At 40.0% G+C, this 72,089-nt stretch overlaps 3 protein-coding genes and 1 long non-coding RNA gene across 26 annotated transcripts in view; 2 read left to right on the top strand and 2 right to left on the bottom strand.

Moving 5' to 3' along the window:
* Positions 1-5,039, top strand: part of RB1 (RB transcriptional corepressor 1) — a 165,947-nt gene extending 160,908 nt beyond the window's left edge. For both annotated transcript variants that reach the window (XM_032294666.1, XM_032294665.1), the window contains 2 exons: positions 13-62; positions 3,159-5,039. In XM_032294666.1, coding sequence (XP_032150557.1) covers positions 13-62; positions 3,159-3,232 — 124 coding nt within the window. In that variant the 3' untranslated portion in view covers positions 3,233-5,039. The remainder of the gene's footprint in view (positions 1-12; positions 63-3,158) is intronic.
* Positions 5,040-11,856: 6,817 nt separating this feature from the next.
* RCBTB2 (RCC1 and BTB domain containing protein 2) lies at positions 11,857-58,083 on the bottom strand. 22 transcript variants are annotated; one of them, XM_032294648.1, is made up of 17 exons: positions 57,758-57,935; positions 47,727-47,825; positions 45,375-45,470; positions 44,972-45,036; positions 40,407-41,268; positions 39,338-39,439; positions 38,707-38,862; positions 38,324-38,474; positions 35,820-35,986; positions 35,116-35,274; positions 34,871-34,978; positions 33,457-33,599; positions 25,218-25,408; positions 24,445-24,571; positions 22,346-22,485; positions 19,033-19,163; positions 11,857-13,136 (listed from the first exon to the last, which is right to left on the bottom strand). In XM_032294648.1, the coding sequence occupies exons 6-17, from the start codon at positions 39,374-39,376 to the stop codon at positions 12,996-12,998; spliced, it is 1,653 nt and encodes a 550-aa protein (XP_032150539.1). In that variant the 5' UTR covers positions 39,377-39,439; positions 40,407-41,268; positions 44,972-45,036; positions 45,375-45,470; positions 47,727-47,825; positions 57,758-57,935; the 3' UTR covers positions 11,857-12,995. The 22 variants fall into 22 exon arrangements, 20 of the variants coding, with proteins under 20 accessions (XP_032150539.1, XP_032150540.1, XP_032150542.1 ...); XM_032294649.1 differs by having other exon boundaries at positions 41,095-41,268; positions 44,972-45,470; XM_032294651.1 differs by having other exon boundaries at positions 41,184-41,268; positions 44,972-45,470.
* Positions 25,415-30,102, bottom strand: LOC116562420. The gene is made up of 2 exons (XM_032294664.1): positions 29,010-30,102; positions 25,415-28,972 (listed from the first exon to the last, which is right to left on the bottom strand). Exons 1-2 carry the CDS (start codon positions 29,156-29,158, stop codon positions 28,381-28,383), a joined length of 741 nt encoding a protein of 246 aa, XP_032150555.1. The 5' UTR covers positions 29,159-30,102; the 3' UTR covers positions 25,415-28,380.
* A 2,471-nt stretch (positions 58,084-60,554) lies between the features above and the next one.
* On the top strand, positions 60,555-68,000 carry LOC116562418. Its single transcript, XR_004273930.1, has 2 exons — positions 60,555-61,958; positions 67,719-68,000. It is a non-coding gene; the product is annotated as an uncharacterized LOC116562418 (long non-coding RNA).
* The last annotated feature ends 4,089 nt before the right edge of the window (positions 68,001-72,089 follow it).

Below are 72,089 nucleotides of genomic sequence, written 5' to 3'. Positions count from 1 at the left end.
TTTAATCTACAGTAAACACCTCCAAGGGGAGTCCAAATTTCAGCAGAAACTGGCAGAAATGAGTAAGTACTTATTTCACCTTGTGTAAATGAAAGAAACAATTGTTTACACTGCAAGAAGTCTTTTCATTATATAAAAGAATGTATAATTTCTTCAGTTGGCAGGCTTGTTTATACATTTAAAATATAATTCAATTAAGATTATTTACCTACAGACATTTGCGGATTAAATGTATGATGCAAAGTGAAGGTCACTTTTACCCTTTCTATGATCTTTCATGCAGGAAGACTAAGAAGTGAAACATTGGGCCGGGCGCGGTGGCTCATGCCTGTAATCCCAGCACTTTGGGAGGCCGAGGCGGGTGGATTACCTGAGGTCAGGAGTTCGAGACCAGCCTGACCAACATGGAGAAACCCCGTCTCTACTAATAATACAAAAATGAGCCAGGCATGGTGGCACATGCCTGTAATCCCAGCTACCCGGGAGGCTGAAGCACAAGAATCTCTTGAACCCGGGAGGTGGAGGTTGTGGTGAGCCAAGATTGCACAACTGTACTCCAGCCTGGGTAACAAGAACGAAACTCTGTCTCAAAAAAGAAAAATAAAAGAAGAAGTGAAACATTGCTTGACTGTGTTCAACACAGATGGCTACAGTTAGAAAATAATTTAGCAGAAATATAAAGAGGAACTATTTAAGAGTGTTAGATAGGGAAAGGTTTGATAAACCTAGCATATGTGAACATCATCACCATTATTTAAGGAATAACCTTTGATTCTGCCATTACTGAACTTTCCTAATTTGCAAATCTTAAACAATTTCAAACAAAAGTTTCCATTACTGGAAGTCAGAATTTTAATAAAGAACACTATGTCATTTTCCAAGTTATACAGAGTGATACAATGTTAGGGTAAGTGGAATTCTATTCAGAGTTACTTGGAGAGTAGAAAAAAATTAATCAAAGAATAGTAGATGGCAAGCAAACTAGGAAAGAGGTAAACGTTCACTAACTACTATTGGGTTGTCTTAGGTAGGTGTGGTAGTGAGTGTGACATTTCCCAGTATCTAGTACCAGATCCATTGATAGGAAAAGGAACTGGGATTTTGAAAGAAGACAAACATGTAGAAAATAGGTAGGTGTTAAAATTATCATTCCTAAGTCACAGGACACACCAATGAGAACAATACCAACTAAAATAAAATGAGAGACTTTCTCTTAACACATCTTTATAGATACTAACTTTGAAAATAGAAGATATTTATAAGAATGCTTTTGTTTAAAAAAAAAACAACCTTTTTTTCTATGTATTATTTTTAAAGTTAAAACTAAATAAAACAAAATTTTCTAGGTATAAATGAATTGCTTTTTGGATTTTATATCAATTTACATATATATTCCTATTTTAACTTTTAAACAGTTGTGTCTTTTCCCCTCAGTACATGAAAATAGACAAGAGACTTATAACCAAAATCAGGCCTTGAAAACATATGGAAACATTTTGGAACCCACAAATATGCATTTAAAAAAGAGCTGAAAGCTGTAAAAACATGTATATTTTCTTAGAGAAGAGTTCAGTTGCTATAGTTAGTACATTTCCCAGTGACACACTTAGCTATGATGGTGAGCTTCCTCTGCCAGGCCAAAGTTCAGGACCTTTGTGCATATACAAAATTGTGAAAAAGCAGCCAGAATTTTAACCCCTGAGGCTAAGGCATTTCTTTCTGATGCTCTTCAGCTTTTCTTAAAGAATTACGTTTAGAAAAGATCATCTTACAATGCTGGATTGCCCAGAATGAAAGGGCAAAAGGAAGACAGTTAGAGAACTCTTGACTATTTTTCTTTATTTTCCAAATGTGCTTCTTTATAAAGAGCTCATGCCTACCTCTAAAATCAAGTTAAGGATTTTTAAGAAATTTAAAATAAGCATTCTGGCTTCGTCTATATTGTAATTAATAATATGCTTTTAACATGGCCATGTCCCAGGTAGGCACAGCAGCTCATGTCTCTAATACCGGCACTTTGGAAGGGCAAGGGAGGCCTTGCCTCATCAGAGATGAGGTTGCTTGAGGCCAGGAGTTCAAGACCAGCCTAGGCAACATAGCAAGACCTCATCTTTACAAAAAATTCCAAAAATGAGCCAGGTGTGGTGGAATGAGCCTGTAGTCTTAGCTACTGAAGAGGCTGAGGTAGAAGGATTGATTGAGCCCAGAAGGTCAAGGCTGTAGTTATCATGATTGTGCCATTGCACTCCAGTTTAGGCAACAGAGCAAGAGCCTATCTCAAAAAAAAAAAAAAAAAAAAAAAAAAGCCTACTTTAAATGAGCTATAATCTGATGTATTTGCAGTACCTGTACCTGCAGGGCATCTCCAAACATAAGGAAAACTACAGCTTTGTAAACAATACCACCACTCACTCTGGCAGAATCAGTCTGGGCCAGCTGAGTATATACTTCTGGTATATACTTCAGCAGCTTCTGGTATATACTTCTGAGTATATACTTCAGCAGCATATACTTCTGCTGAAGTATATGCCAAGCCTCAACCACCTCATCTCTGGAATAGTAGCCTACAAAATGGGGCATACCTGGAAGTATGCAAGATCATCTTTTGGGGTACATAAAATAGAAGTTCTATTTATCTCATCTTGTTTTAATGTTTGCTGGGGGTATGTGTTTTGTAATTCATACATACATACATATTTTTGTGATACAAGATTGGAAAAAATTTACTCACAGGTATAAATGATTTTTAAAAATTTGGAGACCACTGCTTTTTGGAGGCGGGGTGGGAGGAAATTTTTATTCATTTATTGTTTTTAAACTGGTATATCATAGTTATACATATTTTAAGGGTACATGTGATGTTTTAATACATGTACACCATGTGTAATGATCAAATCAGGGTTATTGGGATATCTGTTACCTCAAACATTTATCTTTTCTTTGCACTGGGACCATTACAATTCTAGCTACTTTGAAATTTGCAATAAATTATTGTTAACTATGACTCCCTACAGTACTATAAAATACTAGATTGAAGACCACTGCTTTTGCAAGGTCCTGAGCACCTCAATTTGACATGAGCATAATATATATGGCAGCCACTTGCCACCTTACCCAGTACCATCAGTGCTGTTAACAGTTCTTCATTCTTTTTCTAGCATCTACTCGAACACGAATGCAAAAGCAGAAAATGAATGACAGCATGGATACCTCAAACAAGGAAGAAAAATGAGGATCTCAGGACCTTGGTGGACACTGTGTACACCTTTGGCTTCATTGTCTCTCACGGATATGACTATCACTTTCCCAGGTTCTGTTTATGGCCGCATCTAATATCTTCAGCTCTTTTTGTGGATATAAAATGTGCAGATGCAATTGTTTGGGTGATTCCTAAGCCATTTGAAATGTTAATCATTGTTATTTATACAAGATTGAAAATCTTGTGTAAATCCTGCCATTTAAAAAGTTGTAGCAAACTGTTTCTACTTCCAAAGTAAAATTGCTCTGCTTCATGGATAGTAAGGATGGACCCAGAGTGGGAGTCCTGATACCCCACGCCTGTCTGACTACTTTGCCTTCTTTTGTAGCATACAGGTGATGTTTGCTCGTTTTTATTAATTTATATGTCTATTTTTTTAATTTAACATGAACACCCTTAGAAAATATGTCCTATCTATCTTCCAAATGCAATTTAATTGACTGCCCATTCACCCAAATTATCCTGAACTCTTATGCTAAAATGGATTTTATTAGAAATTAGAAAAAAATTACTAATTTTGCATAATAGATTTTATTTTACTATTGGAATCTGATATACTGTGTGCTTGTTTTATAAATTTTTGCTTTTAAATAAAAGCTGGAAGCAAAGTATAAACATGATACTACCATACTACTGACACAGATTTCATACCTCAGAACTTAAAAGAACTTATTCTTTCTTCATCCAACTTATATTTTTAAATGAAGATTACCGATAGTACTCTTGGTTTTTATACCATTCAGATCACTGAATTTATAAAGTACCCATCTAGTACTTCAAAAAGTGAAGTGTTCTGCCAGCCCTTAGGTGTAGAGGACCCTAACACAGTATATCCCAAGTGCACTTTCTAATGTTTCTGGGTCCTGAAGAATTAAGATACAAATTAATTTTACTCCATAAACAGACTGTTAACTATAGGAGCCTTAATTTTTTTTGCATAGAGATTTGTCTAATTGCATCTCAAAAATTATTCTGCCCTCCTAAATTTGAGAAGGTTTGTGTTTTCTCTGGAATGGTACATGTCTTCCATCTATCTTTTGAACTGGCAATTGTCTATTTTATCTTTTATTTTTTTAAGTCAGTGTGGTCTAACACTGGCATGTCTAAAGCCACATTGTTTCTAGTCCAAAATTACAAGTCATCAAGGGTCATTATGGGTTAGGCATTAATGTTTCTATCTGATTTTGTGCAAAAGCTTCAAATTAAAACAGCTGCATTAGTAAAAGAGGCGCTTCTCCCCTCCCCTACACCTAAACGTATATTTAAACTATCTTGTGTGATTAACTTATTTAGAGATGGTGTAACCTAAAATAGGTGGTATTTAAGGTAGCTTCAGCTAGCTTTTAGGAAAATCACTTTGTCTAACTCAGAATTCTTTTTAAAAAGAAATCTGGTCTTGTTAGAAAACAAAATTTTATTTTCTGTTCAATTAAGTTTCAAACTTACTATTTTGACAGTTATCTTGATAACAATGGCACTAGAAAACTTTACTCCATTTCATCATTAATTTCTGCATGAATATTATACAAATCAGTTAGTTTTTAGGTCAAGGGCTTACTATTTCTGGGTCTTTTGCTACTAAGTTCACATTAGAATTAGTGCCAGAATTTTAGAAACTTCAGAGATCGTGTATTGAGATTTCCTAAATAATGCTTCAGATATTATTGCTTTATTGCTTTTTTGTATTGGTTAAAACTATACATTTAAAATTGCTATGTTACTATTTTCTATAATTAATAGTTTGTCTATTTTAAAATAAATTAGTTATTAAGAGTCTTAATGGTCTGATGTTAAGTTCTTTGTATTAAGTATACGAATGCTCCTCTTCTAGGAGAAGATAGATAGGAGATAACTCTCCTAGTGTATCATCCATTCTTAGCCTTTAAGGGGCTCTATATGCTAGTGATTTCCAAATTTATTTTTTCAGCCCTGATCTTTTCACAGAGGACAAGATTCTTGTAGCCAACAGAACTCTTGATTCCTACTCCCCTCTACCCAGTTTCTCAAAATACAAACTAAAATCAAATAAAAATCTCTTTTTCCTACCCTGGTCTTTCTACATTTTATTAAACACTTATCAAGTAAAAAACTTAAGAGCTATCTGCTTATTCTTGTCTGGACCACTGCTAAAGACTTCTAACTCCCTGTTCCCTTTCTTTACTGTCAAACTCCTTAAAGAACAAAAATGTTTCTTTAAAAATGTAGATTGATTCACATTGCTCCTCTACTTGAAGTACTTATCAGGAATTATAAAGCCCATACTGACTTCCCAGTCTCATCTTGTAGAATTCTTTCCTTGTCACTGTGCTTTAGCCACACTGAGTTTTTTCTTTAAAATGCCAAGCCTATTCCTACCTTATGCTCTTATATTTCTTCTTCCTTCTTCCTTGAATGCTCTTTTCCCACAGTGTTGCATAGCCAGTTCCTTTCTGTCTTTCAGAGGTCAACTCAGAGGGTTTCCTTGACGACCAAGCTGAAATCATCACTTTGTATTTTATCATTCTCCTTCAAAAGTGTAACAGCATCCATCTATCACTCTTTCCCACCATCTGAAATTGCCCCTCTCCTTACCTGTCTCCCCATCCCTAGCCACTCCCCACCCTAGATTGTAAGCATCCACCTAGCTATTCTTACTTACCACTTTAGGTTTTTCCATATTTTTCCGAGTATGTGAAAACAAACAACATTCTCTCTTCCTCTTTTAAAATGCCATGTACTAGTACCTACCATATTCCAGGCACAGTTCTAAATGCTAGATATATAACAATGAATAAATAAAACTAAAATCCCCATCCTTGCATAACTGACTTTCTAGTTGCAGGCAAAGAGAGCACACGAATGAATAGATGAGGACTATATAGTATGTGAGATTCTATTAAAGACTATTGAGAAAAAGCAAAGATGAGGGCAAGGAAGGCTGGTAGGGAAAGGAGTTTTAAAATTTAAAAGAGAGTGGTCAGGGAAAGACTCCAGTGATATTTGGGCAGAGAGCTGAAGGAGACGAGAGTGAGCCAGACACGAACAGGAGTCAAACATTCCACAGAGAGAGAGGTAGGAATATGGCTGGTGTGTTTGAAGAACAATTAGGAGGTCACAGAAAAATGGGCAGCACATATCTTTCTTCGTCTAATGCAAAGTATAAAAGGCCTTTATATATATTACAAGTCTATAATCCTTTATCTGTAGTTCCAAAATTGAAAAAAGCTTTAAAAGTCAAGGGATTCTGTGTGTTTTGTGCCAAAAGTCATATGGGCTCAAAACCATATGTAAACTGGCACAGAGCTATTTATAATCTTTATCATACTTGAAATATTCTCATTTCACTGCAGAAATATTAATATGTTTGATTGGGAGCTAACCCAGACCCTAATTAGGTGTTATGTATTATTTGGCATATGTACCATATTCTAATCATTCTAAACTCCCCCCAAATTATGAAAACCCTCTGGCACCAAGAGTTTCAGACAAGGGATTATCTTAAATTTATATGATTTCTCAAAAACATGGCAGATGATGAAATTCTTTCCTTCTGGAACAGTGCCATGTTTGTTCCTGAAGGAAGAAAAAGTACGCAGAGCAGGAAAAGCAGCAAGCATATCTCAATAGGCTGTATTTATATTGGGTGGGTATCTTAAATGCAGTATGCAGTCTCTTAGGTCACGTCAAAATCAAGCAGCCTAAAACATACTAAAAATTTTTCAGTCTGGATGGTAGAGAATTGCTCACTTCTAGAGATGAATTTAGTGTTCCAGTTTTTAAATGCTCACTATAATAAAAGGAGCAAGTTCAAATTAATATATTTATTTATTTATTTATTTTTTGAGACAGAGTTTTGGTTTTGTTGCCCAGGATGGAGTACAATAGCACGACCTCGGCTTACTGCAACCTGCATCTCCTGGGCTCAAGCGATTCTCCTGCCTCAGCCTCACAAGTAGCTGGGATTATAGGCACACACCACTACGCTCAGCTATTTTTTGTATTTTTAATAGAGACAGAGTTTGACCATGTTGACCTGGCTGGTCTCGAAATCCTAACCTCAGGTGATCTGCTCACCTCAGCCTCTCAAAGTGGTGGGATTACACGAGTGAGCCACCGCACCAGCCTATTTACTTTTTTATTACAGTTTTCTAAAGGTACAAATGGCCAGGAGGAAACCAATTATACTAGTTCTGTTATCATCTGGATGATTTCACAGAAACTTGCTTTTAGAAGTATATTTTTGTTCCTCATTTTAGGGCCAATATAGTATACACATAGAGTTTCAATAGATTTTCCTGTGGACTAGATATCTTACAGGACAACTCAAACCTTGCTTCTAAGAAATATTAAATTTCTACCGTAAGTGTAGCTTCTTAAATAGAAATATATTATGGTAGCACTGTATAATGTCTACATGAAAGTAAAACAGCTCTTTTAATGCACAGTGAGCATAGTCATCCATTCTCAATACATTTTGTGTGTGTGTGTACATTATCTTGGGACTATATTAGTATTGACATATGACAACTGTCAAACAATGACAATATGAAAGGCTAAATTTATTGCACAGACCAACCTCAGTTACTTCCTAAATACAAAATGTTATGATTTTTAACTTAATTTACTGAGAAAATTGGTAAGCTTTGTATTTGTTTTGACAAAGATTGAATTAAAAATAACAGTAAAATTTGATTTTTTCCTTTCTCTTCACAATTCTTCCAACTCTGGAGGGCATCATCAGATAGATAAGATTATATAGTTTGCAGTTGCTTCTTTTCATTATTCCTGGTTAAGAATCCAGACTCTAAATAAAACTCTCCATGTTAAGGTCTAGAATGACTGGCAATTTACATGAACTATAACCTGAAGAACATACTTAACATTCTTAACCTTTGTTTTTAAAACGAATTCAATGGGATCTTCACAAACCTCTATCAGCAGATGAGAGCACTTCTTCATTCCTATAAAATCATAACCTTTCTTAAGTTAGGGGACAATTATTTTAGAAGCACTAACACATTGACTTCCTTATGGGAGCAAGAGAAGAAACAAAACTTTTGGGAAAATCTAAGATAAACATGTGCAAAAAAAAGGATCCATTAATTTCAGATATAGTGTCCTTATGAAAATGTACATTTTCTCTCACATATCACTAAGGCTCTTCAAACACTCTTCTGTTAGAAGGAAATTTTAAAAAAGGGAATGTTTTTCCTTTCCACAGGAGTGTTAATCGCAAGCCTATCCTCAAAGACCAGAAAGAAAGCATGTTTTTTCAGATGGATGTACCCACACCCAGGACTCATCTGTCATCTCTCAGATCTAAAACTAGCTCTTCTTTATTGTTTGGAGTCAGAAGTTTTAAGGGCTAAACCACTAATTCTCATCCTTGGCTGAACATCAAATTACTTGTGGAGCTTTTAAAATGTACTGAATTTGGGCCGGGCATAGTGGCTCATGCCTGTAATCCAGGCATTTTGGGAGGCCGAGGCGGGTGGTTCACCTGAGGTCAGGAGATTGAGACCAGCCTGACCAGTATGGTGAAACCGTCTCTACTAAAAATACAAAAATTACCTGGACGTGTTGGCATGCGACTGTAGTCTCAGCTACTTGCAAGGCTGACGCAGGAGAATCACTTGAACCCGGGAGGCAAAGGTTGCAGTGAGCTGAGATCGCGCCACTGTACTCCAGCCTGGGTGACAGGGCAAGACTCCAACTCAAAAAAAAAAAAAAGTACTGAATTTGGGCCGGGCATGGTGGTTCATGCCTGTTATCCCAGAACTTTGGGAGGCTGAGGTGGGTGGACTGTGTGAATCCAGGAGTTCGAGACAAGCCTCGGCAACATGGTGAAACCCCGTCTTTACAAAAAAAAAAAAAAAACGAAAAATACGCCGAGCTTGCTGCCACATGTGCCTGTAGTGCCAGCTACTTGGGAGGCTGAGGTTGGAGAATTACCTGAGCCTGGGAGGTGGAGGTAGCAGTGAGCCAAGATCGCACCACTGCACTCCAGCCTGGGCAACAGAGCAAGACCTTGTCTCAAAAAATATATATATCATATATATATATATAAAAAATACACATACGGACACACTGAATTAGGATCCTCAAATCTGTATTCTGCGAAAGTCCCATAGATTGACCAGGTATGGTGGCTCACACCTGTAATCTCAGCACTTTGGGAGGCCAAGGCAAGCGGATCGCTCAAGGTCAGGAGTTCCGAGACCAGCCTGGCCAACACAGCAAAACCCTGTCTCTACTAAAAATACAGAAATTAGCCAGGTGTGGTGGTGTTGGGCACCTGTAATCCCAGCTACTCGGAAGGCTGAGGCAGAAGAGTTGCTTCAACCCAGGAGGCACAGGTTGTAGTGGGCTAAGACGGTGCCACTGCACTCCAGCCTGCTGGGCGACAGAACAAGACTTTGCCAAAGAAAAAAAAAGGCCCATAGATTGTTCTGTGTATGGAGATAAGAAGCATGCAAACCTGCACAAAACAAAGCTTAGAGAGAAAAACGGGGTAAGAGTCCAGAGTAACAACTTGTACTCTGGCAGTATGCCTACTGACCCATGGTGGAGTGTATAAAGGGTAGTCCATTTTTCATCCCGAAGGAAGCCTATCTGTTCTCCTTTGTTCCAATTTTTATATGAAATGATTTCACAAAAGAAAAAGGCACTGAGGAGCTTGAGAAGACCCTGTCAGAAATAGGCAAGAAAAAAGAAGACATTGTGAAGCCATGAAAGCCTAGTCAGCTATAGCTGGTTCAGGAAGGTGAGGGAGAAAGACCAAAAAAACAAAGACGGGGGTTGTCTAACTGCCAGCACTGATGCGATAGGTACTTCCCATGTCTGAGTGTTTCTCTGTTGGATAAAATAGCAAACTTACCAAAAAAATGAAAACAAATGGTATGAGGCTACTTTCAAAATAAGAATAAAAGTATATAGTTTTAAAAATAAGATTCTGATTTAGATCTAGAGACATTCAGACTCTTTTCCTCTAAAGTCTGCAGAAAAATGGTTAAGCAATTTGTCAAAGAGAAACTTTGTCTTTTAATTCAGTCCCAAGAGAACCAGAACTCACTCACTCTTGCTGGCGGGCATTAATCTATTCATGATGGATCTGCACCGAGGACCCAAACACTTCCTACTAGGTCCTACCTCCCAACACCACGTTGGGGATCAAATTTCAGTATGAGTTTTGGCAAGGGCAAACCACATCCAAATCATAGCAGAAATAATGTATTCAAAATGTGACCCAACGAAGAGAATGAAAAGCCACAAACTGGGTGAAAAAATATTTGCAAAAGACATATCTGATAAAGGACTGTTATCCAAAATATACAATGAACTCAAAACAATTTAAAAAAAAGATTTAAAAATTGGCACCAATCTGAACAGACACCTCATCAAAGAAGATATGCAGATAGCAAAATAAGCACATGAAAAAATACTCCACATCATACGTTATCAGGGAAATGCAACTTAAAACAATGAGATAGCACTGTACACCTATTAGAATGGCCCAAATCTGGAACACTGACAGCACATAATGCTGGTGAGGATGAGGAGTAACATGAATTCTTACTCATTGCTCAAGGAAATGAAAAATGGTACAGCCACTTTGAATTACAGTTTGAGTGTTTCTTAAAAAAAAAAAAAAAAAAAAAAAAAAAAAAAAAAAAACCCAAACAGCAAAACATTTAACATATAATCCAGTAATCATGCTCCTTGGTATTTACCCAAAGGAGTTGAAAACTTATGTCCACAGAAAAACCCGTACACAGATGTTTATAGTAGCTTTATTTGTAATTGCCAAAACTTGGAAGCAACCAAGATGTCCTTCAGAAGGTCAATGGATAAACTGGTACATCCGGGCAATGGAGTATTTATTCAGCACTAAAAAGAAATGAGCTATCAAGCCAAGTTGTGGAAACTTAAATGCGTATTATTAAGTGAAAGAAGCCAATCCAAAAAGGTTATATACTGTATGATTCCAACGATACAAGATTCTGGAAAAGGTAAAAATTATGGAGACAGTAAGAAGATCCGTGGCTGCCAGAAGTTAGTGGGAAAGGAGGAAGGGATGAATAAGCAGAGCTCAGAGGATTTTTAGGGCAATGAAACTACTCTGTATGATACAGTAGTGATGGACACAGGTCATTATATATTTGTCAAAACACACAGAATGTGCACCACCAGTGATGGACCCTAATATAAACTATGGCCTGTGGGTGATAATGATGTGTCCAAGTAGGTTCAGCCACTCTGGTGGGGGATGTTGATGGCAGGGAAGACTGTGCATGCGTAAGGGCAGGGGGCATAAGGGAAAACTCTGCATTTTCTTCACAATTTTGCTGTAAACCTAAAACGGTTCTATAAAAATAGTCTTAAAAAAGTCACCTCACCAATAAAGGGCAGGCAAAGGCAATAAAATGAATAATAATTAGGCTGCTTATAATCTATTTGTGTTCCAGGTGGGCTTTACTATGAGACTTTATCTGAGTAACTGCTTTACAAGAGTATAATATATCCTACTGATTTATGTACATCTAAAAGACATGAGGTTGATATTAATTTTTTAATTTGGCTGCTGCTTTGGGATTAAAAAAAAAAAACCAACACATTTGTTCTGTTATCTGCAAATAAGCACTTTATTATCAAATAGTTCAGCGTCAGAACAAGAATTAATTCCAAAAAGGTTTTCTTTACATGATATTGTGACATACACAATAGAAGAATCTGACACTGTGTTCCATTCCAGTTTCTCTTTTGCAATTAGGTAATTTGTTTTGATCTAAAAAGTGTAAGTTTATCTCATTCTTGTTAATGCTGTCCATGAAATGTAAGTATCAGTTCCTTTTCAGCTAGTACTTTATAGTTACACTGGTGCCAGGTTAAGAGACCTATTTCATAGTGACATGAAAGTCAGCTACAAGAAAAACACACTGTCATTTTCATTTACAGAGGCAAATCCCTCTTAACACAAAGAAAAGCAAAGGACCTTATGTGATTATGTAAGGCAGATCAGCCCAGGAATTTCATTCAAAGATAATACTTCAGACTCCATAATCCCATGTGAGAAATTAATGAATGACTCCAAGTAAATAAAAAATTAAAATTAGCCCTTGGGCCTCTGACAATTTAATTGCCAAGGCATTTTGTGAATTCTAAATAATGCTCTAAATTAGCTACAATTTCTCAGAATGACATACCAGAAGAATATGAACCTCAATAATTACAGGCTGTTTTAAGTTTATTTTGTGCAAGTTATTCCTTCCCCCAGTATTCTACAATGAAAGTTGTTCTCAGGACATACTGAAGATTTATAATAAATTCAGTGCCTACTATATGCAAGGCACTGTGCTGAATGCTGAAAATGTGGTAAGGACAGCACTCTTTGTCAAGCTATGTATCTGGTATTAGCCAGCTGAATAATGGAACATTTGGGCCAGAATAGCATATATTGAGACCAGGGTACCAAAGGTGTCCAACGTAAGTGACTCAAAAGAGGAATTGGTAAATAAGATTATTTCAATTTTTTTGTTCCTTGAACTTAGTCACATCTGATCAGAACATTCAATGCTTTCTACATAAACTCTGGATTTAGGCAGATGAAGACCACTCATCAACATCCTTCTTTTGACAGATACAAGTACTCAGCCAAATGTAGCTCATGATACATACTATTAATTAAAGAGAAGTGATTCATCTCTGGCTTTTGCAGGGGAAATGGAAAGGCTCAAAAACTCCTTTCCTGCAGATGGGATCAATTTTTAAAGGCTCCAACTCTGCTTGCTTTGCTGATAAAGTTCTTCAGGAGATCATGGTCCATTTCCGCAAAACCCGAAGTTTGTGTTACTACAGTCAGATGGTTTATGCAAAACCTGAAGCAGAATTCTTCCAAATCCTAGGAACAACAACACAGATGGCTTAATAAATTCACATTTCCTAATTCAATGCAACATAGCATGAAAATTGCTAAAACAAGTTAGGCAAGGAAAAAGGATTTGATGGCCAAGTGGAGGAAATGATAGTATGGCAATACCTAAAGTATAGTCATAAAAAGTATAATACATATGAATCATCTATGCTTGTAAAAATTTAAATAACACAGAGTAACATTCAAGTTCCTCCACACTAACCTAGGCAAAGAATCTGACTTTTTCTTCCCAGAAATAGGCAAGTGAGTGTGCAAATTCTTTGGTACCTCTGTCTAGTGACAGTATTTGTAACTGTTGGTTCCACTTTCAATATTTGTCAAAAGCCCTATAATTCCTCTTTTATATTTATATCAGGGTCTTTAAGTATGCCTGCCTATAAAGAATTGGTGGAAGAAAAAGGTAAGCCATAAAAAGCAGTAATGCTGGGAAACTGCTGCTCTGAAGTCATTAACAGGCCACTGGTTTTTCCCTTTATGAGACGACACAGGATGGGATGGATGGATTTGATCACACTACGTACGCCTTCAATAATCTCAGCTGGGAAAATGCTTTAAAGAAAACATTACTTCCAACGCTCTGGTAAGAGAGACCCGACAGATTAGTGTTTTCTGGCTTACTGTAATGCACTCTAGGCCAAAGATTAATGCTGTAGTAATTCTCTTAATTAGAACTATAACTTGAGAATCAGAATGAGGCTGACCAGATGCTTTTTGACCCTGAAGAAGTGAGGCCAGGCTGCTGAGACCTCCGATATGCCTCAAACCCTAGGTTACTTGGCCCAGGACAAAATGCCACTAGGTGGTGGTCAATTTTTAAGTTTCCTCTCCAAGCTACTGTAGGTAATTTATAAAAAAAAAAAAAAAAGAAAGCTCCAAATACTTTTTAAGCAATTACATAGGCATATTACACATGACAGCCTTTTCTTCTAAATTATAGCAAATGGAAAAAATAGCAAAAATAGCAATGCTGATAGCCTTGCCAATGTACATATAAACCTACAGTATATTTTCTTTTAAGAAAAGAAAGAAACTGTACTAGGAAAATGTTTATTTCATGCCTGAGCATAGCTGGGCAGGCTGCTGTGCTACACCAGCAATGTGATGTCTCTGTCCCAGGTAAGCCCTCAGTGATAAACAGGGAAATTCACACACCCACTTGTTATCACAGCACACTACACGTAAAAATGTGCTTCACTGATACACGCTGACTATCCCAGGATCCATTTAAAATTATGTGCTGTTGGTTAAATTTTTAGAAATGACATTTTTGCCTATAGCCTATGAAAGTGAAGCCAGATAGAGATGCATCATCTCTTTGGCTGAACTCTACAGAGAGGAATGGAGAAATTCATACCTACGCCACACACACAGTGTGTTTGGAATGAGGTGGCAGGGCAGTTTTACACCTCACAGATCTCAACAGCATCAGGAAAATTGCTAATTAATGGGAGAATGAAAGGACCCTAAAAAGTTATCACTTGGCTCCATGCTCCTTCGCTTTTCCAGAATGGGATTTTCCCCTAAATATTAAATATGGACAGGACTTTGAAAGAGTTCCTGTGATTTTAAGAATTCAATAAATTGGCCTAGGGTGGTACCGGTTATCAGGGAATTCTTTCATATAAAACAAGGCCCTCATTATTGTTCAGTTAGAGAATGTAGCCTATTTTGAATGCTACCGCTCTATACAGCTTCATGTTCAAAACGGGGCCCTTTATTCTGTCCTGCAATCCAACCACATTCTCCTAGTTTGCTCATTCTCCTACAGGACTCTCATACTTCTCCCCATAAGCCTGACATCTCCCCTCTCATCCTCATTCTCATCCTCAGCTAACATGACTTCCTATTTCACTGAGAACCAGAATCACTTGAAAAGAACCTCCACAAGCCTGTCCTACCACATCTCCTCGCCTATTACAGAGAGGCCTGTGGACACGATGTTCTCTGGATCAATGGTCCAACACCCTATATAAAGCAGGGCCCCTTGCTCTGTCACTGGATCCCACTGTTCCACCTACTCGAGGGCCGTGCTCTAGCAACTGTCCCCTGCATCACCAGCTTGTTCCACTCCACTGAGTGATTTGCACCATTAGACAACTTCCATTTCCTACATCTTAAAAAAGTAGTTTTACCTCAAATGCCTCCAAACCTCTTCCTCTTTTTAATCTTCATAATAAAATTCCCATGAAAAGCTGCCTCTATTCCCCACCTTCAATTCTTCTTACTTCCACGCTCCAATCAGACCTCCCACCTCACTACGCTGAAATTGCTTGCCAAGGCCCCCCAGGCGTTCTCACTGCCAGACCCCACTCGTCAGTTCTCAGCTCTCCTGCAGACAGCCAGCAGCATCTGGTGTGGTTTGGACTTCTTCCTTCCTGCTTCGCTTTCTTTGCCAGCTTCCAGGACATGGTCTGCTGGTTTCTCTCTTGCTTTACTGCTCACTCCTCTTCAATCTCCTTTGCTGGTGTCTCCTTATCTTCTCAACCTCAAAACACGGAGTGCCCAGGACTTAATCCTCAAACCTGTCACGTCACTGCATCACGGATTTGACTTCAGTACATTTCTCTCTGACTTCCAGGCTTGCGTATCCAATCTGCTTATTAAACATTTCCATTTGGATGTCTAATAGACATCACATACTTCTCATATTCAAAACCAAATTCCTGATATTTCCCCCAAAATGTTGCTTCTATCTTCTCTATCTCAATAAATGCCAATTTCATCCTTACAGTTGTTGAGGCCCAGAACCTCCTAAGTCTTCTATTTTCTTTCCTCACATCGAATCCATCAGCACATCCTGTTGGCTCTACTTCCAAAATGTATTCAAAATCCAATCACTTTTTCCATCCCCATAGATGATAACTTGGACCAATCCACCATCATCACTTACTGGATTATACAGTCTCCTAAGTACTCTCTTTCCCCAACACACACACACACACACACACACACACACACACACACACACACACACCCCTTCCCAACTGGATTATACAGCCTCCTAAGTACCTTTTTTCCACTACACACACACACACGCACGCACACGCGCACGCACACTCTCTCTCTCTCTCTCTCTCTTCTCAACACAGCAGCCAGGAGGATTACTTTCAAATGCCCATCAGATCACATCTGCTCCTATCCAAACCCTGTGTTGGCCACTCCCCTTGGAACTCAGATTCCTGAAACTTGCATGTGCGCTCTGTGGGCCCTGTCTCCTCCCTCACATGCCACCATGCGCCTCCACTGCACCATCCCCTGCCTCATCAGCTACTTCCCTTCCCACTGTGCCATCCACACCAGTCTTGTTTTTCCCCAAACACGCCACCCACACCTCCTTCAAGTCTCTGCTCGAGTCACCTGCTCAGTGATGTCTTGCCTCCCTCACTACTCTATTTAAAATTTCCACTTTATCTCGACATGGCAGTCCCTAGGCTGGCTTCCCCAGCTTACTTCTTTCCATATCACTTGTCACCATCTGACATACTTATATATCCTATTCATTTATTTATCACTCGTCTCCCCTCACCAGAAATTCCCACAGGGGCAGAGACTTTGGTCTGTTTTATTCATTTGCAGTACCCCAGTGCTTAGGGCAGTGCCAGGCCTGTCACAGGCACTCAGTGAATATTTGTTGAATCCATGCATAAATTCTCCTGATTTCAAAATACTGAGGACAATGGAGAATTGTAGTTAAACATGTGGTTTTAAAATGTGCCCAATCTTGGACTGCATTCCAGTTTTGCAATTTACTAGTTTACTGAGATTACTTAATCTCCCCAAGCTTCAGTTTCTTCATTTATAAGCTGGATCTAATATAATAATGCCTATGTCCTATAAGGTTGTTTTGATGCGTAAATGCAACATGAACTGTGCTTAGAATAAACCCTGGCTCATATTAATTATGTACTAAGTGGCAGTCCAGCATGAGGGATAGTAATTTGCTGAAAGAGCTCATTTCTTGCTTATTTGAGCCAGGCAGATCAAATATAGCACTGTTCTTTATTTACAAAAGCTTGTGTTTTACATTAAGTACATATACAGTATATTTTACTTGTAGTCTATTATACTAATTTAGGGCACAGCAATTAGCTGGACAAGCTGTAGTAAAACAGTGCGCCTCTATAGGCAAAACTGAACATCCATTACAGGAGTATTTAATGAGTCAGATGCCATCTTAGGCACTGGGGATATGGTTGTGAGTAAAACAAAGTGCCTGCCATGCCCCAAAGAGCTTACTTTCTAGAAAAACAAAGAGCTGGAACGTAGCCAGACAAATAATTCACATAAATAGAGAATATGAAAAAGTATTAAAAATGAAGCCTGATTCAAATGCGAACACCATGTGTCACCATCTTGACATCGGAGACGGCCCTCCATCACCATGGCTCTTCACCATGACTCTAAAGCACAGACTAGGAAAAGTGCATGGATTTTGTTTGAGCATGAAACATGGTGTGTTGTAAGTGCCCAATATATTATTGCCTTGATATAAAACAAACATTCACCTGTGCTTTTAAATATCAATGTTTTGAGGTAGTAGTTTTTTTTAAATGTTAAGTGAAAAAAAAAAACCTAGACTTTAAATGTATTTACAAATACGTAATGTGACACAAAACAAAAACTCAGAAGCTGTTATATGAAAATGCTAATTGTTCTCTGGTTGATAATTCATTACCCTCCTCATACTTTTTGTCTTTTATAAATTTTCTTTAATAAGCATAATATTATTTACATAAACAGAAAAAAAGTTATAACCTTTTATCTACTAAAATGTCTCTGTCTTTTGACGAAAGGAGAGGATATCCTTCTACCAAAAGGAAACTGACTCCAAGAAGTTATGGCCTGTTTCCTAAAGATTTGGTTCTAAAATCACTTTTCTTTCCTTTCTTTATTATCATAACAATACATGGTCACTGTAAAAGTTCAAAAAAATAAGCAAAGAGAAGGAAATAAAAATCCTCCATAATTCCACCATTCAAAGATAACCACTAACCATAGTCGTCAGTCTTTTTTTCTATGTAGATAATGAATTTTAGTTTTTTATTCAGCTATTTATACTTTTGTGAAAAACAAAAATAGGATCGTAGTTTTTCGCTTAGTGATATATCTTGAATAGCTGCATAATTTCTTGGTATTAACATTTTATAAACAAGCCTCCACTATTCACACTAACCTTTCACTAATTTTTCAAAATTATAAATTGCTGCAGTAAATACCTTTGAAGATGAGTCTTTGTCCAAATCCATGATTACTTCCTCAAGGTAAATACTTATGAGTGAATTCTGAAATAATTATGCCTTTAAGGCATTTAATACATATTATACCAGTTGTTCTCCATACCAATTTGTACCTCCCCAGCAGTTTAGGAGAATACTATTATTCTGATCCTATATATTATCTCTAAAAATATACTCCTGCTTTGACAGGCAATAAGTTATACCTTGTTTCATTTATGTTTTTTGTCTGTTCATAGAATCATTTGTTCTTTGGTCCATTTCTTTCAATTAAACTGTTCATATTCTCTTTTTGTTATTTACCCTGGTAAACAGGCTTCATTATATGTTGCAAATATTTTTCCCAGTGTCTTATTACTTTCTAATTTTCTCTATGGTATTTTTAGGTGGATAAAAGGTTTCCTATCTTTTGAAACCAGAGCTATAAATCCTTTCCTTTATACTTCTGCCTTTGAGGTCTACCCCAAGGTTATAGAAATACTCACTTATATGTTGTCTAGTCCTCTGGGTACTTCATATTTTCTTTAATGTTAAATCTTTTACTCAAGACTTTGTTTTAGTTTAAGTGAGGCAGACACCTCGCTTCAGATTCTCCAGGAGGCCGGCAGCTGGAAGCAAGCTCTCCTTACCTGGGCATCATACTTCACCGCAGCCGAGAGCAGAGCGATGGCGTTCTCCTCGCAGATGCCTTGCTTGATAGTTTGTTGGCAGAGCTTTTTCAAACGATTTTCTCTATAAAATGTCGCCAAGTCTAGCAGTCCTGGTGGAAAGAAGTGTTTATCACAGGGAGTAATTTTGAGCATCCTGATTTAAACTCACTCACTCAGCCACTCACAGATGATTTTGACACTATTTTGGATGTAGTCCTCAGTGAAGCACTGCACAAACAGACTGATGCTGACCGACACTTTCACTTCAGTGTGGGGCTCTACCCAGGACGGCAGCCAAGCTGAGCAAATACGACACACAAATCATTAGTGGTTGAAAAACAGGAGCACAGCTTTAATATTTTATTTTTAATATTTTTTCCTAGAAAAAAAGGCAAGTGCTCCTCGAGTGACCCCTTCCCCTACAATCTCAATGTCAGCTTCTCCTGGGCCATTCCCAGGAGCACACACACACATGCTATAAGAGTGTCCACCATGAAGAAAAGGAAAGAAGAGAAAGAAAGAGAAAAGACAAGGAAAGGAAACCCTTTCATGGATATGTGTCTGCTTCCTGTTACCCTATCCCATTTCTCTGATCCTCTCTATAGCAAAACTCCTAGACAGAGCTGTCTGTATTTGCTGTCTCTGTTTTCCAACCTCCCATTCAGACCTCAAGCCATTCAAAGCAGAACCCCATCCCCATCACTATTGCAGTCACACCTGTGGCAGTCACACCTGTGGCGGTCACACCTGTGGTGGTCACAGTGGCTTCCAGGGTGCCATATACTCTGGTTTCCTCGTACTCGACATTGGCACAGAATTTGATATAGTTGATAATGCTCTCCTTAGGACACTTTGTCACTTGCTTGCATTTTTCTTTTCTTCAATTAGTTGCTCCTCAGTTCTCCTGGCTGGACCATTTTTCCTGACTTCCAAATGTTTGAGTGCCCCAGGGTTAAATCCTCAGATACTTTTCTCACTTACTTCCCAGAACTCCAGCCCCAGGGTTTTAAATACAATCTATAGATGCAGGTGAGTCCTGTTATATTACCTATCACCTATTTTCAAGTAATTCAACGTAGACTGGGTGAAGTGACATATGTAAATTAATTTTAATTAACCTCAAGGAATGATAGGAAATACTCTGAAGCAGTCAGTTGGCATCTGAAAGATCCTATTAGTTTTTCTGAATCTTCATTGGAGGATTTGCAATTAGAATAAAGAATGTCAGAATTAGTTTGTCATTGGTGAAATGAGTGGTAGCCAGGATCAAAAGGTTAGTTGAATCCGGCTACTAGAATATTGTCATGTGCACCTCAAGCTAACTTTTCATGAAAGGTACTTAACAGAGTGTATAAAGACAGAGAGCTAAGGTTTCAGCATTTTAATTAATTACCATATTAATTGTTTTTGTGTCTATCTGCTAATAAATCTTGTACATGTGGTAGAATTTGGTTGGAAACTTGCTTTTTAGTGTAAGAAATATTATCAAAGTTATAGAGGAAAGACAGATAGCTCATTGGAGGACACTGAAATCTTCTGAAATCTTGAGAGTTGTGAATGGCTTCACTGTTTTTGGCCCCAAGCTTCAGACTCACACAAGCCAGCAGCATTGCCCTAAGAGAGGACTCTGCCCCAAACCCCAGCTCTGCACCTCCTCCACACACACCCTCAGCACAGGGTGGCAAGGAGACACATGCCCACTTCTAGATCACACTTTGGATACCTGGGAACCTGGTACTGCCTGCATAACTAGCCCTGAGGCCATATGTGTGGGTATTTCCTCCCTTAGTGCCCACCACCAATGTGCAGACCCCCTGACCCAAAAGGGTAACCTGGGTTGGGGGTGAGTAGAGCTTGCACATGCAAGCTAGGGTACCCACACACCCTTCTGCTGGAGGAGGGATCTGTCCTGCCTGTGCCACTGGGCTCTGGCACACAACTCCAGGCGTCTCGCAACTCTAAATGCCAACTAAAACTGAAATGTGTCCTTTCGGTTCTTAATGAAATGAACATTTTTCAAGGTGGGAGGATTTAACATATTTTATCTGAAGTTCATGAGCTTGACATATAACTTTAAATTTTTCTCTATGGTATTTTTAGATGGATAAGTTTATCTTTTGAAACCAGAGCTATAAATCCTGTCCTTTATGGCTTCTGCCTTTGATGTCCACCCCAAGTTATAGAAATACTCGCTTATATGTTGTCTAGTACTGTGGTTACTTCCTTTTTTTAACACATGAACTCTTTTCTCTACTCTGACTTTATTTTAGTTTAGGGTATGAGGCAGATGCCTTGCTTCAGGTGGAGCCCACCTGAAAACAATGAAGCTATATGGAACATAGGTCTCCATGTGGAGTCTTGGCCAGAGCCCTGCAAATTTTAGGGGTGGGCCTATAAAAAATTGCCACTTGGGTATCTAATGGGCAGCTGAAACTCCTTTGACTTTCAACGTCAAGAGCAAGCCTGTTCTCCATCTTCCTCATCTTAGTGAACAGGACTTCCATTAAGAAGTTACCCAGGCCAAGCACCTCAGTGCAGCTGTCCTTCTCTCTCAACTCACACCTCTCATCCCATCCATCAACAAATCCCATCAGCAACATCTTTAAAATATATCTACAATCTGATCTCTTTTCAACACTTCCACTGCTACACAACCCCAACCCAGGAGTCCATCATCTCACATCTGAGCCAATATAATAAATGATCTTTTAAACACAAATCATATCTCTCCTGTGGCAGAAGCTGCTAGGTGCCTCTCCCATGACCCCTACCCCCCCCCACACACACACATACACACACACATACACACACACATACACACACTCTCTCTCTCTCTCTCTCTCTCACACACACACACATCCATTCTTCCTTTCTTCTGAAACCATGTAATTTTTGGCTGACCTATGGCCATCTGGAAATGCCCACTTTCCCAGCCTCCTAAGTTGCTGGGCACAGACTTCATTGACTTGGTCGCTGGTCTGAAATAAGTGGAGCTCCCAGGCCCCTCCTGGTAGAGACACTGGGATTTGCTGTGTGCCCCTGGTCTCTGTCCCTTCCTCCATGCTGCTGCCCGCAATGCTCCGCAGTGGTGATGACTCGGTACTTCTGTCTCTTACCTGTCCCATCAGCCTTTGTATGAAGTCGTAACAAGGGAAACATGTTTGGATTCAACACACACAAAAAGAAATACTTACGTAATTACCCTCACAGCAACTTTCTTTTAGGTTCTATAGAAACTACCTTCTCAGTTCCTCAACATTTTGCCAAGTTTTCCTAAGTCTTTGGTAATTACCTACTGCCTCCTCAGGAGAAAGGCTGATGCTGTCTGTGTACAGGTATTCCAGGAAGGCCCGGTAAACAGGATATGAAAATTCACTCATTTCTACAATATCATCCTCGTTATCTTCCAACGACGAACGAAAATGCTCACATCTGAAGGAAGAAAACAGCATGTCAGGTCCTTCCCAGCCAGGACAGACGGCCTCTGTGAGGAGCACATCCTTCTCTCAAAGGTGCACACTGGCCCGTCCCTGCTGTGGCTCTTCACTCTCCTTGCTGGCCTCAGTTTTCAAACAATCATTTATTCAGGTATATGCAAACCCGCTGCCATGGTGGACCAGGAAGCAGCCCCAGTGGCCATGCTGCTGGGGACAGAGCTGGGCTCCCCAGCATCTCTCTCACACCACATCCACTAATTAGCATTTAGAGAAATCAGTGGGTTTATTTTTATAAAATCTGAGTGATTCTGTTTCCTCACTCCATTATGAGTTGAATGATGTCATCTAAAAATTCATATGTTGAAGTCCTAAAACGGCCAATACCTCAAAATGTGATCTTATGGGGAGAGAGAGTCTTTAAAGAGGTAATGAAGTTATTAGGAGGTCACTAGTGTGGGCCCTAATCCAATGTGACTGACATCCTTATAAAAAGGGGAACTTTGGACCAGGCACGGTGGCTTATGCCTGTAATATCAGCACTTTGGAAGGCTGGCGGGTAGATCACGAGGTCAGGAGTTTAAGACAAGCCTGGCCAACATGATGAAACCCCGTCTCCACTAAAAACACAAAAATTAGCTGGGTGAGGTGGTGGGTGCCTGTAATCCCAGCTACTCAGGAGGCTGAGGCAAGTGAATAGCTTGAACCTAGGAGGCAGAGGTTGTAATGAGCCAAGATGGCGGCCACTGCACTCCAGCCTGGGCAACACAGCAAGACTATGGCATCTCAAAAAAAAGCGAGGGGTGGTGTAAATTTGGACACAGACATGCACAAAGGGAGAATGCCACATGCTGACTGGAGTTAAGCAGCCACATGGCAAGGAAGGCCAGAGACTGTCAGCAAAGCCCCGGCAGCTAGGAAAGAGCCAGGTACAGATTCTCACTCACAGCCTCACAAGAGACCCATGCCGCTGACACTTTTGATCTGGGACTTCCAGCCTCCAGAACTTTATGTTGCTTAAGCCACCCAGCCTGTAGTACTTTGTTACAGCAAATCACTCCACCTGCCTTCCTTCATGCAGGTTGATGTGATGTAGTGAGAGTGAACAAACGTTGACAGCTTGACCTTACTAAAGGGAAACTTGAGACTAAAATGCTGCGTTGAGTTTGTGACTCACTGCGGTAGGATTTAAATATCTGTTACACAACAACATCATGAATTTCAAAATCATCATGTAAGAGAAAGAAGCCAGGCACAAACGAATGCATCCCGTTTCATCCAATCTATGTATGTTCTAGAAAATGCTAACTAATCTACAGTGACAGAAGGTGCCATGGTCGCCCAGGGCTAGAACATGAGGGGTCTTTGTGGGGTGATGGGAATGTTCTCTATCTGGATGTGGGGCCGTGGTTTCACAGGCGAGTGCATGTGTCAGCACTCATCAAACTACACACCTGAAACGCATACAGCTCATTGCTCAGAAACGTTCACAAATGTGATTTTTAAAATGTCCGTGCTAGCCTCACCACAGCCCCTTTTGGTCTGGAAAGACCTTGATCTTCTCTTTTATAAAGCATCTAAAAGTTCAGTATCCCACAGGTGATTAAAGAAAGTGATTATCATGAGCTGATCTTGATTCCCAGGCAGAGAGGGTAACTGATGGACGTCCAAGTATCTATACAGTGTTCAGAGCACTGGACACACTTGCAGTGTGTGCTGGCTGCTCCCTGCTGCTAAGGTGACCAATCCACTTTTCAAGCCTAAGGAACGCCGATGGTACCGATTCCCCGAACCACACACAACCTGTGTTATTTCTTGTTTCACATATGTTTCCTCCGGCTCCACTCTATGCTTGTAAGGGCAAAAACAGCTTACATTTTTTCATTATTACTAAGGTGCAAAATATAGTTGTTGAATGAATGATTTTTCTCAACTCTCAAAATAAATGATTCCTTACCGAATCTTGAGAAGGACTTTATGTGCATAAATGTACTTTCCATCCACCAGAAACTTCAGGTCTGCAGTGTCGGGGTTGTCAAATTCCCTCTTCAGCGACTCAGCCACTGTGAGGTGGTCATCAGGTTCTAAGAGAATAATGCAAATGCTTCCAGAGTTAGTACAGACATAATGAACCTGCAGGCCTGGATATGGCACTGCTCTACGGATGTTCATGAAAATACCACTTCCTCAAAATAACTGAGCAATTGAGCAATGGGGTTTTTCCCCTAAAGACAGATTTGCATCTCTGTTATCATTAAGGATAAGAATCCCACACACATCTGCTTATAAATCTGGCAAAATAACAAGAAAAAGTCCCAAGCCGCATCACGAATTTTGAATGAAATTTTAGAATGTTTGAGTAAATATGCTAGCTAAAGTAAAAGACACAGTTTCTTGGTAAAATTTAAAAGGAGTAAAATAAGGGCAGGGCACAGTGGCTCACACCTGTGATCCCAACACTTTGCGGGGTGGAGACAGAAAGATGGCTTGAGGCCCATAGTTCAAGACCAGCCTGGGCAGCACAGCAAGACCCCACCTCCACAGAAATTTAGTATTGATGTTGGTTTCTGATGTTTTTAAGAAAATAAATTTTTTTCTCTTTTGCAGAAGCCCATCAGAGAGAAATAAATTATGATAGTGCACCTAACAAAATCCTCACTATCAAAGTAAAAGCCCTGAGTTCTTTTTCAGATTTTCGGGCCATCCCCCAATGGACAGTGACCAGCTCACCCACGGAGAGGAGGCGCCACGTGACGGCGGGAGTGGCAAAGCAGGCAAACACGTCGTCGGTGCAGGAGAAGTGGGTGAGGTGCGGGAGGATCACGGACTGGCCCCGGCACTGGCCCCACATGTACACGTGCCCACCCTGCGTCTTGGCCGCAGACGTATGGGTGGAGTGACAGGCTGCAATCTCGATAATCCTAAATTCACAAACACATACCACATAAGCACAGTGATCAGGGGCAGAAACAAGCTGTACCTTCCTCCCCCCAGGTTTAACAGATGTGGTATATCATAAAATTAAATTTACAAAAAGGGTCAGGAAAAGAAAAAAAAAAAAATACCACATGACTCATACATCTCATCTTCGAATTTTCAGGCACGAAAACTTTATTTACATTTAAGCCACACTTCAATGGTACAGTACTTATAACTCATGAAGATCTGTTTGTAGCACTTCCAGCCAGTAGGCCTATAAAAATATAAGCCATCCTGTTTTGAAATTCAAGTATAACCCAAGACAGTAGTGTTCCCCCCACCAAAAAATGGTGGCTTAATTTTTTTTACCCCACAATATTACTTGCTGAAGAAAATAATAAACATTTCGGCCATCTGGACCGAGGGCCAATAAATAAATATTTCAATGAAGATTTCACTGTAAATGGATTTTTAGCATGATATGGGTCCTAACAACTCCTACTACACAGAGTAAATTCAAGTAGTTCTCCCACACTGGACTGTGTGATCTGGAACTCAGGAGAGCACTTTTCTAGGATCACCATGTGATAGACTCTACTGCTTTAAGTTCATGACTGATGGGGAGGTAGTTCTCAGAACATTGTTTTTTGTCTTTGAGACAGAGGAATCTCACCCTGTCATCCAGGCTGAAGTGCAGTGGCATTATCTTGGCTCATTGCAACCTCTGCCTCCAAGGCTCAAGCAATCCTCCTACCTCAGCCTCCATAGTAGCTGGGACTACAGGTGCAAGACATCACACCTGGTTAATTTTTGTATTTTTTGTAGAGAAGCTTTCACCATGTTGCCCAGGTTGCTCTTGAAGTCCTGAGCTCAAGTGATCCGCCCACCTTGGCCTCCCAAAGTGCTGGGATTACAGGTGTGAGCCACTAGGCCCCGCCTCAGAACACTTCTTAAAGGAAAACATTGTCTTCTTAATTTGGAAGTAATTTATTTTCTATCAGAATAAGCCACCATATACTTAAAGAAAAATGATAAATGCTTTTAACCCAGGGGAAGTCCCCATCTTTGTTTTACTACAGCAGACAATGGTATCAGCATCCTCAGAGACTTAGGCCCAGAACCTCAGGGTCATCTCTGACTTCTCCCTCCTCATTTACTACATCCTTCAGAATATCCAGCTAAAAAACAAAGATGCTTTCTTTGTACCGTCTGCCCTCAGCCACCACTGGGGGATCAGGCACACCCTGCATCTGGCCCTGGTCACAGCCTCGCAGGTCTCCCTTGCCTTAGACTCTCTCCTCTGCCCCAACTCACAGAGTGCTGGCAAGTTAACCATCCTCCTAGAACACCGTTCTCATCAGACCTCTCACTCGGGCAGTGGTTTCCCTCAGACAAAATTCTGACACAGACATAACTGCATCCATGATTTGGCATCACCTCTGGACAGCCAGCTCTCAAGTCACTTTTGTCTACACACCCTATGTTCCAGCAAACAGGCTTTCTCATTGCCCTTCAATGTCTTCATACATGGTTGTTCGGGAATGTTCTTTCTCTCTGCCTTAAAAACCCTACCCATCTTGTAAGGTGCAGTTCAAACTGCCCCGAGGTTGAGGTCTCCCCCTCACCTGAGCTTCTGCAGTCCTTCCGTCCACACCACTCCAGCCTGGCCCTGTTACTGTTCCATGCATCTGTTTCATCTGTTCAGCGAGATGGCCAGGTCCTGGCAGGCCGAATCACTGACTTAATTCTCTCTAAGCACGTAACATGGTGTCTGTCTTACTGAACATAATTTGTGGGTGACTTTACTAACTGAGGAAGACTCAACAGCACAGAACAAAGGAGAGGTGTGTAAGACCCCACTGGCATGGGCTAGCACCTGAAGGGTGAGGATGATCCTTCACTGCCTCCTTTAGGCAGCTGCTCCCAATTCAGGAGGGAGGCATCATCACAGAACCTGGAGCTTGTGCCGGCTCGCCTCAGAGAGTGAGACACGCATGCTGTTGTCATGTGCAGCAATTTCACTGACTTATTAGAGGATCGGTCTTAGCTCTTGAAAACCACCCACAAATACTAGAGGAAAACAGGCTATAATGGCCCACAGTAGACAGCTCAGGATTTGGAGTCAAGCAAACCTAGGTTGGTTGGTTTATTTATCTATCTTATAATTTCAGCTCAAAGGAAAACAAAACCTAGGTTTGAATGCCCGCTCTACCACTATGCTGCGTTACTAGGGGAATGTCACTTAGTCCCTAGGAGCCTTGGTTCCATCAAGTTGCAGGGCTGGTGTGAAAATCGAATGATCAAACGTTTAATGCCAACCAGCTACCATGTCTGTGTGCAAATGGTTGCATGACAATAGAGGCTTCTCTATGTGAGGATGACTACTCAGCATTTTAAGTGGCAAATTGGCTTTTTCAGTGATCAAGTCAGGTTAGTAAGACCTTCCCTAGAAGAGTCGTTTCCTGCTATTTGCAGGGTTAGGCCAGTCCATTGGCCTAATCCAGTGCTATGCAAAAGAACCATGCCAGATGGGGAAAATGGCTAGTAATATTTGGCTTCTCAATCAGCACATTCTTTCCAACAAATAAAGAAAATGGGAGAAAGAAACAGAATAAATTTACCCAAAGAGAAGTACATGTCCTGTTACCACTGATTTTACTGGTAAGCCTCCTAAGTTACAAGCAGACGTGAGGGTAGGGACACGGTTTGTCTCCATGGCCTGGTGCTGTGGGCAGGACACGGGGCTCAGAGTCACAGGGTAGTTCTAGGGCCATGTTACTTAAACTCTTATAAACAGCTTTACCATCTTTAAAAAAAAATAGGTGAGGGGGAACAGGATACAGGCGGCAATTCTCTGTGGTTTCGCATACATGAAACAAGTTCCCGGCAGAGCTGAGAAGTGAAAAAGGCTTCTTGCCGTGACTAAAAGTGTTTAACCAGCTCCTTAAGGAACTGTGAGCCCGCCCTGAGGAACTCATGATTCAGCTGGAGAGAGAAGTCCAGATCTGTGACTTTGCAAATAATTCCCAAATAATATCAGTATGCCCTGACTACAAGTACTATGTTGAGTAAGGAAAAACACCTGGGGGCTTCTCAGAGGAATATTTCCAAGTAAAAGGGAGTAACTGGGCCATGAATGCTTTGGATTGGCCAGAGCCCTGGAATAAGAGCCTATGAGGCAGAAAGAAACGCAGGAGCAAACGTGCAGAGCTGGAAACAGCAGGATGGCAGAGAGTGGCATCATACGAGGCCTGACAAGGACGGAGGCCAACGCTGGGATCAGAGGGCAACGAGGCTTGCCAGGAACAGTGGGATCAGCTTTAATCCAGAGCCAAAGAGCTCTGATAGGATCTGATGTGATAGGCAAATGGGAAACAGCTTTGTTAACAGGGCCATGAGGTGAGGAAATGGTATTCTCAGAAAGAATGGCCTGGCCACAGTGTGCAAGACAGGCTGCAAGGGAGAGAAAAAACAATCTGGAAGGCTGGCCAGGGAGGCCAATGCAGGCTAGGATGACAAGGAGTGATGAGGGTGGCCCGGGTGTCAATGCAGGGGAGGGAGAGGAGCGGAAGGTCTAAGAAAGTCTAAGAAAAGTCTGGGAAGTCTAAGAAAACCCCCAGCCGGCAGTGCTGAGGGAGGCTGAGGCCGCGCTGGTCAGGTGGCGAGTGTGGGGGCCGATGTACGGTCAGCTGAGCCACTAATAAAAGGAAAAAAGGCCTTCGGTGTTTTAACCACCTCCATTGTAAAGCCATCTGGTATTCTCAGGGAGCAGGGGAGGTGAGGGCAGCCCAACGAACAACGTTGAGATAAGCATTCATGAACTGCTCTTCCTTTCTTCAGTTACCAGCACTTCTGCAGTGACCTGCTAGGCAAAGACGTCTACATTTTTTGAATCGTTTCTGTGTACTTTGGGGTAATGTTCTGTGAAAAATGTCAGTGACTGAAGCATCACGACATCCTTCACTGATCTCCCCAACGTCAGAAAAGCCAAATCATGCAGTTCCTATGTTCCCTTCTGAGATAGTTATTTGTTATTATTAGCATCCATGAAACGGGGTAGCCTCTGCCCCTAGAGCAGCTGGTGACCTGAAGTGGGAGACTTCTTTCTAGAGAAGGGCTGGGACAGAGCCAAAGGGTGGGTCAGGGAAGGCCGTGTGATGCTGGCCATCGCCGGGCATGGCCTTGTGACATTTACCTGGCACACCCAGCTCCACATGGGAAGTCAGGGGTGGGGCGCAGGCTTGGCTGGCTGCAGTAGCTGCTACAGGAATGAGCGTGGAGAAAGTTTAGAAGAAACCTTCAGGTCTAGGCTTGCAACCCAAGCAACCACTAAGGAACCCTGCCATTACCTAAGGTCATCAGTTTTTAAACTGATACCAAGCAGCAAACGTTGACCTTCCAATTTTCCAGTCAGACATGCAACAGACAATGACTATCAACTGAGCTAACCGCTCACTGCTGGGGTGTCGGGCATGTTTCATACTTTATTTTGTAACCAATCTTAATGGGAAAGAAAATCACTACATGTTGGTAATAAACAGGTTTTGTGTCACCTCAAGGGAATAATCCACAACAACCACTGAGCTAACTGGTTACGAAGACTAGAAATGAGAAAGCAGAGAGGCTGGGTGCGGTGGCTCACGCTTGTAATCCCAGCATTTTGGGATACCAAGGTGGGTGCTTCACAAGATCAGGAGTTCAAGACCAGCCTAGCCAACATGGAGAAACCCCATCTCTACTAAAAAAAAGAAAAATTAGCAGGGCGTGGTGGCACATGCCCGTAATCCCAGCTACTCGGGAGGTTGAGGCAGGAGAATCACTTGAACCCAGGAGGCGGAGGTTGCGGTGAGCCAAGATTGCGCCATTGCACTCCAGCCAGGGTGACAAGAATGAAACTCTACCTCAAAAAAAAAAAAAAGAAGAAGAAAAGAAAAGAAAAGAAAATGAGAGTGAGAAAAAATAGAAACCAGAAAACCTCGAGGAGGGGAGAAAGGTCATCTGTGAGGGAGAAGAATATTTGAAGAGAAACAACAAGGATGACAGATCCGCAGCGGGGATTCCCAATCTTGGTTTTGTCAGAGCCCAAGTATTGTACTGACTACCTCAAAAGTGGAAGAATTGTCAGAAATTAAAGGCAAAGTTAGTTTTATATCAGTTTAATTTAAAATACGCTGCTAGGGAACACTAAGAACAAAGATGCAAATATTGGGCAATTTGCCCCAAGGAACTGAAACTTCAGAAAAATTGGGGATGACTGAGTTAGGGAGAAGACAACCATTTTAACCATTAAATTTACTTTTATGCAAACATAAATTGCTGACAAATATCAGTATTCTTCATCATAAATAAAATCTTTTTCTGGGGAAGATTTAAAAGGTTTCCCCTTGGATGGATGGTTGTTCCAGCAAAGAAAACAACGTAGACAGATTTTTCCTTCCCACTTCTGTGAACAGGTAACTGAGAACTGAAACCCATCCCACCCGCATTCAATACAGTTCCTAATTAGTCAGGCTTTCCTGTAATGGGCCTCAGAAGAGTCAGAAGTAAGGCTCCAGGGTTCCCGAGGGATAAGTTATGACATATACTTGAGTTTCCTGTCAGTGGAAAGGGTGGAGAAGTGCAGAACAAGTCCTAGCACGGACCTGTCAGCCCCTCCCTCACAATATGCCCGTGATGGAGTGCCCGGTTGAAAATGTGTAAGTTCAGAAATTACCACTTGAAATTCAAGCATGGAAAACCGAGAAAATCAGGAACATCTCGTTTAAAACATTCATCCTTTTTTTTTTTTTTTTTTTTTGAGACAGAGCCTTACTCTATTGCCCAGGCTGGAGTGCAGTGTCACAATCTCACTGCAACCTCTGCTTCCCAGGGTCAAGAGATTATCCTGTCTCAGCCTCCCAAGTAGCTGGGATTACAGGTATGTGCCACCATACCCAACTAATTTTTTTATTTTTAGTAGAGATGAGGTTTCACCATGTTGGCCAGGTAGGTCTCAAACTTCTGACCTCAAGTGATCTGCCTGCCTCAGCCTCCCAAAGTGCTGGGATTAAAGGTGTGAGCATGCAGCCCATCCATAATTTTTATAGCCAAATTATAATTCAAAAATAACTGTAGTTTAAGACAAAAGCAATAGATAACTCTCAATGCCCAGTTAAGCAACTTGGCACTCACACAGCTTCCATTCCCATTATCTGCTTCTCTGCTGCTTTTTCTTTCTCCCACCTGATGCCCCACAATCCATCTGCCAATAAGAACCTGAGTCAGAAGCCCTAGGTGATCATTCTGGATCAGGGACCAGCAGTGCAAGGCAGCAAGTCACTGATGGGGAATAATGGCAGATTCCGTGAGACCAGGGACAGATATCCTAAAGTTCTGAGTAAGTGTGGGAGCACCATGAAACTAATGCACCAGGCCAGGCACAGTGGCTCACACCTGTAATCCCAACACTTTGGGAGGCTGAGGCAAGAGGATCGCTTGAGCCCAGGGGTTACCAGCCTGGGCAACATGGCAAAACCTTGGCCCTACAAAAAACACAAAAAATTAGCTAGGCATGGTGGCACGCTCCTGTAGTCCCAGCTATTCGGGAGGCTGAGGTGGGAGGATTGCCTGAGCTTGGGAAGTCAATACTATAGTGAGCCGTGATGGAACCACCTCAGCCTGGACGACAGGGAGACTGTGTCTCAAAAAACAAAAATACAAAAAATAACGAGCCCATACAAATCAATCGTTTTTATGTCCATGCTATCTTTACTTGATCCTTTAACTCTGTTTTTCAGTTTAAATATTAAATATCCCTACCAACTGAGGCATTTTGTGGTTATTCAAAGCCTCAGGACTGTCCCTTCTCTTCTGAGAAGCTCTAAGCCACCTTACAAGATGTGCGGAGGAACAGCTACAGGCATCTGCCTGCACCACGTCCTGCCTCCATTATTGCCTCTCCTCCCAATTCTGAAGGGGCCAGGGGTCTTATTTTAAGGTTTTCGGAGAAAAATGTTGTATTTAACCTATAAAATTAGCCTATGTTAAATCAGTTAAATAAAACTTTTAAAACATAGGTTAAAGAAAGTTAGCCATGTACCCCAAAACCTAAAATGCAATAAAATAAATTAAAAAAAAAAAAGAAAGTTAGCCAAGTTCCCAATACTCAAATGAAAACTGAGGCAGTTGAAAAATGACAATTTGGTTCTTCATCTTCATTATTAAGTAGTCCAACAAAAAATTAGAAAAGAACTGCATATAAGTACAAGTGAATCTGTTTCTCTATATATTTCTTTTAAAATCAAATATAATAAAGATATATGCAGTAAAAAGAGCAGCATTCATTTCTACAATGACTGCAACCCTGGTTTAAAAGATAATGAAACGTTTTTGCTCTATACTACTGAGTGAAAAGGCAGCGATCTGGACCATGCTTGAGAAATTCCAAAGGCTTTCAAAAATATCAGAATAACTTGTAAACTAATTCTGCATGTGCTAATTACATAACACAACCTTGCAAACAAGTGCACAAAAGTGAGTCTTAATTTCCCAACCATTTTACTCTTCCTCATAGTGGCAGCTTGGGAGTTAAAGCAATGAAATAATCCTATCCTTTTCAACCAGCAAGTATTTTATGTAGCTAAGTGACCAGCTTTATACCCCACGCAAGGTACCTTTCCTAAGCCAGGGAAGAGTGACCTTGAATGTTATTGACATCTCCTTAACAGTGTAAAACAAGAAGAGGAGGAGGGCAAAAGGGTGACCTGTAGGGGAGAAGAGTAACAACAGGATAGCTGTAGCAAGTTTAGTCATTGCAGTCTGCTTAGCATAGCTGTTGGAGGTAGGGATGAAATATGGCTAAGTGAAAATAGCACATTTAACATACAATCAACCTCCCCAATAATTCCAAAGCCAATGGAATTGGCTTTTAAATAATTGTTTAATAACTCTTGTTAAATAATATTTTAACACTAGCAGTGCATTCCCCACCATTCTCTATACATCTAAGTCATGTTTAATCACGATCACCAAAGACCAGTCAGTGCAGGGACTGTGAAAAAGCCCATGTTACCTGTCCTTTTCCACAGTGACAGGAGTAGGATAGGACTGGTTGCTTTTATTGCCAGTGCCCAACTGCCCATAAGAATTGGCACCCCAAGCATACACTTGGCCTTCATCTGTTAATACTAATGTGTGTGCATAGCCACAGGCGACCTGGAAGGAAAAAAAAAAATCCTCTCAGGCCTGCAAATAGAAGTAAATATTTAGAAGAAAATATTTCACTGCTTCCACAAAGTAGGTTAAGAATCAAATATGAAAAAAAGGAAGAGGCAGCCTACCCATAGAGGCAAGCATTAAGTTAACCAATATCCTTCCAGAACACGTGGGCCAGAACTGCAGTAACATTGCCATGAGTCCCCTGGCGTGCTCTGCTCCAGTTCACTGTAGCTTCAATGCTCACAGATATCAAGGGGTATGAGGGGAATGTAAGAAACAGACATTTGTTTTTTGTTGTTGTTGTTTTGGTTTGGCGTTTTTTTGTTTTGTTTTATTTTTTGAGACAGAGTCTCACTCTGTTACCAGGCCGGAACTGCAGTGGCACAATCCTGGCTCACTGCAACCTCCGCCTCCCGGGTTCAAGCAAGTCTCCTGTCTCAGCTTCCCAAGTGGCTGGGACTACAGGCACACGCCACCACACCTGGCTAATTTTTGTATTTTTAGTAGAGACAGGATTTCACCATGTTGGCCAGAATGGTCTTGATCTCTTGACCTTGTGATCTGCCCACTTGTATTTTTTAATAATTATTTTCTTTTTGATTATAAAAGTAAAACATGTTCAAAATGAAAATTATGTAAGTACTCTGAAGATTTGAGGCTTTTTCTTCTGTTTCTGTATAGACAGATATGCACCTATAGCATCATTTTTACTGACCATGTTGTATAAGCAGTTCTGTATTTTATTTACCATTACACATAGCACTTTCCCATATCATTAAAAATTCCTTGTATAAATCATCTCCAGCCTACACAGCTGGCATAATTTATCTAATCATAACTCATTATTTGATTAGTAAATTACGTTATACCTATTGTTTTTTATTAAAGTTATCATTTTATATACATCTTCTTAACTAATTCTGTAAGAGACTTACAGGAACTGTTGGTTCCTCAGGGAAATTCCCTAGGAGCAGACATACAGGTCAAAGGGTATGAAGGCTTTTAAGGCTCTTGTACACCCTGCCAAAGCTTCCTCAGGAAATGTTGTAACGATTTATATTCCAAAAGGTGTGTGACAGTGCCCTGGAACAGAAATTGTCTGAACAGCTGCAATTTAACTCAAGGAAAAAGAGATTTAACCTTTCCTTTAACGAAGACATCCAAGCAGCTAAACTTCTCATCCTGCCAAGAAATCTGTTTTTAATACAATGGTATCTTTGCCAGCAAAGGCTTAAAAATACACGCACACAAACTGACAGTGGACGTACCCGCTGGACACGGATGCCTTGCAAAGCTGCCACTCTGCAAGGGGTTGGCTGGTTGCCACTGTTGCCAAGTCCGAGCTGCCCGTTTCCATTGTAACCCCAGACGTAGACCTGAGAGAAAATGAGAGCCTCAATCCTCTCAAGAAACAAGTGGCCACAAGTTGTCTGTTATGTGGGACACACTACACTGGCATGAAACTGATGTGGCAAACAGGATTTTTAAACAAGATGTAAAATAACGACCTTACCTCCCCGCTGTCCACTACTGCCATGCAGCACATCTGCCCACATGCTATGGTCACAACTACTTTATTCTGTAAGCAGCCAGTGACTCTTCGAGGGATTGGCTGATTAACTGTTGATCCAGATCCTACCTGCCCAGAGTTATTATAACCCCAGGCAAATACCTGTTTGACAGGAAAGATCAATAAATGAAACATATTAATTTATAGTGTCTTAATTGGACACTGACATGTACTTGTGGCACCAAGTCTTTCCTTTCAAAGTGCTTCATATCCATAAATCCTTACAACACAGGCAGAGAAGTGTTTATAAAACTCATTCATATGCAATGTACATAATTTTATAAAATTAGGTTATTGGTGTTATCAACACAAACAGTAATAATTACTATTAAATAACACGTAACACAAAAATATCTACTTTCCCCCTGCCATCTTTTCCAGCATTTGGGGACTTTTCTTATTGCACATAACCTCTTTACTATAGCAACAGAGAAGGAACAATACTTCCTTTTAAATTTTGCAATATGGAAGTCCTTACTAGATACAGGTAAATGTCACAACATCAACTGTGAATTGCTATCAAAAATAACACTGAATTTGAGGGAGGTAGTTATTTTAATCAAATGAATGTATTTCCAGGGCTACTACAGAAGTCTATATAATCTTATTGAAAAAAAACCAATGAGCTTTATGCTGACTATTCTCACCTCTCCGTCAGATGTTAGCACCAAAGAATGGTAAGACCCACAGGCCACTTCAGTGACTTGTTTGTTTGACAAGTTAGTAGAGATATGACAGGGCACTAAACCATGATTAGTTGTCCCATTGCCCAGCTGGCTATAAGCATTGTGGCCCCAGGTAAAGACTTCTCCTTCTGAAAATAAAAAGAAAGACAACCAGCTTTTACAACATCTACTTCATTATATTAAAATATATACAGCACAGCTTCCACAAATGAAATCTAAAAATTCAGGTACAAAAAGCTAATCAACTTCCCCATTCCACCAAAGTCATTCTACAAAAGAATCTATTTGGAAAGTATAAACAGCATTCTACCTTAAAGCAACAAGGTGAAATTTAAATGCATGCAGTTATAATAACTAGAAAATGAGTTTTTAATAAACAGCAGAGACAATGCTGCTAAGAGTAATAGCAAAAGCATTATACTGAAAGTAAAAGATTGTAAGGCCACTTAATTCCCCTGGGCCTTAATTTCCTTATCTTTCAAATAATCACTAAATTATTATTTTAAATCTTTGTTATTATTGTATAGCATAATACACAGAAAAGTTCATAAAACATACATATACAGTTTTATAAATTATAAAGCACATGCCCATGTACTACTGCTTTTGTCAAGAAATATAACCTTGTAATCACCCCCAAAAGACCCTCATATATGCATCTTGCAAACAAATTTTTAGTTTTTCCTGTTTTTGAAATTTAAATAAATGGAATCATACAGTATGTACTCCTTTCATCTGTGTTTTCCAGCATGTTGCATCTTTGTATTATATTCTGAATAATGTCTTCTGATCTATCTTCCAGTTTACTAATTTTACTAATTTGCTGTGTTCAAACTACTACAAAATTTGTCCACTGAATTTTCATTTTAATAATCATATTGTTCATTTGGATCTTTTTCAAATCTTCTATAATCCCTGCAGATTATCTTCAAGCACTTTTTAATTTCTTCAAACAATAAATACAGCTGTCTTATAATGGGTGTCTGATAATTCTAATGCCTGATATTTAGTAATCAGTTCTTGCTGTCTGTTGTTTCTGCTGGTTCCATTCACGGTACCTTATTTCCTTGCATAGCAAGCCCCCTTATCTACAGGAGATACATTCCAAGACCCTCAGTGGATGCTGAAACTATGGACAGTACCAAACTCGAATACACTGTGTTTTTCCCTATAAATATATACATATCATAAAGTTTAATTTGTAAGTTAGGCATAGTAAGAGATTAATAACAATAACTAATAATAAAATAGAAAAGTTATAAAATGTACTGTTCACAATGTCACAGATAGAAGATTTGTTCTTACCATAAATCTTAACAACCTCAGCATGAAAACTCTCCATTTTTCATTTAAAGTGAGAACGTATAATTTCTCTTTGGCATATCCCAATTGCAAGCATCACTACTCGTGCACTTTGGGGCTATTACTAAGTAAAATAAGGGTGACTTGAGCACAAGCACTATGATACCAAGATAGTCAATCTAATAACTGAGACAGCTACTAAGTAACTAATGGGTGGGAGTGTCCACAGTGGAGACGCTGGACAAAGGGATGATTCATGTCCCAGGTGGGATGGAGTAAGACGGTGAAATACCACCCTACTAGGAATGGCCCACAATTTAAAACTTATGAATTGTTTCTTTTGAAATTTTACATTTATAGTTTCAGACCACAGTCAACTGCAGGTAACTGAAACCTGGGAAAGTAGAACCACGGATAAAGGGAGACTACTGCATATCTGGTTACCTCTGACTATGTGCTGCCTATTGCCATTGAACAGTTATTTTGGGTAATTCTCTCCGGCCTAAGATAAAGGTGCCTTCCCCTACGAAGGATTTGCGTTAACTTCTATCATGCCCTTAAGGCTACTGCCATCCAGTACCTTGAATATATTCAAGGCTTGAGATTTCTTGGACTGTCCAGTCTTAATGTGAATTAAACTACAAATCCATGGCTACCACCTTTCGGGGAGAAGTTTTATTTATTTTCTTTCTTTTTTCCTCCCTGCTTTGCTCAGAGCAAGGAATTTTTCTAGTCAGTCCCTTAGGAAGTGGCTGATCCCTAACTAATGCCAACTACAGCCATCAGTCACTCTTTAGTGTGAGAATCACAGAATGCTAAGAGTTGGTGGGGGTATGTTGGAGACAAGGTTTGGTCTTTCAATTCATAGATCAGGAACCCAAAGTTCAGACAGACTTGCCAAAGTCCACAGTGAGTTCGGCAGTGTTTACTGGGCTCACAGCATTGTCATTCATACATCTAAAATGTCAGTGATTACTAGATTCCATCTGCCGCATTGTTTTACGTTGGCATTCAGATACATTCACGTTTCATGGTATCCAAAACATAGTCAATTTCACAGGAAGGGCCAGCAACTCTCACCCAATTTTAAAAACGTTCTCAAGGGCAGCTGACTCGTTTCTCAACAAATAAAGCTGAAATTCTACATGGGGTTCCTAGGTTACCTGTTGTTGCAAGGACAATATGTGGACCACTCCCATAGCTGAGGCAGGCTATTTTTTTGCCACTTAAAGAATCCAGTCTCCGAGGTTCAATGGTGCTCTGGACGTCACCTAACCCCAAACAGCCACAGCAGTTTGTGCCAAGCACAAAAATCTATGGGAAAAAACCACTATTAGTTCAAGCGGTTCTATTTCTAACAAACCTATAAATTACATCCAAACAGGAATCACCTTCCTTAAGCAAACTGCTTCTTTATATAATAAATAAAAATCTAATTTCCATGCTTTTTTTTTTAACCTCTTATTCCTTAGTTCCCCCAAGATCTTCACTTTGGCAAATCCGTTTCTAAAAATGTGAGTAGCTGAATTATTTTCTTCAAAATTACCTCATCATTTACTGTAGTGTATAAAACTTCATTGCCAGCACTGCCAAAGACACAAGCCTGACGAATTAACTGCAGTTCTTCCTCAGAACAAAGGGAAAAAATTGGCCACTTCCCCACATCTAACATCTTCAAAGACGACAGAGTAGCCTGTACTGGCTGAAAAGGAAGAAATACATATATTTGAGATAACAAATTAAAAAATGAATTTTCTCTGCCCCTTCAGTTCTGTAGAAGAGGGCGGACACTGGTTTTGGGGGGAACATGCTGCATCTATTTTCCAGAGGCCTCTTGCAGCTGCAGGGATTGCCTCTGCCAGCTGGTTCTGGGCAGCTCACAGCCACCGAGCACCAGAGGCCCAGATGGAACCAGGTCTCCCCTACTCATTGTCATCAAGGACACAGGAATGATCCAAAGCTCGGCTTCTGGGAACTGAATGTTCAGCAAATACCTTAAATATTGGCTATGTCTTAAATGTAGCTGTTGAAACTAGGCTGGTTGTAAAAGCAAGCAAGAGAGATCTGCCATGTCATCTGCTGCCTAAGTCAAGAACAATGCTTGGAAAAGAACAATGCTGAAAGTGACACCAGGGAAATGGTCCAAAGTTTTAGTTCATGGGCAAACTTTACCTGACCTTCAGTTTGAGGAACTGGTGGGTTTCCTCATCCCTCATGCAAGTTTAGGAGTTGGCAGGAAGAAACACCCAGAAAACACGTGTACTTGTTTGTTAAGGCAGCTGTAACAAAGTAGTGACAAGAGAAATGGCTTAAACAATAGAAATTTACTGTCTTATGGCTCTGGAAACTAGATGTCCAAACTCAAAGTATCAGCTAGCTAGCGCCTTCTGAGGGCTATGAGGAAGAGATCTCTTCCAGGCTTCGCTTCTCAGCTTGCAGATCGCTGTCTTCTCCCTCTGTCTGTTCACATAATCTCCCCCAACACCCTGCATACCTCTGCATCTAAATTTCCCCTTTTTATAAGGACATCAGTTATATTGGATGAAGGTCCACCCTAATGACCTCATCTTAACTAACTACATCTGCATTGACTCAATTTCCAAATAAGTTGCACTCTGAGGTACTGGCTGTTAAGACTTCAACATATAAATGTTGCAGGGTCACAATTAACCCCCTAACAGCATACATTAAGATCATGAGTACCTGCACCTCCGTAACAGCACATTATAAAATTCCTTGAAAAGAGTTTTTACTTATTTGCTACTTTGGAGGCATTTTTTATTGATATACTTTTCATCTTGCAAACATTTGGAAGGTTACAATAAGATACATAAACAGCCAATAATGTCTATCAAATGGCATGTCTGCTTTTTCCCACAATATCAACAAACGTACACATGATTTAAAGCAGCAATGATTTTCTAAGGCCTCTCTTTCCCAACAGCTATTAAATCAGCCTTACTGGGAATGTGTTCTGGCATACAGCTGAGTGGACCATCCACTTACCTTCTACAGATTTGAACACCTACTTGTCCTTTCCACCTTAGGAGAGCACAAGTCAGCAACTCTGCTCTTCTCAAGTCCACACTATTAACTTAGAAGCCTCCGCTGTCCTTATTACCATGAATTTCTCTGGGGCCACCTTTATAGACTCCTGAGTACACTTCAGGAGGACAAAGACCGAGTCAGTCTCTTTCACCACCATGTCATCCATCCCTTGAATGGTGCTAACAATGCAATACATACCTTTGTGTTGGTAAAATGAACAAGTAAATGTTTGAATGGCTATGACTCACTTCTTGTTTCACAGCCCTCCTTTCCATCCCATCCTCTGTAACTCCTTCACATGGAAGCCATTCCAAAAGCTGGGCCCCGAATCCCTGCTCGCGGCTCCAGAGCTCTCCATTTCTACTTCACCTGAGCCATATCATCAAACACAACTCTGTTACTAAGTCCTCAAACTTTTAAGTTTCCTTCTCATCACAGCCAACAGTCTTAAACTTGTATCCAAAGTAAAGACTGCAGTAAGTAAAGGGGAGCTAGGATGCATGGAGCAGCTGTCCGAATAGCCACTGGACCTAGAGCAGAAACAAGCAGAGCCACCAGTTTTTTTCTTGTAAATAAAGCTTTGCTTTCAGGTTTTTATCTTTTCTGAATAATCTTCATGGCACTATTGAATGCTGTGACTAAAAAGAGCTCTAAAGATCATTTTATAGATGAGAAACCCGAAGAAAGCCCAGAGAGGCGCTGCAGTGGGTTGAATGGCTTCCCCCGCAAGTCCAGATCCACCTAGAACCTCAGAAGGTGACTTTGGTTGGAAATGGGGTCTTTGCAGATGTAACGGGTTAAGATGGAGTCACAGTGGATTAGAGTGGGCCCTAAGTCCAATGACTAATGTCTTTATAAGGAGACAAGGGGGCACACAGTGACACACAGGGAAGAAGGCCAGGTGACAACAGAGACAGGGACTGCAGTGATGCATCTGGAAGTCAAGGAGCAGCAAGGATTGCTGAGAGCCACCACCAGAAGCTGAGAAGATTCTTCCTGAAAGACATCGAGGGGGCACTGCCCTGATGAGGCATTGATTTCAGACTTCTAGCCTCCAGAACTATGAGAAAAGAAATTTCGGTTGCTTGAATTGCAGTCATTTGTTACAGCAGCCCAAAGAAACTAATAGAGAGGCCAAGAAGCTTGTCCCTGCTAATAGCATCACCCTGTGAGTTAGTGGCAGAGCCCGAACCAGGGCCAAGTTGTCCCGATGCCAAATCCAGTCATGTTCCCTCCCATGCCACTTGGATCATGAGACCTTGCCCTAAGAAGGACGCCTTCTGTTATCTTTTGGGCAGCACCAACAGTTGGTTCTCCCATTCACTTTTGAAAAAGTGCTTACTATTTCTGCGTTTACTTTAGTTATCAGAGTACTTTGCAAAAAAATTTTAGAGGTAGGAAAATTCACAGGCATTTCCTACAGGACAACCTTAATTTGGAATTTGGAATTTAAAAAAAATCTCACCTATATAAGAGGTTACAGTTATATGCAAGTGTCAAACTATGTCCCTATTTTTATTATATATCTATTTTAGGAACAGACAGTGTTCTATGGTGATGCTACATTAATCTAGGAATCCAAGGGTCTTTATTTAAAATTTTTATTTCTTCTCTGTGATACTTGGTTTACTGAAAAAAGAGCTTGCCCGAGGCCATGATAGAGCTAAGAAAGGACTTTTGTTATGTTTGTTTTTAGTCAAGGTTTAAATTGCCCTGCCACCCAATATCATGCAGAAATCTTATTTTCTATGAGGTCTTCATTTTTAATTTTTTTCCTATTTTAAGTCTGTAAATTTCCAAAAGAACAAGGTTTAGGAAGTGGAAGTGGAACAAGTATTTAATGTAGATGTATTAATAATCTAGTTAATAATTGTTATATATTATTTATGATCTTCACAACAATTGTAGGACATAGATATTATTATCCTCGTGTTACCTGTAGGGAAACTGGGGCACAGGGAAACTAAGTCATCTTCCAAGATCACTAGCTTCTCAGTGGGTGAGCCAGATTAAAGCCCAGAGTTCTTTCTACGTATCATCTGATCGCTGAGTAAAAGGTTTACGTAAACTGTGATACTGCTGGTAGACCTAGTGTTTGCTTGCATTTGCAGCACTTTGGCTGCTCTCAGAGTCCTTAAGGAACAGGGCAATAACACCTACTGTGGGTGGTCTTTCATAAACAGCACAGATGGAAAGATACAATGACTGACTGCTATTTCATTTTTCCCTTGCAAGTAGATTTTTATATTTCATCCTGCCTTGCTATAAAATCAAGTGGTTTTCTGGATGCCTAGAATCAGGCTATAAATTCCAGCCAGCTCTTAAACACCTGTCTACAAATGATTAGATGTAGACTTTCTTCCTGGCCCACCTGTATAAAAACTTACGGTATCCAGCCCATAACTCTACTGGCTACTGGGATTCCAATGTATGTGTTTTCTTTAATGAAACCTCCAGTCTGTAAGTTTTATGAAATGCTGCTACCAGTCAAGAGAATGTGGGATCTGATAGTATGACTAAGATACAAAAATAAGACATGACCATTCCCTTCAAGGAGGTCACAATTTAATGGAAAACAAATAATTACAATATAACCTAAGTACAACAGAGATGTGAATACACTGCTTTTAAATCTCTGGCAGAAGGCTGGCTGTTGGAGTTTAGTCACCAAAGACTCAATTTTTAAGTTTGTTGGGGTAACTATTGCCTAGAGAACCGATGACTAAATTTATAAAATGCATGTATTTGCATTTTTTGAAATACATATTTAATATAGGCTGAGCATCCCTAATTCAAAAATCTAAATCCAAAACCTAAAACTTTTTGAGTACCAATATGATGCTCAAAGGTCCTGCTCAAAGGAAATGTTCATTGGAGCATTTCAGATTTCAGATTTTAGATTTTCAGGTTAGGGATACTCAACTGGTAAGTATAATACAAATATTCCAAAATCCAAAAAAAGAGTATAAAATCCATGCACTTCTGGTCCCAAGCATTTTGGATGAGGATGCTAAACCTGTATCAGTCTCAAGGAATTACAGCATCTTTGTCCACAGAAGCAACAGATATTCTTCTGTCCAGCACACTCATGAAACAATGTAGGATTCACACAATAGTCCCCCGTAAGAGCCTCAATCTATCTGCAGCCATTCTGCATGACAGCAGCTGTCTCTGCAGAAGGACCCAATCAACTCCATGCCCAACTGTCCAGTAAAAAACTGGCTGAGCAACAGCTAGGTGTGGACAAGAGAAAAATTTATAAGGAGGAAAAAAGCACTACTAAGGAATGACAGTATGGCAGTATGCCTCATCAAGATGGTATCCCTAGAATTCAGTCCTGGTTTGGCACAGGTAACCCTCCTTACTGCAATAACACTACCACAGGAGATAACTAACCCAGGCCAGTTTTCTTCCACTACTTTTCTGGCATCTAGACCACCTCCCCTTCCTTCAAGACCTGGTGTCTGTTTGGGAAATGCTAAGTTGTGAAATTTTAATGTTAGCTCAAGGAAAACATAATTAGGGAAATATATCTGCCATAAAAGTGGAGACCAAATTGCACCTTATTATTCCTCTGAGTGTGTGATACCTGTATAACTATTCTTCTCCAGCAATATGAATAATGGAGTGTCTAAACATACTTCACTTAATTACAGACAACTATGAAGTTGTTGCAATTGAATTTAAAATACAGCATATTTAAAGAGAATCAGAATTACATGCTAGGCATACCTAGCAAAAAAGATTTAAGAAAAAATGCCAACATCTTACCTTTTGAGAATTTCCTAGCATTATAACACTTTGTATATATTCATTATATATTGTATTCATTATATTATATACATTCATTCATTATATCACTTTGTATATATATTTGTACATGTTCACTCACTATGTAGTAATAATATAGTAATTTCACTGCTGATTCTGTGAATCTATTCTTTATTTTATGAAACCTGTTCTTAGGAAAAATTAGGAATTTTTCTTTTAACATTTTGGAAGACTCTCGAGTTCTATACATTACTTTTGTAAAGCACTTTTGGACTTTCCTACAAGGCCTCACAAATGAACACTTAAGTCTGCACATGGTAATGCTATGGTTTAGTTTCAAAAGGTTTGCCACCTTTGCACACTATGCTGGCTTTGCATAATTATTTATAATTTTATTGAATTTTGACCTGATTTTATTAAATATGTATGGGAAACAGACAAAAGTTAATAGTGACAGTTAATATTAAGTTGTTAATACCAATGAGCAGATATTTTGTAAACTGAACAAAATATCACAAGATGCAAATCAATATGCATGCAGGAAGATGTGAGGCCTTTAACATCAACTGAACACTGAGTGGACTTAAGCTGGGTGACTGTCATGTTCAGATGTGATGAAGAAAGAAATTAAATAATGTCTATGACAAATTGAGAGTATATTAGGCAGTTTATAATTTTTCAAAGTTCTGGGAATGGGATAAACATTGTTCAACTCATAGCCTCTTGCAGGCCAGCACTGTCTGAAAGTAGAGGATGGCCTCCGTGCCTCATCCGTCACTGTCACCATCTCTGGGAGCCCTTTCTCTGCCCTTCAGGTATATTGGTTCCCTGCTGATCCCTTCAGCATTCTCTATACCCATAGCAATTATCTGTTGGCCTCCCAGTGATGACACTGTGAGCCCCTCAGAGATAGATACTATCTCATTGATCTTTCATGAGGTATATTTCATGCGACAGAACACACATGCTCCAAGGGCATGGTTTTTTCTAACCTTGCCACTGTCTCCACAGAAAAGAGGAAGTTCTTCTTCCATACGGACTCAGTCCTGGGCAGTCCCTGAGGAAAAAGTATGTGGTAAAATCAGGATCCCTTATGTTCGATGGAACTAGTCAGGTTAAAATTATTTTACTTCTAACTAACAGAGAAAATAAGCTAAGCTCAAATGCTGTGAAAGGAAGATAAAGGAGTTAAATTTTAGGCATGGGAATGAACAGCTATAAAACACCAAAAATGTTTGAACTATTCTAGAACTACCGGATGGTCTCTTACGGGAATCTTCCTACTGAGGTCTAAAAAAGTAGTCTCAAAATATACATGGTTCCTTAACTATAAAGGAAATGAGTAGAACATTTTCATAGTTGACTTCCTGTGATAAATAAAAATAAATCTTAGACCTTAGTCAACTTTTCTCTGAGATAGGAAAGTTCCAAATCACTGGGAAGAGCAGACATCAATTCTCAGCTCCACAGAAGAATATATGATTTGCTAAGCTAGAAAAAAAAAAAAGGGAGAAATGAATGAAAATGATGAAAAGGATGAATGAATGTGGCTTTGTTATTCCAGATTTAATGAAAAATCTGAAACAACAGCCATCAAATATGTAGCAATATATTGATTGTCCTTACCTTAATCACCATCCCCACACCACCTACTTTCTACCAGGTAGACGTGACAGCAGGAGCAGCCCTAGCAGAAGCTATGCAATATGTCTGGACTGTGGTTCAATCATTATGTAATTAACTATTTCATCACTAAAAATAAATAAAAATAAAATAGTTTCTGTCCTCCAAAAAGGAATTTAATAAGGCTGTATTTAATGATGTTGCTTTTTCTAATTTATGAGGTGGGGTCCTATTTACTTAAACACAATCTATATTTCAGGTACTAACATCAGGGTATTTTATCTGATATTTTCTATAGTAGTGTGAGAACCTTATAATAGACAGGTAAAAACAATAATCAAAATATGGCCATGTCTAAATGGTGTTCCTTATCAACTTGACTATATCAGTAATTTTTTTTCCTCAGCTACAAAAAGACCTCTCAGAATATAAGGAATCAGAATTTATTCAGAATTATTATGACTCAAGATTATGAAAATTAAAGCAAATCATTACTTTCTAATGTTTGGAAACAAGTAAAAAAAGATATACTTGTTTTTAAGAAGATCACTTAGAAGTTTCTCACTTAAAAATTTATAAAACTTGATCTGATTGACAATATGGAAAGATATTTTGACATTTTAGCTAATATTTACTACATATTATCTATGGCATTTTAGCAGATCTGTTAAAATCCTAATTTTCTCTAAGACTCAGCACGACTGCCACTGAGATTTACATCAATGTGGATCCTGATTCCTCAAATGGGCTGGGACCTCTTCTCCTCTGCATTTCCACAGCACTTTTTTTGCTTTGTTTGTAACTATACTAACGGCACTGTTCATATTCTGCCTCATACGATAGTGATTCTTTTATGGTGTATCTTCTCTATTAATTGGTAAGTTCTTCAAAAGGGCAGACAATGATTCCTTCATTGCTATAACCCGCAACTCATAGCTCAGAGTAAAACACAACATATTTATAGAAGGCATCCTTAAAACCCAGCTTTTTGTATACTGGAACTGGGTTGTTCCAAAAATCCCTCTCTGTCTGCCTCATCCTACCAAGAAACTACTTTTCCATACTTGCCCCAAGTTTACTGGAATAAAAAATAAAAGGAGAGGAGAATAAAAAGGGAAAGAGAAAAAAGGAAAAGGGACCAAGTAGAGATGTGACTGTCCCTCACTGCATTACTCTAGGCCCTTTCGTTCCTCGCAGAAGGGAAATCTTGCTAATGTGCTAAAATCATGAAAAAGTGATCCCAGGCTTTTGAGTAGAAAAAAAAAACCCTCTTTTCACTGTCTTTGATCAATTCCAATATAATTAAACTCTTTAAAATTAGAATGGTGGGAAACAGGCCATTCTGTTTATCTGACATCAGGTTAAGATATAATTGCATGTATGTCATGGAAATTACAGCATTCAAAGAAACGGTGTGCAGGATTCAATTTGGATGAAATATAAGATTAACATAATTTCGTATTTGTCGATCAGAAAGTCCTTCAAGATTTAGAAACAAATCAGGATTAATTACTATTGTATAATACTATTAAAAAGTGCTTTGAATTTTTTAGCATTGTGGGAGATAGTTGGCTTTTTTTACATTATTTCAATGTGATGCATACAAAATAGAGAAAAACAGCATCCCCAATTTGCATGTATAGTTTGAGAAATACATTTGGAGATTACCTTACCCTGTTATCCATGTGATTTCACCAGGCTATTAACAATATATTGACACATATACTTAAAATAACAATTCACAATATACATACAGAAAGCCATATCCATGATGTGATAAAATGCATTCTAAATAACAACAGCAATAATATAACAGTAAAAATAAAGTTACTCTGTGCCAGGCACTAAGTGCCTCACCTTATCACATTCAATCTTTATAATATCCAAATGAAACGAGTTAATCATTGCCTCCATTTTATTCACACATTTCAGTAACGTGACCAATAGTCACCAACCAATCAGTGTCAGAGCCAGTATTTGAACCAGGGCTATTCAAAAGCCCTTTTTCTTGGACCCTCCATTGTATTTCAGGGATAGATACTTTAAGTTTTTCTTCTGCACATTCCAAATAGTTTTATGTTATACTGACTGGCTGGAAGCATTCCCTCCAAAAAACTTTTGTACCTGATTGTTTTAAATTTCTGGAGCTCAGTATTCAGTCATCTTTAATCCTGTTCCTTTTAGATCCTTGTAAAGTTGTCTTCTAGAGCAAAGTTAATGTGACTGGAAATATAAATACATAAATAAATTCTATTAGAAAAAAACAGAGAAGGAAAAGAATATACTATCTTGAAAATTTAACAATCCATTCTGTATCTGAGAAAAATATAGTTTAACAATTGTATCCATATTATCTACTATTAAAAAGTCAGCAGTAGAGATGCTCTGTCACACAAATATGAAAGTTATAAACTGTAACTTTTGAACATCACATTTTATAAGCTTCAAGAGAGGGTTTCAACAATTTGGATGCTGAAATGTATGAAAAATGCACACTAAGGATAATTTAATTTATAGTATTTCCACACAGAAAATAAAAGAGTACCCATGTGGAAATGGAAAAAAAAAAAGCAAAACTTTCAAACTTTTAGAAGTATAGAAATATCTTTATGACCTCAGAGCAGTTAAAGATTTCATAAGACAGGAAAGAAAAACCACAAAGAAAAGAGCAGTAATTCTGAACAAACGGAAAAATATGCTACAGAAAGGGGGAAGATATTTGTAACTTACATAACGGACAGGTTGGAAAAGATTCATATACAAAATATATAAAGAATGCCTACAAATCAGTAAGAACAAAACAAACAACAAAATTCAGAAGTGGGCAAAGGATACAGGCAATTCACAGAAGAACAAATTAATAAACATATTAAAAGATAATCAAGTTCACCATGTTTTTTATCATAGAAATGCAACCACAATGAGATAGATCTCTTCTTTCAGGTCAGCAAAAGTTAAAGGGGGACAATGCCTAGGGCTGGCGAGGAGGTAGATGAGAAGGCACACTCACATATATTGCTAGAAGGAACGTAAATTGGTACAATCACTTTACAGAACAATTCAACAGTATTTAGACGGAAGCAGTCTTTCCATCTTTTTTGATATGTATATATAACGGAAACAAAAATTTCACAAAATAATTCATACTCCTACATGAGATGTTTGACGTTTGTTTTTCCTACTTTGTGCTATTTTATTCTACCCTACCCTATCCTATTTTATCCTATTCAATTTCATTTTAAAAGAAAATGCTGATCTCAGCCCACTAAAATAATTTCCAGATCACTAACAAGTCATGTAATTTTAGCAACGCTGCTCTAAATGAACTCTAGATCATACACACAAATGTTCCCAATAGCAAAAAGCAAGAAAGAGCAAACAAAATTGATCAACTGAACCGATAAACTGTGACATATGCACACTAGGTAGCTATTAAAATAAATTATCTAGAATCAAAACAGGTAAATCTACAAACAATGTTGACCAAAATCACTAAGTCACAAAATGACACATATAGTATACTGTTTGATAAAATTTTAAAACATGCAGAAGACAATACTATTTTAATGTGTTATGGATACCAACATGTGCATGGTTAGACTTTGATGGGAATTATTTTTCTTTTTTTTTTTTTTTTTTTTTTTTTTTTTTTGAGACGGAGTTTCACTCATGTTACCCAGGCTGGAGTGCAATGGCGCGATCTCGGCTCACCGCAACCTCCGCCTCCTGGGTTCAGGCAATTCTCCTGCCTCAGCCTCCTGAGTAGCTGGGATTACAGGCACGTGCCACCATGCCCAGCTAATTTTTTGTATTTTTTTTTTAGTAGAGATGGGGTTTCACCATGTTGACCAGGATGGTCTCGATCTCTTGACCTCGTGATCCACCCACCTCGGCCTCCCAAAGTGCTGGGATTACAGGCTTGAGCCACCGCGCCCGGCCGGGAATTATTTTTCATGGGAAAGTTTTGGTGGAGGGAATACCAAAGATAAAAAAGGTCCCATGTAACTGCATCAATGAATTGGTATGCTATGGCTTTTCTATCTAACAAGATGGTTTTCAAGATTTTAAGACTAAATTAATCATCTCAGGAAGGAGGGATGAAGGTTACCCAATGTTAAAGAAAATAAACTCTTAAAGTGAGAATTCTATCATTCTAATTTTGCCTTTACCAAAGACACAAAAATTCAATAAACATTTGGTAATGACGACTTACAAAGCATAATTTCTTTAGCCATCTATAATATAAAATTGAATCAATACCCTAGGAAGGCCAGGCATTGTGGCTCACACCTGTAATCCCAGCACTTTGAGGATCGCTTGAGGCCCCCAAGAGTTTGAGACTAGTCTGGGCAACACAGAAAGACCCCGTTTCTACAAGAAACTTAAAAATTAGTTACATGTGGCAGTACACATCTGTAGTCCCAGCTACTCGGGAGGCTAAGATAGGTAGATCACTTGAGCCCAGGATGTTGAGGCTGCAGTGAACCGTGATCACACCACTGCACTCAGCCTGGGTAACGAAGACCTTATCTCAAAAAATAAAAAATAAATAAATTTTTAAATCAGCTATGATCACACCACTGCACATTAGCCTATGGAACAGAGCAAGACTCTTTTTCTTTTTTTTTTTTTTTTTTTTTTGGAAAAAGAATTTTCCCTCATGTTCCCCAGGCGGGAGTGCAATGGTGCGATCTCGGCTCCCCGCAACCTCCGCCTTCTGGGTTCAGGCAATTCTCCTGCCTCAGCCTCCTGAGTAGCTGGGATTACAGGCACGCACCACCATGCCCAGCTAATTTTTTGTATTTTTAGTAGAGACGGGGTTTCACCATGTTGACCAGGGTGGTCTCGATCTCTTGACCTTTCTAAAAAAATATAACTTAAGGCCGGGCGCGGTGGCTCAAGCCTGTAATCCCAGCACTTTGGGAGGCTGAGGCGGGTGGATCACGAGGTCAAGAGATCAAGACCATCCTGGTCAACATGGTGAAACCCCGTCTCTACTAAAAATACAAAAAACATTAGCTGGGCATGGTGGCGCGTGCCTGTAATCCCAGCTACTCAGGAGGTTGAGGCAGGAGAATTGCCTGAACGCAGGAGGCGGAGGTTGCGGTGAGCCGAGATCGCGCCATTGCACTCCAGCCTGGGTAACATGAGTGAAACTCCGTCTCAAAAAAAAAAAAAATAAAACTAAATAAAAATTTTAAAAAATAAAAATAGGCCAGGCGCAGTGGCTCACACCTGTAATCCCAGCACTTTGGGAGGCCAAGGTAGGCGGATCACCTGAGGTCAGGAGTTTGAGACCAGCCTGCCAACATGGTGAAACCCCATCTCTACTAAAAATACAAAAATTAGCCGGGGTAGGGGCATGTGCCTGTAGTCCCAGCTACTTGGGAGGGTGAAGCAGGAGAATTGCTTGAACCAATATAGGAAGAGGTTACAGCGATCCAAGATCACACCACAGCATTCCAGCCTGGGTGACAGAGTGAGACTCCATTTCAAAAAATAATAATGATAAATAGATTTTTTTAAATAGGATGATTAACATATCCAATGAGCAGTATTTGTACTACTATATCTGGAAGAAAAATCCACAATAGAAAAAAAAAGTTTTAATATCAATGTATTAAAATGGCAAAAATGTTCTTTCTACTTATGGTCTAAATCTGCTTACAGATGTCCCCCTTTTCTGCATAGGAAGGCAATGTTTCTTGCAGAGCCAGAGTAGAAGCTGGCAACAGTACTGGGAAGATTTTCTTCATAGTGACAATGTTACAGCATAAGATCATCTCATATTATCTTACTATGGGATGACAGTAAGATCATCTTACTATCTTACTATGTGTTACTTTATTAGTTTTTCCCTTGTATGTTTGTTTGGGATATATGACTTGGCTCATATATATAGATATGATATATAGTTATTCATATTAAAAGGTGCTTTGTTTTTTGTAAAAGTCTCATGCATTTCCTCATTTTATTAAAATGTAATCTAAGACTGTTTTCACAGACTCTTACTGTACTGATATTTGCCTTGCAATATAAATAGAAAATGGAATGATAAGTACCTTCTCCAAGCAGAAGTTCCTGCCACTGATCTGTGTCTTTAAGGTTCCACATTGGACACTCGGGGGCCAGTATGTCAAGTCTGTACAAAAGTAATTTTTCAAAGCCAAATATATATAAAGTAAGGTAATCTGTCACATGACACTTCCTATTTCAGCTGTTTTCCTAATTGTACAGTTCAGTAATTTATTTGCAAAGTATCCCGGTTTGGGACAAATAGCTACTTATTTCTATGTAGTCTATGTTGAGAGTTTTCTCTACACTCTGAAAAACCACACAGTTGAAGACTACTGAACAAGAGGATACTCTTTTGATAATGTGATAAACGCATTCATACCTAATCCTCACATAAAGTCAAATAATTCGTTTCCCTGTGCAAAACATATAATAGGAATTCTGTACATATTATTTTTGGTAATCAGTATTAATCAGCGTATCTGCTACACAATGTGTCATACTACTTGGTAATACCTCTGACCTAAAAAATGAGTTAAGCTGATTATAGGACATAGGTTCATTTGCCTAATTCATTCAACAAATATTGATTCAGTGCCTGCAGTAAGCACTGAAAAGAAAGCAAATACGTGAGAGAAAACAGAATAACATAGAGCAAAAGAATATCCAGCTCTTAGGGGCTCGTGTCCATATTACTCCAACGCAATGGTAGGTTTTGAGTGCTGATAGTTTGCAGTTAATCAAGGGCTTCTAAATGCTAATAATTCTTCTTTAGAAGTGATTCCAGAAGAAGAGGCGAAAAAAATAGCAATTCCTGCAGAGAAGACCCAATGTCACATATTTTAAAAGTCAGCTTGATAATAAGAGATCAACTCTGAAGCTATGCTCGAGGAACACATTAACAACATATTTTTTTTAGAATTATCTCAATATAGAACTCTATGCTTAAAATTCTCCCATCTGGGTGGGCAACACATTTGATGATGCTTTTATAATCAAAGAAACAGGAAATTAAATAATAAGATGTCTTTTAGAGGATCAGCACACAGTTTACAGCATCAGTATGTTAATGAGCTACGGACCACACAAATTTCAATAGGATAATGATGGTTCCCAAGTATATGCTTAGCCGAGTCATTAGATAGCAGCTTTTTAAGTGTCATCTTCAAGTCATAAATAATATAAATACATATACAATAAAACATAATCCCAATTGTCACTCGCAAAAAAGGATAATGTTAGCTGTAATGTTAGCTCCACTTGAATGAGCTGTCTAAAATAAATGATAACTAACAGTAAAATACCTACATGACTGCTAATCACAATGGAACAATTATAAACAGGATGGACAAAACTAAAGCACTAAAAGCACAAACAAAACTAGCACAAGACCTCAAAGGAAATGGTATTGCCATATGTTCATGAAAAACAAAAAACTGTTGTGCAGAATACAGAAACACTGTTGTTATTTTAATTATTTTTTTAAAAGATTTCCAAATTTTAACAAGAGTGATGAGTCAGCTCTTCAGTACAAAGCAAAGCAGTATTTAATTGAAAAGATTACTGAGCTTGCCAACTTCGGTCTTTTCAGCCACACACAGCAAAAGTGTCATTTTCAAATATGAAAAATAACATAAATTATACAAATATTTTTAAGTTGTTATATTAAATTAACATGAGTTGAGACTTGAGACCTCATTCGTAAATCTATTTTAAATTTAGGTCCTTACAGATTTAATCCAAGTTTTCAAAAAAATCTTAACATGCCTGTTAAAGAGAGCCTAATTGTTAAAGATCTTTGACACAGCACACATACTCCTTCAACATGGCAGGCCCTCTTGGCCTTGGCTTATTTCCACTTGAGACTGGTTTTGTTCAGTATTATATACATGCATACATGCAGCATAATACAGGACATATTATAATGCAGTCAAAATTTATGTTTTATTCACATACTATCACTTGCTGGTACTTTAGCTCAAAACATCTTGCATAGGGAGATATACATAAGAGATATTAGCTCAGGCTAATTAGCAAGGCTGAAGACATAAAAGAAACCTACTCTAATGACAGATTAAATCTAAAAAATTATTATGGTTTAAGTTTCCTGAAAACCCTCACAGTGTCAGAATGCAATCACCATGTGAACTGGACACATGTTCCTTCCAGACAATGAAAGCTAGAAGTATCATCTCAGACTTCCATTGATGGACATTATAAATACCCCTTACCGGGAGGGAAACTATTCACTCCTTTGAAGTAAAATCTCCATGCGGACCTCTTTCTCGCTCTCTCTCTCTTTCTTTTTTTTTTTTTTTTTTTTTTTTTTTGAGTTAAGAGTCTCACTGTTTCACTCTGTTGCCCAGGCTAGAGTGTAGTGGCACCATCTCGGCTCACTGTAACCTCTGCTTCCTGGGTTCAAGCAATTCTCTGCCTCAGCATCCCGCTCCCGAGTAGCTGGGATTACAGGCACCCGCCACCATGCCCAGCTAATTATTTTGTATTTTTAGTAGAGACGGGGTTTCACCATCTTGGCCAGGCTGGTCTTGAACTCCTGACCTCATGATCCACCCACCTCTGCCTCCCAAAGTGCTGGAATCACAGGCGTAAGCCACCGTGCCTGGCCATACCTCTCTTTTATTCTTTAGAGTCCTTAATGTCACTCTGTAACCCCAATAATTCTCAAATCTCCGTTTTTCTGGACAATTTTTATCTGTAGCAATATTTATTTATCTGTTTATGAGATGGGGTCTTATTCTATTGCCCAGGCTGGAGTGCAGTGGTGCGATAATGGCTCACTGCAGCCTCAACCTTCCCAGGTCAAGTGATCCTTTCACATCAGCCTCCCAAGTAGCTGAAACTACAGGTGTGTGCTACCATGCCTGGCTAATTTTTTGTTTGTTCATTTGTTTTACTGTTGAGACAGAGTTCTGCCATGTTGCCCAAGTTAGTCTTTAACTCCTGGGCTCAAGAAGATCTGACTGCCTCGGTCTCTCAAACTGCTGGGATTACAGGTGAGCCACCGAGCCTGGTCTGATCCAACTAAACCTCAACAGTAGTAGTATCTTGGGGCATTTAAATTTCACTTTAACTAACTGATAAAACCAAACTTGAATATGACAATTTTATAGCACATAAGCAAATTCCACGGATTCCTTACATTTATGGTCCTTGCTGGGCTCATCAAGCAGACCTTCACCCCACGGCTTCTGCATTTGATATTTCCAGTATGCTCAGCGCTCACTTTCCCACTCCTCCCACATCTGCATGGCACAGGACTTCATTTAAGTCTTGAAACAATTGCCATCATTTCAGAGAGGTGACTACCTCATCTAAAATGGCTAGCTCTCCAAATTCTTTGAATCACAAGGTCAGGAGTTCAAGACCAGCCTGTCCAAGACAGTGAAATCCCATCTTTACTCAAAATGTAATATAATTATAGACTAATAGTATTTTGGTGTTTGAACAAATTTTTTGTAATCTATGTAAGTAAAGGACATGAGGGGAAACACACTTTACTTTCTAAATTATTCCTCTCCATCATCCTTTTTCTCTAAGCCTCCTTTAATTATGGACTGAAATTTAGTTAGGTTTATTCGGTTCAATCAGAAATCTCTAAGAGAGGTCATTTAATACCTTATAGCATAACATCACACCAAGTGATTTAAGCTCCTCTCCTACACAATTTCAAATACAGAAAAGCAATGACCATTCTTAGAAAAGATCTTCACTCATCATCCACAGTCAGAGGGACATTAAGAAGCAATTGCAAAAAACTGTGGAGACAACATACAATTTTCTCAGCACAATTTACATAGTTGTCTGACTAGTCTCTTCCTTGTGAAAGTCCAGTGTCTTCATTCGATATGCTGGGTTAAACTGTAAACTCCTGAATAACTTGAACTCTTGTTTGGGGAAAAAAAGGTTTTTTTCACCTACATACTATAAAAAATGGTGACATTTCTCACAAGGGTCATGATGTGGGCTCCCATAAAAGACACTGTAGAGCATGATAAAGAATGTTTTCTCCCAGAAGAACATTTCTAAAACCCAGTTCTCCATGTTAAACGTCAGCTTTGGTTTATCCTTCAGACTCACCATAACCATGATGTTTAAAATTGCAATCCACACCTGCACTCCCAATTCCCTTTCTCTGTTCTCCCTTTTCTTTTTTCATAGCATTTATAATTTTCTAACCTAATAAGCAAATATGTTTTTTATCATTCTTTTCTAGAATGTAAGCTCCAGAGGGAAGGGATCTTTGTCTTTTTTGTTCATTGATACATCCAAGCACCAAGGACAGGACCTGATATAAATTTTTGTTGAAAAAATGAATGAATCTATGTTGAGTTCAGTACAAAAATATCTCTGAAGTTAGATTCCAATTTTATTTAGACAATTAACAAATACCTTCTAAGCTCCAATTATGGAGACAGATTGATCATACCCATACAAACATATAATATCAGATAGTGATTACGTGCTACAAAGCCAAACCAGCAGTACAAGGGTTTGGAGAGCCAGCCATTTTAGATGAGGTAGTCACCACTCTGAAATGATGGCAATTGTTTCAAGACTTAAATGAAGTCCTGCACTATGCAAATGTGGGAGGAGTGGAAAAGTGAGCATTGAGCACACTAGAAATACCAAATGCAGAAGCCCTGCGGTGAGGGTCCAGCAAGGGCAATAAGGCCTGACTTGGGAAAGTGGGGTATGCAAGAACGTATCATTCTTGTTGCTTTTATCTGCTGCTTAATAACACGCATGTACTGTCTAGCACGAAATAGAGATTACATTTCACCTAGAGTACTCATTCTCTGAGCCTAAGTGGCTCTTCTATTCCAGCGCCCAAATATCTATATCAGCACATCATCATATAAGATTACAAAGCACACAGTAATGACTTTGTTAGAAACTCTTCCCAGTAGCCCCAGGAGTCCGGAAACTGACTTAACTAAGAACCAGTGTCCAGTAAGGTGTAAAGCCCAGCAGAAATGCAATATTAGGAAGGTGTAAAGCCAGGAGGCTCAATAAACGTTAGTGACTGTCACTTTGGAGTCTGGGGGAAAGAGCAACGATCCAGAACACTGTTTGTGAATTCAACCACTTTTATTCAGCTCTGACAAGGTAAGTTGCCAAGCACAGTACAAGGTAGCTCTCTACGACAAGCATTTTGTTACAGTCCTGGGCTCGAATTGTTGCAACATTTTATGTAATTTTTGCAAAGAACAAAAGCAAACGTTCATTCTAAATTCGCTTTCCAACTCAGTTCTTTCTCCGCCATACGGAGCACTTGGAAAGTTTTCAACGTCTGAAAACCTCTATTTCCAGGGCTGAGCAGAGAAGTGTGTGTTCCGGGTTAAGGCGGCGATTTCTTCCCATCCCTCCATAGTTCCAAAACAGCTTCGCCTAACAAAGTCAAACTTTCTGCGCTATTCCTGGTCATCAGGACCAAATGTCGAAAGCATAAACTGCCACTGAGTTAGCAGGCCGGTTCGGGGCCCGGGACCTGGGATATTAGATTTATGGGGCGGAAGCCTAGGGTCGAGGCGACAGAAATGAAATCAGCAACCTATGCTGAGCAGTGAGTGGGTTAGGAAGGCAAACTCCAGGCAAGACCCTTCCCCGGGTCCCGGGACGCCCCCTAGCCACACCAGACGCGAGAGCTTAGGATGAGAACAACCTCCGGGCAGGCGAGCACCCTGGAACGACGCCAAACGCGACCCCTACTATAGGACTCGCGCATGCGCAGCGTGGCGCAGCCTGGGCCGGCTTCTCAGTAGGATGTAGTCCCAGAGCAGCGCAGCGGATCTCCGCCAGCAGAATTGCGCATGTGCACTGCAGCCACTGCCCCGCGGCCTGGGCTGGGGTGTAGCCCCAGAATCCAGCCCCTAGCCCCCGCCAGCAGGTTTACGCATGCGCGGCGACGCCTAGGCCTGTGGTACGGTCGCGGCTCTAGTCCCCGGGGCCCCTCAGTGGTCTCTTGGCTGGCAGGTTGGGCCGCAAGGGCGCGGGAAGGTGGCCTGCACCGGGGGTAACTGAGTACCCCACTGAGTTAGCAAGTAGGGGTACCCTAACAGCGGCCCGCGTTAGGGCCGCTATCTCCCTCGCCCTCCCTCACCACTTCTCCACCCTCTTACCTCCGCGCAGGCCGGAGCCGCGTCCGCTCCGCCTCCTTGGTCCCGGTTACTGCTAGGTCGGGGCCCCGGCGCAGCGAGGTGTTGGCACCTCCCACTGAAGCGGCCCGGCCTCGGCGGGATGCGCTCCGGTGCCCGGGAGAGAAAGAAAGGACGGGAGCGCAGACGAGGGGAGGGGGCTGGCGACGGCGCCTCGCCCCTCCTCTCCTCCCTTGGCTGCCCACCGCCGCCCCCGTCTTTCTCGCAGAGGCCCCCTCCCCTCGGAGTTGACCCCCGGGAGTAGACGCAGCGTCTCCCGCTGGGGCTGCCTCCGCTTTTCCAGGGAATTCCTCCTTGGGCCACCCCCACCTTCTCCGGGGTTAGGTTCTCCCAAATCTTGGAAATCTGTGGATACCCGACCTAGAAGGATGAAGCGTGTATGATGCCAAGAGCAACCTTTTCCACAGCCCCTCTCCTTAGCCTGCCTCAGCTTTTCTGGTGGTGGTCACTCCATCTGGGAGCTCCGATCACTTCACGTTTTCACCCCATTGCTGTGGGGAGGAAGTCCTGTTACCCCTTATAGTACAAATGCTGAAATAATGAGGGACGTGTGCTGGTGGGTTGGGAGGGGGTGACCTCAGTTACCTTGGGGCCAAGGGCTTCGGAAACAGCCACCTTCTCCCCTTATTATTATTCTATGTTGCAGTAATTTCTTAATATTACACTCCACTTCTGTTGGCCTTTGTAGATTTAAGTAAAATGCACCACAACTTTGCAATGTGCAATAATTTCTTCCACTGCACTACACTTAAATTGACCTGAGTGGATTTTGGTAAAATGCTCAACAGTTAAATGTTATTAGCTATTCCTATGAAGTAAGCTGCTTGCTTTTATATTGGCTTTTTCAGGAGGACACTGGTTCCTCTCCAGTGTAGAGCCAAAAGTAGTAGAACTAGATAGAAAAACAGATTCCAACCCACAGTGACCATGTCAGTTTGTTTCGTTTGGCTTTTGTCATTTTTTGGGAAAAAAAACATCATTCTGGAATGTCTGACTGCCTTTCTGCTACAGTCGGCAGACATTTATCTCTATTAATAAGCCTCAGAAGGAGGCTTGCAAGATGGGATACAGGTGTTTCTCATAGATCTCTAAAAGGAAGAAAACGTTTGTAGTTTACATTCACAGGAAGTTGCAGAGATGGTGCAGAGAGGCATTGTGTGCCTTCCCCCAGTTTCCCCATTGGTTACATCTTATCAATGAAAGAAATTTATCAGTTAAAAATGTTTGCTGTCAGAAAAAAGCTCACTTCAGTGATGACAGCTGATAGCTGGCTTATTATTATTATCATTATTTTAGCACCTATTGTGTCCCAGGAGCTTTATCTTATTTGGAGCTCACAATAATCCTGTAACGCCGGGATTATCCTTACTTTACAGATAAAGCAACTCAGGCCCCAAGAGATTAAGTTTCTTTCATCAGCAATCATGGCAAGATCTGTTTGCCTTGCACACTTCGTCTTTTCCACATTGTGGACAGCTGAAGTTCACGCAGGCCATACACTGTGCTTCATTTGAAGCCGGGCAATTAGCTAACAATAAAAACATGTCTTTATGTTTTGAAAACGGTGATATTTTCTCAGAAGTTAAAACTTTTAAATCTACCTATCAAAGAATGTGTTTCATTAAAGATTTTAATTTTACATGGGTCCAATAGTTTTTCCCAGGGCAGTCAAAATTAAAAGCCAGAGGTAAAAATGTCTCCATCACATATAAGTGTTTTTCAAAATTTTTGGATAATTTGGTCTACTAAACTTCACTGTATTGCTGAATTCAGTAGACTAAAAAATTAGACTCTGAGAGAGTATAGGTTAGCATTTCAGGAGTTAAAAGTTCCCATCACCACATCTGCCAAGTTTACCTACATCTGGACCTGTGCACTATGTATTTCCTCCCATTACTGGGAATGAGCGGTCCATGCTCTTATTTAAGTTCAACCCTTCCACCTTTGTATTAGGTCCTGTCTTCCTTACAGTCTCAAGGTGTTCACTCCAGTATTTGTCACCTCTCAATCCTACATCATTAATTTTTATCTGTATGCTGGATCATTCCCATATGCATATTAACATTGTGCAATATTTGCCTATCTTTTTAAAAAGTTCCTTAATAATATGCCCCCTTCCAGCTACCAACTCGTTCTCTTTCAAAATGTCTTAAAAGAGTCACTTATATTCACTGTATCCTCATCCCCTCCTCCTCCTATTCATTCTTTCTCTCTCTCTTTTTTTTTTCTGAGATGGAATCTTGCTCTATCACCCCAGCTGGAGTGCAGTGCTGCAATCTCAGCTCATTGCAGCCTCCACTGTCTGGATTCATGGGATTCTTGTGCCTCAGCCTCCCAAGTAGCTGGGACAACAGGCATGTATCATCATGCCAGCTGATGTTTGTTTTTTGTGCCTTTTTTTTTTTTTTTTTTGATAAGGATTTTTGTTCTTATTGCCCAGGCTGGAGTGTGGTGGTGCAATCTTGGCTCACTGCAACCTCCACTTCCAGGGTTCCAGTGATTCTCCTGCCTCAGCCTCCTGAGTAGCTGGGATTACAGGCACCCACCACCACGCCTGGCTAATTTTTTGTATTTTTAGTAGAGATGGGATTTTGCCATGTTGAGCAGCCTCGTCTTGAACTCTTGACCTCAGATAATCCATCCGCCTTGGCCTCCCAAAGTGCTGGGATTACAGGTTTGAGCCATCGCACCCAGCAATTTTTGTATTTTTAATAGAGATGGAGTTTCGCCATGCTGGCCAGTGTGGTCTTAAATCCTGACCTCAGGTGATCTGCCCACCTCGGCCTCCCAAAATGCTGAGATTATAGGTGTGAGCTACCATGCCCCTCCCTCCTATTCATTGTGGAATCTATTTCAGCCAAGCTTTTGCCCCTATCCCTCCACTGAAACTCCTCTTGGCAAAGTCACCAGTGACCTCACAATTGCTGAATCAGTGGTTACATTTCCATTATATCAGTTGAACTATCAGCATTAGAACACAGTTGCTTACAGCTGCCATCTTGAAGCATTCACTTTCTTCCCTTGGCCTTCAGGTGGCCCCTGTCTCTTGGTTTGTCTACCTCACTGGCAGCTCCATTAGCTCATCCTCCACTTCTGCAGCCACTAGCATGCCCAAAGTTTGGTTCTTGGACTTCTCTGTCTTTTCATTCCCTTAGCAGTTTTATTTCAAGACATGGTTTTTAGTATTCAGGCTGGGGCCATTCCTTCTCCTCCCAGCCTCCCATGTCCTGCCACTTCTTATGTCCTAACAGGTTCATGACACTACAAGGAAAGTAGGAGCCCTTGTCCTTTTCCAGCCCACAGTGGGGTCCCAGCTGCAAAAAAAGTCTTATGTTTCTTCCCTTTTCAAACCCCCAAGTTACTTATGCTTTGGGGTATCTTTAAGCCTCCTTTAGTTACCCAAAAGCAGAGGAATTCATCTTGCTTTTTTCTTTTCAGGTATCCAGGCACCAAGGCCCTAATCACAACAAAAGTTGGATGGGGTCATCTTTTGACTTTTTCTTGGAAATTCAGAAAGTCTAGTTTTGCTTCAGGGAAGATAGAAATGTTCTTTCTTTCCTCTTTGAGTCTCCAGCACAAAAATTTTACACCAGTAAATTTCTACATCAGTCTGCTTGTTACAGATTGAATGCATGAACGAATGACTGCAAGTGACATGCACTTTGGTGCCCCATGTACCATTGATTAGGTGAATGACCTTGGGTAGCACCTTAGTTTTCTAGAACTTAAATTTTTTGAGACTTCCTGAAATTGGTGATTTGTATTACATTTCTTAGTTTCCTCTCCTGGGTTTAAAATAATATGCTTTATCTACTGCAAAAGCTCCAGAGAGAAACTAAAAACTTGACTTGAATCAACTGGCCAAACTCTGGATAGCTGACAGTAAGCTGAAACTGGAAAAGGACTGGTTTGGAGCAAGGGGTCTGACTGAGGGGAGCAGTTCTATGGAAGAGGAGGAGGAGGAACCCCACTAAGCACATTCCTTGATCAGAAGGGAAAGGATACCCACTATACCAGATAAACATTTTTCCTTTATGCATCTGAATTTTTTTGCCTATTATTTTATCATTTAGAATTTCTTTTCCAATTTTATTTCAGAAAATGTCATTGCTACACCTATATTTCTACAGGTCATATCTAGAAATATACCTAAGCCACAACAAAGGTAAGAGAACAACTTTCTGACTCGGTATCTAAGGGCAACCCCTGGTAATGTTAGCTTTCCTTAAATCCCATGGGAGCTGGGAGAATAGGATGCTCCTAGTAGAATTCTGCAAACACCATGTAGAATCCTCCTCCTTCACCAATCCTGCTGAGCACAGGTGACTCTCCTGGGGTCCCAGCTACTTCCGAATGTGTGGTGTATGGGAGAGTGTAAGTGGCCAGGTTGCTGTGGACATAGAAGGCACAAAAGGAGCACTGCCCAGCTCTGTGTTTTGTAGAGATATCAGTTACACTGCACCTTTACTGATGCATGCTATTACCATGCTATATAGCGTTGTGCATCTCAGCATGGTATTAGAATTGGTGTTAGAATATAAAAGTGATAAAGATGATAATAGGCACACATACACTTACGATGGCAATACTGAAAGAATGACAAAATGCCAAGAGATGATGAAAGAAGCCTTTCCAAAACAAGTAACTTTAGCATTAAGTTTTCAGTGTGGACTGGTGCAGTGGCTCATGCCTGTAATCCCAGCATTTTGGGAGGCAGAGACGGGCGAATCACTTGAGGTCAGGAGTTCTTGATCAGCCTGGCCAACGTGGTGAAACCCCATCTCTGCTAAAAATACAAAAAATTAGCCGGATGTGGTGGTGGGCACTTGTAATTCCAGCCACTCAGGTGGCTGAGTCAGTGTGTATATGAGTTAGCTAAGGGAACAAAGGTTAGGGATGGAAGTGTTAGGGAAGGGAAATATTCTAAGTATAATAAGAAGTGTGATCTATTTGAGTATTGTAAATTGCTCAGTAAGCCTAAAACAAAGGCTATATGGAGGGGATTGGGCAATGGTAGGAGATTAAAGTTACCGCGCATTCATGAATGGATACTAAGGTTGATTCTTTATCTGCAACTGTGATAGTGCTGCAGTGAACAGGGGAGCACAGATATCTCTTCAACATACTGATTTCATTTTCACTGGACATATACTCAGTAGTGAGATTGCTGGATCATATGATGGTCCTATTTTTAATATTTTGAGGACCTCCTCATTGTTTTTTATAATGGCTGTACTAATTTACATTCCCATCAACAAATTTTCTCTACATCATTGCCAACACTTGTTATTTTTTATCTTTTTTACAATAGCCATCTTTACAGGTGTGGGTGATATCTCATCGTGCATTTAATTTGCATTTCCCTGATGATTAGTAATGTTGAACTTTTTTTCATCTACTTGGCCATTTGTGTCTCTTCTTTGAGAAATGTTTATTCAGGTCCTCTGCCCATTTTTAAATTGGGTTGTTTTCTTGCTATTGAGTTGTTTGAATTCCTTATATATTTTGGATATTAATGCCCTAACAGATGAATGGTTCTCAAATCTTTTCTCCAATTTGCTAGGTTTTATCTTCACTCTGTTGATTGTTTCTTTGTTGTACAGAATATTTTTTGTTTGATGTAATTCTATTTTTCTGTTTTTGCTTTAGTTGCCTGTGCTTTTGGGGTCATCTCCAAAAAAGTCATTGCCTAGACCAATGTCCTAGAGTTTTCCCCTATGTTTTAGTAGTTTTGTAGTTTCAAGTCTTATGTTTTAAGTCTTTATTCATTTTTAGTTGATTTTTGTATTTGGTGTGAGAAAAAGGTTTCATTTCATTTTTCTGCATATGGATATCCAATTTTCCCTACACTACCTTTTTTTTTAAGAGACTGTTCTTTCCCCATTGTGTTCACAGCCTTGTCAAAAATCAATCAGCCTTTTTTAAAAAAATAAGACAATTCTGTCATTCGTGACAATATGGATGAACCTGGAGGTCATTAAGTAAAATACCACATGATATCATTCATATGTGGAACCTTAAAAAGTTGAACTCATAGAAGCTGAGAGCACAGGGGCTGGGGCTGGGGAGGATCAGGGAGATATTGGTCAAAAAATAAAAAATTTCAGTTAGGCAGGAGGAATAAGTTCAAGATATCTGTAGTACAATAGGGTGACTGTAGTTAATAACAATGTTTTGTATATTTACAAATTGCCAAGAGAGTAAATGTTAAGTGTGCTCAGCAGACACACACAATGATAAGTATATGAGGTGATGCATATGTTATTTACTTGATTCAGCCATTCCATAATATATCCATATATCAAAAGATCATGTTATATACCACAAATATATGGAATTTTGTTAATTAAAAATAAAATTTTAAAAACTAATACCTTATTTAGGAATAATTTCTTTTCTTTTTTCTTTTTCTTTCTTTCTTTTTTTTTTTTTTTTTTTTTTTTTTGAGATAGAATCTCCCTCTGTTGCCCAGGGTGGAGTGCAGTGGCATGATCTCGGCTTGCTGCAACCTCTGCCTTTCAAGTTCAAGTGCATCTTCTGCCTCAGTCTCCCAAATAGCTGGGACAATGGGCACATGCCACCATACTCAGCTACTTTTTGTATTTTTAGTGGAGCCCTGGTTTCACCATGTTGGCCAGGCTGATCTCGAACTCCTGACCTCAGATAATCTGCCTGCCTTGGCCTCCCAAAGTGCTGGGATTACAGGTATGAGCCACTGCACCTAACCTAAAATAGCAATACTTCCTTGAGTGCTTTCTTGAGCTGTGCCCTTACTGAGGACTAAACTTGTACTTTTTTTCTTCTCTTGCCCAAATTTGTATCTAAGGGGTCTGGAGAGTCATGCCCTCCAAATCATAGTCTCAACAGACAGGTTTTACTTAGCGCTATATAACATGGCTTACTTTCCAACCTGACTCTGGTATAACATCATATGATAGATAGGGAAGGAAATATTTTAATCCCAAATATATTTTCTTTGCCATGTCTTGAAATAGTCCTGCAAAGCTGACTTGTGGGGAAAATCTGTTCTGAAGAGAATCCCCTTCCTTCTCCCTCCTTTTTCCTGTTCCAGGAGAGAATCACACCTAATTAGAAACACTTACAATCTATTCTCTCTGATGCTTGCTACCTGGAGACTTCCTCTGCATAATGAGAACCTTGGTCTCCACAACCCCTTATCTTAACCCAGACAACCCCTTCTATTGGTTCTATCAGCATAATGGAAATCTTGGTTTCCACAACCCCTTATCTTAATCCAGACATTCCTATCTATTGATTCTAGGTCTTTGGACAATAATTTAACTCTTTCAACAAACTGCCAATTAGAAAAGCTTTGAATCTACCTATAACCTGGAAGCCCCTCCTTCCAGTTGTCCAATCTTTCTGGATTGAACCAATATACCCCTTATATGTGTTGATTGATGGCTTATGTTCTCCCTAAAATGTCTAAAACCAAGCTATATCCTGACCGCCTTGGGCACATATTCTCACAATCTTCTGAGGGCTGTGTCATGGGCCATCAGTCACTCATTTTTGGATCAGAATAAATCCCTTTAAATATTTTACAGAGTATGACTCTTTTTATCGACATTACAATTACCAGCAACTTAAGTCATTTTTGCCCGATCTTACAGTTAAGATGGTGGAGACTTAGGTTACGTAACTTGCCTACGGTCACATTAAGTAATAGGAGGTGGAGCTAGGACTCAAATCCATCTCTGATTCCAATCTGGAGCTCTTTCCACTGGACCATGAGGCCTCTTTCCAATAAGATGTAAAGGTAAATGGGCCAAATAATAGAAGGCCTTGGCAATGTAACAGCAAGATGTGTCATAGGATCTAACAAAGGATTTTAAGCAGGAGGACAGGGGGTGAGCCTAGAGCTGGGGAAAGCACATGAAGCCACTATTGCATCAACCCTGGCTGAAATCAGCTGTCCTTGAATTCAGTGTGACAGTGGTGTGGGCTTAAAGAGAGAGGAGAACATGGATTTGAGAAAATTTTAGGAGTTGAAATTAGCAAGACTGGATATAAAGAGTAGAAAAGAATGAGGCGTGTGACTCACACCTGTAATTCCAGCACTTTAGGGGCCTGATACAGGCGGATGGCTTGAGGCCAGGAGTTCAAGAGCAACTTGGGCAACACAGTGAGATCCTGTCTTAACAACAACAACAAAATGAACTCAGTGGGATGTGGTGGCTCATGTCTAGTTTCAGCTACTAGAGAGGCTGAGGTGGGAGGAACACTTGAGGCCAGGAGTTCAAGACCACAGAGCCTTGATTGTGCCAGGGTATTCTAGCCAGGGTGACAAAGTTTTTGAGACCCCCCCCCACCTCAAAAAAAAAAAGTAGATGTGAACACTTGCAGGGAATAAAAAAAGAATAAAAAAGAATGTGAACTTAGTAAGTCACTTAATATTTTCGGAGCCTCAATAATCTTTACCTTTAAAACGGAGGATTAGACTTAATGTTTTCTTAATATTTTAAGATTTTTTGCAAAGCCAACTGATACCAAAATGTGATAAAGATTGCACATTTTTGCATATTGAATAATAAATAAAATGTAGCAAATAGAAATTAGCAATAAATTTAAAAGTATAGTATACCATGACCAAGACTGGGTTCATTTCAGTGATGTAAATATGATTGAATGTTAAGAAATTTATTAATATATTCCTTCATAATTGTAGGTCAAAGGAATAGAAATGTTTTAATTGATAAGAAAATGTTTGATAAAATTTAAGTCTGTAGTCATTTTTGATCAAAGAGATCTTTAGTAAGTGGCTATATAAGCTGAAAGTTAGGTTCATGCTTAATAGTTGTAAATCGCAAATAAAAAATCCTAAGCCCCTCAACCATCTGAATGGACTCCTCCTCTTGGCCAAGTACACTCCAAGTTAACCTGAAAACCTAGTTCAGGCCATGATGGGAAGGAGGGGTCAGACATGCCTCATTATACTCTCCTCTTTTTTGGAATTCAGGAAAAGCCAGCCAGCATTAACATCAATGCAGATCTTAAATCTGATAAGAAGCATTTACAATTGTTAAATCAAGTTTAGCTTAAAGCTGCCTCCTTTACCTATTTTAAGTTCAGCCTGAAGGTTTTTCTGTACATCATGAATTATAACAAGCAGAGGTGTAAACAAACTGTTGCCTACAATTGTGCCAATCACTGAGTTTTCCAAAACCTGATTTCCTTCAATGAACCCTTCGTATTGCCCACAAAGTGGTGTGATTAGATCTAGAGTCTTGGTTAGATTCAGGTTCTATTTTTTTGGCAAGATGACTTTCTAGACGTTATTGTGTCTGTGTCCTTCCAACCAAGAGGCATATAATGTTGAGTTGCTTCTTTCTGTGATATTGGTAGTTGTTAGTGCTAAATACCTAGATCCATTAACTCAGCAGATATTGGAAATGATGATATCCTAACCCTATCATTTCATCTTCATTTATTAGCTGGCATGTTTCTATAAGGGGAAATTCCTTTTTCAACTATTTGATTTCCCAGTGATATAGGAAAAGCATGATAAGTGTTTGACTCTGTCTCTTAATTTGCCAGCTCTTATAATAATGGGTTGGCAGTCTACAATGGCCACCAATTGAGCTTATTTTTTGGTATTGTGAATTCATGAATTTAAGCTTATTTTATTGCTCACAGGACTGTGGTTTTTGTGACAATCACAGAGGAGCAAGCCTGGCTTGTCTGAGACAATCATATCAATTCATTCTCACTTGACAGTGTCTGGTATGGGCATGTGACTGGTTTTAGCCATAGGCATTTTGATAGGGACAGGGGCAGAGAAATTCCAGGCAGAAAAGGTCACGTCCCTAGTGAAGCCTCATCTCAAGCTGAAAAGCCTGAGACCGCAGCGCAAAGTGAGAACTTACATCCCTGTTTCCTTGCTCGAATGTCACATTTTCCAAAGCACCCACAGCCCCACACTGCCCTCACATCCCGTGCCTATAAAAACCCCAGCCTCAGTCGGCAGAGAGAGGAGAAGCAGCTGAACGTCAGGGACTACAGCTGAACACCAGAGAGAAGTGGGCAGATTTCAGAAGGACAACTTGACGGCATAACTCTGGAAAAGAATCTGGCTAGAGACTGCCAGACTTCAGGGGAAGATTACCTACCCACCTCGTCCCCTTTTCAGCTCCCCCTCTTGCTGACAGTCACTTTTATTGGCAATAAAATCCATACATTTACCATCCTTCAATTCATTCATGTGACTTCATTTCTCCTGGATGCTGGACAAGAGCTTGGAAGCCATGAGTGTGGACACAAAAAAGCCGTCACACTTGGCCTTGCTAGCAGAAGGTAGCCACCTCACATGAAAAGGCAGAGGGCCAACTGAGCTGTTAACACTTAAGTTGTCTGTGTATGGCAGGCAAAGCTAAAAGGGCACTGTAGCACTCCCTCTGGGATTTCAGGGGTTGTGGGCACCCCCCTAGATGCTACCACAGGGCAACACAGAGTTCACTCCTGCCAGCACCCAAAAGCAATCACCCTGGATCTGCACCTGCTCACCATCATGCTCCCTCCCGTGAGGAGTGGAGCGTAGCAGGTCCAAGTGAACGGAGTTCACCCCTGCTGGCACTGAAGCAGACAGCTAGTTCCAGCACCTGTGTACTCCACTTCCCGCCTCATTTGCTTATGTGCTCTGTCCCTCGAGGAACTGAGAGCTGTGGGCTGAGTAAACAAGACAGCCCCTTTGCAAGTCCCATGGAGGGGTCAGGGAAATATCCTGCTTCAATTTCATTTAAGGAAGTCCACTAGGAGGCTTCTGAAAACACACGCTCACCAGTCCACCCACCCGGCTGGCCCCCTCCCTCCCTTCCTGCTTTTTTTACATTGTCACATGAGGCCTTGTTTAGAGAGGTGCTACTGAAGCTTGGAACATCCCAATGGATACATGTGACACATATGTATAATTGTGAATATTAATACTGCAGATCGAGACTTTTTGACAGGGAAAGCTATCTAGGATGTGTTGCTGATGTAAATCCAAGTCATAAAAACTATACATATAAAATTGAACAAAAATGTGTCTATTTATACTGAGTCTTGCTTGGAAATACTTAAATATTAAGTGGTCATTTCTCAGAGTTGATATATTGACTAATTTATTTCTCTCTAGTATTTTTATATAGTTTAAGGTTTAAATTTTTATGTGATTAATAATTTTTTTTAAAAGTATGATTCCTATTTATCTCATGTTTCTCATTATGGGTTTTTTCAAAATATATAAGATCTCCTAATTGGCATTACATTATTTTCTCCATGGCATGATCATCAGCAGGAAATGTTTTGATTCTAGAATAACATTTACTGATAAATATTTTTTGAAACATTTAAGCATTTCCTAATCTGAACATTTTTGTGGGTTTTTTTCTTTGTGTAGCTTATTTTTATATTTAATAATGCTTTCTAGCCCAGTGGAACACAATCATCTTGTTGGAGAAGACACTTTCAGAAAAACATTTTCTACTCAATAGAAAAATGAAACTAGTACATTTTTCACTTAGTGGTAAAAATGATAAGCAGTCTCCCTTTAGCCTACATATAAGAAATTTCCATTTCTTTGGTCCATTTAGTTCTCCTAAGATACTGCATGTTGTTAAAACCAAAAGGATATTTTCAAAAAATTTCTAGGTTTCCAGAGTAAAATTGAAAAGGGGTCTTATTTCTTTTGTTAATGACCCTTTGAATGGCTGGTTCTGCACAGGGAGTCAAGGCCAGGCTATCACAGTGGACAAAGGAAATCGGATCAGTGCCACATACCCTGAATTATGAAAGCTGTTGTGACATATTCAACGTAGGCTATAAGCTTACTCTCTGGACGTCATAAAGTGAGAAATGCCAGAAAGAAACGTGCAGAGCTGAGGCTGGAGATAAATCCAGAAAGGCAATTCCTCAAGGGCATTGATAATTATTAAACAGAGAGCATATATGTTCTGGAGGACGACATGAGGGAGACAGGTTGGATGTAGGGAAACAAATAGACATTGAAGCAATGGTTCTGAGATGCAGAGGAGAGGAGAAAGGGATTAGGCAAATACTTACATTGTGTAGTCTCTTTGGTCATTTCTCTTGTTCTCTCTTAGCGTTATTGGAATCTTCAGAAGGGTTAAACTGGAAACAAGAGTATTTCTGTCCACCCTTGGGTCAGAGCTCTAAAGGAGGAAGAGCTGGCTCCTGGTAGCCAGCATAGAAGTGGTAAAACTAAGCCAAGACATTTGCAGATTTGTGTTTTGGTTGGACAGATCCACCTCTTCACTTGGTGACTGACTGTAGGAATCACCTCCCCATACATGTAGATAAAGATGTCACCCTGACCCCAGTACAAAAACAGTAGGTCATCAATCCCAGGGCCGTATTGCAGCCTTGATATGCTCTCTCTATTCTCCTCATGGGGTCTTCAATGGGGTGGTGTTCCTCACACCCTCACCTTGGAGTGTTCTTATAACTTCTGGAATGGGCGTGGTCATTTGCAGCCTTCCTACCAAACTGGCTCTTCACCTGAATTTCACTTTCGTGAACAGACTGTTCTGAAGTCTGGTGAGAGGTCAGATTAGGCCTTCTTAAGTTTTCTCTGGAACAGCAGGAACTCAAACCTGATCTTGCCACTCCAGTCTGAGCCAATGTTGGTCTGGAATTGTTGTACCAAATCTGCAACCTGGAAGGAAGATCGGGGCTCTTTCCCCACCAAGCTGTTCAAAATCCGGGATCTCAGGTCACCTTTGGCTCAAGAACACCATCCCCACTGTGAAATCACAAGGCATGGGTCAGAGAGAAAGTTTAAGAGCCCCACCTAGAAGAAACAGTATTGAGTCTGTATTATTTAGAACCAGTGTCCATTTAATCCTCTCTCCTGAGATTCGTATCTGGTGTGCTAGGGTTTAGGGCCTCAGACATAAGTCACTAGAGAAACCTTGGAAACCCGTGTATCGTCTCATTTTGCAAGACCTGGTATAATGTTTCTAAAGTTCAACAGTGTAGTCTGAACTGATGGTCTCATATATGATAGTAGAATAAGAAACAACATAAACGATTTGACTTTTTTCTTTTTTTTTTAAGACAGGGTTTCACCATGTTGGTCAGGCTGGTCTTGAACTCCCGACCTCAGGTGATCCACCTGCCTTGGCCTCCAAAGTGCTTGGATTACAGGCATGAGCCACCACGCCCAGCCATGATTTGACTTTTTTTGTACTTTGAGATAATTACCCATGTGATTGTGGGTAATTTTCCAAAATCCAAAATCAGGGTTGGAGGTAAACTCAACTTCAGGGTTTCCAAAATTAAAACTGAGAGAGAGGTCTATAGAAAATTTCTGGCCCTATCCCCTGGAGCTATGCAGCCTGGGTATGGCCTGTGGACCGAAACCCTGTCCCAGCATCACCACCCAAACTGCTATTGATTCTATGCCCAGGGGACTTCTCAAGCAAATTTATAGGAGGAGAAATGAAGAGTAAGACAAATTTGGAGGCAATTATCAGTCAATGGTTTACAACAGGGCTGCCAAGTAGGCAGGACCTACACTACTGAGAAACTGGGAAAATCCAATGCAGTGCTCCAGGCTCTGTGCCTATGCCTCATACTCTCTTGTATTCACGTCTCACCTCAACCCACTTCTTCATTTGATCTCTTTCCACAAGATTGACAGGACTTTTTTTTTTTTTGGACTTCTCTTTGATTAGGATTTAGCTTTTCCTTGTCTCACCCGGGGTTTCAACGTCCTAGAATCCTTTCCCAGCCTACCTCTGTATCTCAAGGTTTTCCATAGCAGTCTGTCTCTCCTGATCACCTATGACCCAGCATTGCCACCTACTTCATTCATGGGAATGTTCAGGCCCTCGTTTAACCAGTCTTGCTGGTTCCCTCTTCCCTTTCCTTCCCCACTAGGACCATTTGAACCAGCTCACAATCTCCCACATCTTCCTAAAAGCTTGGAGGATTCTCTACCCCAAAGAGACAATCCCCTCTTCTTCAGTGTTTGGGACTTGAAGAGGATTATTCTGATGCTTTCTAGGCTAGTCAGAGGATACAGGCCCACAGATCCCTATGAATGCATCCACCGTGAAATGGAGAATTGTGTTTTGAAGACAATGTTAGAAAGCTGACACCACCAAGTCATACAATTCTCTTCTGTTCACAGAATATGATAACTATTTTTTTAGATACAAAGTTGATGTTTTTAGCATTGTCCCCCAAACTCCTGTCTTGGTGTATCTCCTTTTCCCTGAACTGATTTGGCTTTAGAATATAAATTAATGGTAAGACATGCATATGGGAAATGATT

Source organism: Sapajus apella, unplaced genomic scaffold (assembly GCF_009761245.1).
Source record: "Sapajus apella isolate SASKATOON/1434 unplaced genomic scaffold, GSC_monkey_1.0 scaffold32, whole genome shotgun sequence".
In the NCBI taxonomy this organism is placed as follows: Eukaryota; Metazoa; Chordata; class Mammalia; order Primates; family Cebidae; genus Sapajus; species Sapajus apella.
This window is presented reverse-complemented; position numbering and strand designations above follow the sequence as displayed.

What these genes read in the sequence shown, in the direction of transcription:
- LOC116562420 (XM_032294664.1), bottom strand. Translation starts at nt 29,158, where the DNA reads ATGGCTTTACAATGGAGGTGGTTAAAACACCGAAGGCCTTTTTTCCTT. An exon ending in CGGCTGGGGGTTTTCTTAGA is followed by an intron (nt 28,973 to 29,009) that starts CTTCCCAGACTT and finishes TTAGACCTTCCG; the next exon opens with CTCCTCTCCCTCCCCTGCAT.
- RCBTB2 (XM_032294642.1), bottom strand. Translation starts at nt 45,013, where the DNA reads ATGGAAGAAGAACTTCCTCTTTTCTGTGGAGACAGTGGCAAG. An exon ending in TCTGTGGAGACAGTGGCAAG is followed by an intron (nt 38,863 to 44,971) that starts GTTAGAAAAAAC and finishes CTTCCTTTTCAG; the next exon opens with CCAGTACAGGCTACTCTGTC. An exon ending in CAGTAGTGGACAGCGGGGAG is followed by an intron (nt 34,979 to 35,115) that starts GTAAGGTCGTTA and finishes ATTTTCTCTCAG; the next exon opens with GTCTACGTCTGGGGTTACAA.